This window comes from Manacus candei, unplaced genomic scaffold (genome assembly GCF_025592945.1).
Source record: "Manacus candei isolate 608988 ecotype Guabito, Panama unplaced genomic scaffold, ASM2559294v1 h1tg000023l, whole genome shotgun sequence".
NCBI lineage: Eukaryota > Metazoa > Chordata > Aves > Passeriformes > Pipridae > Manacus > Manacus candei.
In genome coordinates this window covers 7,524,372-7,585,319 of record NW_026138071.1, presented here as the reverse complement: position 1 = coordinate 7,585,319, position 60,948 = coordinate 7,524,372, and the positions used below count along the sequence as shown (strand labels likewise).

At 57.6% G+C, this 60,948-nt stretch overlaps 4 protein-coding genes and 1 long non-coding RNA gene across 5 annotated transcripts in view; 2 read left to right on the top strand and 3 right to left on the bottom strand.

Moving 5' to 3' along the window:
- Positions 1-10,802: 10,802 nt before the first annotated feature.
- On the top strand, positions 10,803-13,913 carry CRYBA2 (crystallin beta A2). Its single transcript, XM_051787904.1, has 5 exons — positions 10,803-10,835; positions 11,431-11,604; positions 12,028-12,169; positions 13,214-13,356; positions 13,684-13,913. Exons 2-5 carry the CDS (start codon positions 11,444-11,446, stop codon positions 13,829-13,831), a joined length of 594 nt encoding a protein of 197 aa, XP_051643864.1. The 5' UTR covers positions 10,803-10,835; positions 11,431-11,443; the 3' UTR covers positions 13,832-13,913.
- Positions 13,914-17,806: 3,893 nt separating this feature from the next.
- Positions 17,807-23,380, top strand: FEV (FEV transcription factor, ETS family member). Its single transcript, XM_051787903.1, has 3 exons — positions 17,807-18,155; positions 19,127-19,201; positions 21,633-23,380. The coding sequence occupies exons 1-3, from the start codon at positions 18,104-18,106 to the stop codon at positions 22,142-22,144; spliced, it is 639 nt and encodes a 212-aa protein (XP_051643863.1). The 5' UTR covers positions 17,807-18,103; the 3' UTR covers positions 22,145-23,380.
- On the bottom strand, positions 21,121-24,929 carry LOC127471199 (uncharacterized). The gene is made up of 3 exons (XR_007904588.1): positions 24,724-24,929; positions 22,653-22,779; positions 21,121-21,218 (listed from the first exon to the last, which is right to left on the bottom strand). It is a non-coding gene; the product is annotated as an uncharacterized LOC127471199 (long non-coding RNA).
- Positions 24,930-29,796: 4,867 nt separating this feature from the next.
- On the bottom strand, positions 29,797-31,819 carry CDK5R2 (cyclin dependent kinase 5 regulatory subunit 2). The gene has a single exon (XM_051787901.1). The coding sequence runs from the start codon at positions 31,680-31,682 to the stop codon at positions 30,720-30,722; it is 963 nt and encodes a 320-aa protein (XP_051643861.1). The 5' UTR covers positions 31,683-31,819; the 3' UTR covers positions 29,797-30,719.
- A 29,028-nt stretch (positions 31,820-60,847) lies between these two features.
- The window catches only part of WNT10A (Wnt family member 10A), a 16,754-nt gene continuing 16,653 nt past the window's right edge, over positions 60,848-60,948 (bottom strand). The window contains exon 4 of the mRNA XM_051786625.1: positions 60,848-60,948. This exon is cut by the window's right edge and continues 455 nt beyond it. Coding sequence (XP_051642585.1) covers positions 60,936-60,948 — 13 coding nt within the window. The 3' untranslated portion in view covers positions 60,848-60,935.

Genomic DNA, 60,948 nt, shown 5'->3' with positions numbered 1-60,948 from the left:
CAGCTGGCTCCTGGCCCGCGTGGCCATGCTGGGAACACTCCCAAAGATAGCGAGCAGAGGTAGTTTTGTTGAGCTCTGCTTTGCTGCCTGGCTCAGAGGTCTGTGGGCTTCTCTAAATGAAGTGTGAGCATCACCATAGTGTGCCCAGGGGATTTGCAGCATGAGTAGGGGGATTGGGGTGGGGGCAACAGAGTCTTTGCTGTAACTGGCACTCAGTGTCAGACTGCTTGGGGTAGGTACTAGATTTGCTTTTCTGCCCTCAGAAAATCTCAGTGCTCCCTCACCTTTCAGCAGCCCAAAACACTGCAAGCAAGCCACCGCCATCCTAGAGCTGCCTAGGTAGGGTACCCTCACACCTGCTTCCCCAGGCCCCCTGCTCTCCTCTCACCCCCTGCTGCAAAGTGAGCCAGGCAGGTGGGTGGAAAAGTGACAGCTGGTGTTGTTCCAGCGCAGGTTAATGAATGTCTCCTCCTCTCCCCCCCACCTCCTCCTCCCCACCACCCCAGCACCCAGGCTCCTGACTCCTATCAGCCCATCAGGCTCCCATTAACAAAGGCAGCCCTGGAGAGTTTGCATAGAGACCTGCTCTGCCTCTAATCTTGGTGGGCTAATCGCCTCCCTTGCCCAGCCTGCCTTCCCTGGGTCAATATTTGCTCTGAGCAAACACAGAGCTGTGACAGGTGTGCTGGGGAGAAGGCTCGCTGCCGCCAGCCCAGCCCTCTCGCCTGTCTCTGCTCAGTCACATCTCTCCGGCCCCCCGATCATCGGCCAGCCAGCGCTATTTTTATCAGGACTATAAAAGCCCCATCCAGCCAGCGTCACCCTCATTTTCTGCTCGTGAGCCAGCAGGGGAAGGTGAAGCCGCTCACCTGACAGCTGCCAGCGTGTCACCGGAGCCAGGTGAGCTGCTATAGCCCAGCACACCTTGGCCAGGGTCCTGCCTGCCTGGCTGGGAGCAGGGCTCTGGGCATGGAGAACATCTTGGGGGCTTCCCTGGAACAAGCACTGGGAGCTTGGTCGCACCCCCGAACTTCTGTGGAGGAAAGGGATGGGCTCAGGGGACACTGTCCAGCCTGTCCCCTTCCCTTAACTCTTCCCTTCTCTCTCACCTGTATTTTCCAATCCTTTTCATTCCCCTCCCCTCCTCCATTTACTTTCTTCCTTTCTTCCTTCCTTTCTTCCCTCACTTCCCTGTTTTCCCACCCTACCGTGTCAGTTTAACCCGCCCCTGCTCTGTTTGGCTTTCCCAGGCAGCAGGTGTCAAGCATCTACCTTCCAGACTTTACCCCCGGAGGAGCTGGTTTGGAGCAGCGGGTGCAGCAAGGACACCGGCTCCCAGCCTGGAGAGACCCAGCTCGGGAGGAAGGGTGTGGAAGGGGCTGCCAACAGTGCATGGCAGTGCACCCCTCCAGCCCACACTATCCAAACTCGGAGCAACTCTGCACTTGCCTGGCGTCGAGCCCCACGTGCAAGACCTGACCTGAACGTTTTGTTCGTTCGGCTCGCGTTAGGCAGGTCCAGCCCATCTGCAAGTGCACGGCTGGCGCTCACGCACCGCACCACCGCACTCCGCTGCTGCGTGTCCGGCGTGTCCGTGCGCCCGCACGGAGGGAGCACATGCGTGCTTGCAACCCCCGCAGGATGTGCAAGCAGGTGTGCAGCACGCATGCCAGGATGAACGTACAGCCCAGGTGGGGAGCGGAGCGCACAAGGGACACGCACAACATGCAATCTCACTCAAACACATGCATGCAGCGTTTGACCTGTGTATGGCACATGCGTGAAGCGATGGACAGGCAGTGCACACAGATGATGCAATCCACACGCAGCATGCACGAACACCATGGGACCTACACATGTGCAGGACACGGGACTCATGTGGCATTGGTATACAAGGCATTTCTGGCACTCAGTTTTGCAGGCTGTGGCATGCAAGACCCATGTCCATGTGCCCATGGCATGACAGGCATATGTAACATGCTAGACACACGCATCCAGCCTGTGTGACTGACTGCTGCCTACAGCAGCCTTGTGGAGAAGGGCAGCCTGGCCCCAGCAGCACTGTGGAGCCATGGCAGGCACAGAGAGCCCTGGCACAGTTCTGTCCATGGGTGGAGCTTGCTAGGCTCTGCCAAGCACCCAGGTAGGTCTCAATGGTCTGCTGGCACCAAGGGAGCTTTAGCTGCTGGCACCAAGGGAGCTTTAGCTGCTGACACAGTGCAGCGGGGAGTAAAGGTAGGAGCCGGCAGTGGGGATCAGGGCAGAGGATGAGGGATGTTACATCCTTTCCTGCACACCTCTGCCCTGGTTCACTCCCAGGAGCTGCACTTACCAGCCCTTCCTAGGGAAGGTATTGCCTGCTGTTCACCCTCAGCCTGCAGACCAGGTGCCAGCTTCTGCTGATGGCAATCCTCTGCCTACGCTTGCTGTGGAAGGGTATGTGGGGGTGACTCTGGCAAGCTGGTGACTCTCTTCCAGGATAGCCCTGCCCACTGCTTGCCCTGCTCTCAAAGCGCTAGTGCTTGACCTGGACTCCTGTCCCATCCCGTTTCCCATCCCATCCCTGTTCCCTTGCAGCCAGTGAAGACATTCAGAGCCCAGGGCTGCTCCAAGCACCATGGAGACTGCAGGGAGTGATAGAGAGCTAGGAGATGGGACAGCAGTGGATCTGCTTTCCTCCCACTTCAGGATGTTGTTTGGGAGTGGAAAGATCCCCCACCTCCCTGCTGTCTGTGCGTTGCTCTGCCAGCGATTTCTCTGTCAGCCCTGAGCTGCTTCTGCTTCGCCCTCAGGTACAGGCGTTTCTGTAGCACAGGATCCCATTCGGGTCCCACTACACTCAGGGATGCTCTCAGTTTACAGGTGCATCCTGAGCCCTTCTGCAGCCTCTCTGCAAATGCTGTGAAAGCTTAGCCCATCCACCCAGTGTGGGTGGAGGAGAGGCTGAGGGTGAAGGAGCTCAGGAGTGTGCAGAGGGACAGGAACATTCCTGCTGCTTTCCCTCACCCCCATCCAATCTATGCACAGGACAAGGTTTAGCAGCCCCTGCCCTGGAGCAGGAGAGCCCTATAGCCTCCTTGGGGTGCCCCTGCAAGGGATGGAGGTGGGGCACCTCCTAGGCTCCCTGTCTGGGCAGATGCTTGGGAAGTTTCCAACAGGTGGTGTAGGAAAGGACCAAAATCAAAGAGCATCTCTGAGGTTGCTGTACTCCTTGCATCTCTCCAGAGCTAAGTGTGCATCCTAGCCCAGGAGCAGCCTCCAGGTGGTATGGTGTTTGACCATCATGGTGGTCATGGGCCCCTTGGGGCCATGTCTCCAGGCTCTGTGTCTTCTTCTACCAGTCCTGGCGAAGTTGAAAAGCTGCAAAAGCACAACACATATCCTGATATGCACAACCCCCTGCAGCTGCCCCATTCAGGCTGGGATCAAACAGAACACAATTAATAACTCTGAGCAAAGCCAGACCCTGCTGCCCATGTGCTCCAGTCACTGCACGTGTGTTCCTGTGGGGGCAGAGCCTGGCAGAGATGGTATCTGGCAGAGCAGGGCTGCGGAGATACTACCATGCCACCCCCGCTTTCCCTTGGTGGCTCAAGCACCACTGGGCTGTCTTATTCCCTAGCATGACCCAGTACACCATGGGACCCATGTTCCAACCTGTAGATAATAGCCCAGATACTCCAGAAAAGCAATTTGTTGGCTTTGCAGCCAGAAAGCCAGACCCTGTGCTGGCACCAGCAGCAGGAATGTGCCCAGGGCATCACGTGTGTCCCAGTTTGGGAAGGGAACAGCCTCAAGAAGCAGCACTAGAAATCCCCCCTCCCCGCCATCTTCCCAGTCTGCTCTCCCTGTCCCAGCTCTGCCATTGCAGTGGCACTGGGAAGTCATGACACCCTTCAAAGCTGGAAGTAGCCCCAGGAAGCCACATTGCCCTGTGGGCTGTATTGGCTGGGGTATGGCCCTTTGGCAGGGTTAGCACCCAAGGGTGAGCTGCTCCTCCAGGTTGGCAGAGCTAGGGGCTTTAAACACTCACATCCACCACATCAGAGCCAGCGCTGGTGCCAAGGGCTGTGACCAGCTGGCAAGGGATGAGGCACAGTGGGGTGCTGCTGCCTGTGCTGGGTGGTGCTGTCTACCCAATCCCAGGCTCTGCGTGGCCAGTAGCATGGATTTGGGGACCTTGGAACATGTGCTAGGGATTTCCATGGCACAGTTCTGAACCAGGAGGAGCACTGGGGAGACACAAGTGCCCAGGTTTGCACTTGCACATAGATGTAGTTGCACAGAGGCGTGTAAGTGCATGCACGCTTATGCATTTGAATATGTGTTTTAACATGTGTGTGTTGCTGTGCACACGTCTGTGTGCCCTCCCTGGCAGGCAGGGCAGAGCTGGTGTATCGCTGCCCTGTGTGTGCATGTGTGTGTGCTCCTGCTGAGCTAAACGTGTGGCGCTGGCTGCGCCCTGCTGTGCTCGCTACTCTGTGTCCTGGTGTGTGTGCATCGGGTGAAGGTGTGGGTGTGAGCAGAGGTGTGCGCTGTTGCTGGCTGCCCGCAGGGTGCCGTGTGTCCTGCCCAGCCCGGATGGGGTGTGCCATCCTGGGGCAGGCACTGCTTTGCCCCAGGATGTGGCAGAGGCAGCTGGTTGTCCTTTGCACCCCAGCACCCTGGAGCAGATCAGCCCAGAGCTGCCATTGCACACAGGGCTGCGTGGGCGCCCCAGAGGCCGAGAACTAGGGTGGTGTAGGCACCCCTAGACCTCGACTGTCCCCCACCCAGCCTGTTTGTCACAGCTCTGCTGTACCTGGAGAAGGTGCCCAGGCAGAGCAAGGGCTCCCTACCACTGAAAATCCATCTGTTCCAGCACCACCCTGGGTACCTAGCCAATTTGCACAAGGAGACAGACTGCTTGTGTCCCTGGGGAGGGGCTAATGTTGGAGGTCAGAGTGTTGCTGAGCACTCCATGATTGTCTCCAGCCAGTCAACCTGCTCCTGGCCAAGGGCAGACCTGGGGCAGAGAGCACAGGGAATGCCCTGGTTCTGTGCTGGGGTCCTGCGCTCCCTGTGCCAGGCTGTAGCTTCAGATATCGTCCCCAGGCAATGGGTCCACCCCACACATCTCCCACAAATAAACACCATGAGAAGAGGCAGTCTTCAGTCCAACTGGCTCTGGGACAAGCTTATTGCTATCTGTTAGGCAGGGTGGAGGGGAGAGCTTCATTCTGCTGTTGTGAAACTACAGGCAACTCTGCCCACCCCAGCCCATTCCTGGCTGTGGGAAGCATCAGGCACAGCATAGGTACAGTCTGGTATCCTCCCCCTGCACCCACAATCCACTGGGGTGAGAGGACATGTTTTATCATTGCCCCAAGAAATGCCTCTGAACCCCTATAAGCAAAAGGGATAAGGGGGTTCCTTCACCCCTGCTGAAGGACTCAGTGTGCTGTGGGGAAAAACCCAGAGCTTGTCCTAATCCTGCATCTTGGCATACATCAGCCTCATCCTCCCACGGGGCATCCAGGGAAGGGGTGAGCGATCAGGCTCCTCTCTCTGGGGCCAGCTGGTGACCCGGGGAAATGCATGGGCCACCTGCCCAGGAGATGGACACTGAGCAGGGTGCCAGGGCCGCTGCTTCTTGACCAGCTATTGCTGGCTTGGGGAGCCCCGAGGCAGGATGTTCTGTTCTTGCAGCAGCACGTGGCTCAGCCCCCGCCTGCGCTGATCCTCAGAGCTGGGGGAGGAGGGGACCTGCCACTGCCAGCCTTTCATCTGCCTCCTGGACGAGCGTCACCCAGGCTTGGGGCACCTGGCACTACAGATGTAGCCAACAAGGGAGTGGAGGAGCACCAGGGTGAACTGGGACCTTGGCCAGGCAATGGCTGAGCTGGCATCTCCTGCCTCTGAGGCTGCCAGGGGCTGCCAACCCTGACCTGCACCCCCATGGCAACACCCTAGGTGCTATAGGTAAAGCTGGGATCTGGGAAGCTGTGCTTACCCATGATACCCCTCCAAATATGATACAAGGTACTTAAGGAGAGGCATCAGCAACTGCATCCAGGACAGGCTGAGTGTGGGGTGGGCATGCTTCCCTGTCTTCATCACCACTCCCCTGACTGGTCTGCACTGGGCACTCCGCAGGGGCCAGCAGGTTTCTCCAGGACACTGAAGCAATGGGGTGCCATGGGGGTGCCAGGCTGCGGTTACCTATGGTAACAAGCAGGAGGTTGTAGTGGCTGGCACCAGCTGGCTGCATTTCAGGTCAGGATCTGGACCAGAGGACCAGATACTGCCCCAGTACTGCTGCTCTGCCCCAGTGCCTGGCACCCCCTTCTGGGTAGGGTATGATGGGGAGACACCTTAGGCTGCAAGGGAACTGCCATATTTGGGTCCCTTTTAGAGCTGCCTAGCTGGGTTTTATGCTGTTGTCAGTCCCATACCAGGGATGGGCCAGCCTGGGGAGACAGTTGCCACCTGCTCACACTCAGGCTTTAATCCACAGGCAGGAGGTGAGCAGCTGGCGGAGCCTCCCTGACCTTCAGGTAGGATTAGTCCCCATGGGAACAGTGGAGAGCAGGCAGGTGAGGCCACAGCTCCCTTAGCAGTTCCTGGGGACTGAGCAAGGCTGGCAGAGTTGGGGACTAAGCACACCCCCATACCGGGGGCAGCCAGGATCAGGTCATGGATGGGTGGCACGGGGTGAACATGTGTCCCTGTGAGTATCCTTATCTTGGTGGGTTGTTGCAGGTGCACCTCTGGAGCTGTGGGTGTCACAGGGCACCCGTGGTCCCACAGGGAGGGGGTAAGCAGCATACTTGGAGTGGCCAGGGTGCCAGTGGGGGTAGCAGGTGGGCAGGTCTGAAGAGCCAGTCCCAGTGGGGCAGTGGTGGCTGGCTGAGAGTCATGGGTGCCTGGGGAGAGCTGAAGCTGGGATTAGGTGTGCTGCATGGATAACAACCTCATCCAGTTGTTTGCAAGACCCAGCTGTGAGTGAGAATGTGTGGGTACCCCTTGCATTGTGTTCCACTTGCGCTCTCCACCACATCCCTGCTCTTCTCTGGTCATTGATGAGAGTATGCAGAAACCAGTCATCATCTTGGTCCCCAGGGGTTCCTCTCCTACTCATCCTGCCCTGGGTTCAGCGGGAGCTACAGCGGGTACCTGCCAAGCTCTGCCACAGGGGAGCCCAAGTACCTGGGAGTTCTCCAGGCATGGAACAGCTGGCAGCCCACAGTGTGCGTGTACGCCTGTGTGGGAGCTAATCCCAGCAACATCTGCCAGGCTCTTGCGATCCCGGGAGTTTCCGGCTGCAGGGATGGGATGGCTGGGTGCACAGGAGACACGTGTGTATGGGGTGGCTGGTGTGTGCCAGGGATCCCTGTGCAAGGAGGCTTCTGCGGCAGGTGAAAGCCTGCACATGTGTGTCCTGTGTGCCCAGCAAAGATTCAAGAAGAGACAAGTGGCACTGGAGATCCCAGCAAGCCTCTCTGCTCTGGGATCTGAGGACCCAGCAGGTGGAAGTAGGGATTTTGGCTGGGATTAACCAATCTTAGCGTGGCCATGTTCAGAGCAGCCCTGAAGCACAGATGATTGGGGAGGGAATGGGGATGTTTGCATCCTTGCCAAGGAGAATGATTTCTCAGGGAAATGAGACTGGGGGAGAAAGGAGAGGAAAAAGGGAGCAGTGAGGCTGCATGGGGGCAACAGCACAACACCCCTGATCTAATCAGCCAGACCCTGCAAATAAAAGCCACCTGTTTTGGCCCTGGCAGCAGGAAGCCATCCCCAGAACAAATAGAGCACCAGGCAACTGGGAGAAAGACAAACAGGGGCCAGCACCAGCTCCATCTGCTCCTGGTCGGCCTAGCCCACAGACATCCAGCCCCCTGGGGTGGCATTCCAGCCCCCAGCAGGGTTGAGGAGAAGAAGAGAGAGGTTAGCAGGCCTTGTAGAGGGTCACAGTGTCAGCCAGATGCGGGACTACACACTGCTGTTCTGCCTTGGTCAGCTAGCCCAGATACTCATAACAGCAGTGGGAATGGCTGCGTGCTGCCATCAGTCTCAGAATGTGGCATTAGCATCAGGATTCCCGAGCAGCACCTGCCTCACCTCCCTAATGGCTGCCTATCATCCTGCTCAGCTCCCCAGGCTGTTCACTATCCTGGGACCAGTGCCTGCACAAAGCACAGGGTCCAGCCCCACAGGCAGGGGCCATGGCTGCATGGTGTGGGCTTAATGTGCAGCACTTGGGTGACCCTGTGCTCGCACTGTGCCCCCAGGCTTGGCTGCTGCACTGTGCCCGGTGGCATGGAGAAATCTGATCTGTTTTGCTAGCATAGTGAACAGGCTGAGCTGGGAGCAATGAGGGGCCCTTATTAAATTAGCCTATGCAGGAGGCCCTGTGCGAGCGCTAACCAGCTCCACAGCCAGTATTAGCAGCTGCCCTTGAGCAGAGTTGCTGCCTGCCCCCTCACCAGCCTCCCCTTGCCCCTGTCCCCAGCTGGACAGGTGTGGCTGGGGGCTGGCAGGTGACCTAGCCATGGGGATGCTGACTGGTGATAGAGACTGCCCCGAGGAGCAAAAAATGCTCCAGGGAAGACAGGCTGCATCAGCACTTTGGGGAGCAGTGGGGGAGGGCTTCTCGTGGGAGACCCCACTGATCCACTGTCACCTGATGTGGTGCCCTGAATGTACCAAGCAGAGGGTGAGGCACATCCCAGTGAGTGGGATGTGCTGAGTAGCAAGGAAGGGGCATAATCTGCATCTGGGTTTCTGTCCTGCACACACACACCCTACTCACTCCAGTGCTTTTATCCAAAGGGTTGTATGGGGATTACTGAGCTATTTGCATGCTCCTTGTAGCACACCACCAGCACCCCATAGATCCTGTAGGACACCATGCAGTGCCCCTCACACCCCATACACACAACTCATAACAGCCCACATGTCCTCTGGTGTCCCACGTCCTGGGGCTCTGTAGTACACCCCTGCACTGCACAGCACCTCAGACTAACCAGTGCCCCACACCTCTGTTCACACAGCCCAGGCAAGTGGTGGCAGCAGGGGGGAACCCTGCAGTGCACTAGGTCTGGATCTTGCCCCACCTCAAGGTGATGGCTTCCCTAAACTCTGCCCAGACCTGTCCCCCAGCACTTTGAAAGATGTCCCCAGGCCACCGGGATGCACCGGGATGCTCTTCCTTCTCCAGAGACCATCCCCATCCTTCCCTCCATCTTCTGTTTCCCCAGAGAGCTCCCAGAGGGTCTCCCCCTCCCTGCTACGAGCATCCAGGGCGACGCAAGCTGAGGGTCGCCTCCCCAGCGCCTGTTGCCGGCCCAGGGCCACTAACGTTCTTGAGCTGAAGCCAGCTCCAACCGCTGCTAGGCTGCACCCTCTGCTGGGTCCCGCGGGCATCGGCGCGGCCCTTCACCGAACTTCGGAGCAGGGGAGGAAAAGCTGCCCGGGGTGCCGTCGAGCAGTGGGGGTGTCATGAAGAGAACCCACGAGTCCTGCCCCCAGCTCGTCCTGGGTGTCACCCCCCAGTCCCCGCTTCTTGCTGATGCCAGGCGTCCTAACACCACCCCCAGCTGCCCACACTGCGTTCTCCATCTCTGGCAATGTTGAGGTCTCTTGGGGTGCTGACCTCATCCTCGGGACCCCATGAACAGCTGAGGTTTTCACGGGAAGGTTTGGGGTGCTCTGGGCCAGCCCTTGCCCAGAGGCCAGCATGGCACCTGTCCAGCTGAAGGAGGGGAGTGCCTGGCCTCACTACAGACTGTGCAGGGATGCTTCAAGAAACACTGCTGCCAAGAGACCCAGGATTTCACAGCTCAGTAGGGCACTCCTTTTCCAGCCTGTGTTGGCCTTATCCAGCCCAGGTCCTGGTAGGAGGCACTGGGGATATCTGCATGTCAAGATGCAGTTCCAGTTAGGGAACTGGCCCTGCTGACCAGGTGAAGGACACAGCTCTGTCCCAAAGCTGGTCCCCTTCTGCTGTGCATGGTGTCCCCTGCCTCAGTGGGAGGTGAACAGGGAGCCCAGGAAGCCCTTTGTCAAGCCAGGGGACATGCCCAGGGCATTACAAGCGAGGATCATGTAATTGGGGTCCATCAGTGTCCAGTCTAGAGTCAACAGGAACCCCTGCAGGGCATTGCAGAGCATGGATGGACCTAGTTGTGCCTGTTCCAGCACCTCCTTCACTCCTCTCACTCACCTTAACCTTCTCCCAAACCACACGCAGCCCTACCCATGCAAACTGAATCCCTCCCTTGCCAGCTTGGCACATGCAAGGCAGAGCCTGGCCGGAGGAGGGACCCATGGTGGCAGAGCCCCAGGCAGAGGGCCAGAAGCATCCCCAATGTGAGCCCTGTGTCCCAGCGTAAGGACATCATTGCCCCTCAGCTCCCTACTGGCAAATCCCTGCTTCACCCTGGCACCTCCTTCCCACCAACCTCAACCCTGGCAAAGGCTGTGGGTGCCCTGGGAAAGGCTGGGTCCCTAATCCCTGGGCCAAGCGGGGACATTGTCCGGGGGCAGAAAGGAAAGCGGTGCGTCAGGCCCTTTGCCCATTGTGCCCTGAGCCCCTGCGCAAACACAGCCCAGCACTTTCATTGTCAGCCCCGCTGGGCGCGGGGGGGCCGCTCTCGCCACACTGCCTAAGTGGAATGGACAGCCGGAGTCTGGGGTGGGTGCGCACCCCGTCCCCCCCCATCCCCTGCCTGCTGACACAGCGCCCTGATCGCCTGCACCATCGGCACTTCGGCGCCCGCCTATAAAGGGCGAGGGGAATAGCCGGCGCCGGCACCGCCACCTTCGCCTCTGTGCCCTGCCCTGCCGACCAAGTAAGTACCAGCTGTGAGACCCCAAGCCCCCCACTGAACAGGCGCTGCCACGCTCCCTTCACCCCCCACATCAAGCCCCCCCACCCATCGCACACTGCGGGGAAGGGCAAGTGGCGGGGTGCTGTGTGGGCACAGCAGGGGTGCCCTGTGTGGGCACAGGAGGGACTCTGGCAGGAGGGATGAAAGAGCCGGGCTGCTCTGCCCCATGGCTACACCCGCACCCGTGCCTGAGTTGGGGGTCACTGCCGCCTCCTGGCACCGGGTACAGTGCCACTGCACCCAGTCAACTCCCGGAGCTATCACTGGGAGCTGGGGAGCAGAAAAACTGAGGCAGTCCTGGGTACATCACACAGAAAAAATGGGGCATGGCAAGTTCCCCCTGCGACGTGGGGTTCACCAGACAGAGATACCCTACCACTAAGGGAAGGGGAGTGGGAAGTCTCCCCCGTACCAGGCTAGGAGGGTGAGGGGCCAGTGGCATGGGACGTGTAAGGGCAGCACCACCGGCACCCCAGACTCAGTGGCAGGCAGCAGAGTGGCTGGGAGCGGGTGGTGGACACCTGCCCTGGGGTGATGCGTGGGGCTATGCCAGCAGCCGAGCGACACGTATGACCAGCAGTGAAGCCATGGACACGCTGGGGCAGTACAAGATCACAGTGTGGGAGGAGGAGAACTTCCAGGGCAAGCGCTGCGAATTCCTCATGGAGTGCCCCAGCATCATGGAGCGTGGCTTCCGCAAGATCCGCTCCATCAAGGTGGAGTCTGGCCCGTAAGTGCCCTGTCAGCCCCGCGGCCCCTTGGCACACCCCACTCCAGCAAACTCACTGCTCCCAGGGGACTATTGGGAGCTGCTGGGGAGCCAAAACACCCTAGTCCTTCCTTGGCTCTGACACAGACTCACTGTGAGACCTTCCTGCTTGCGCTCCTTGTGTGATGCCTCAGTTTCCCCATCTGTTAAGCAGGGAAACCCTGCCGAGCCAAGACACAGCTTGGAGGCAATGGAGTGGCTCTGGGGAGAGGGGTCCTGCTCTCAAAAGGGACATTTGCTGCCAGAAAGGACCCCAACCTCTGTGACAGACCCACAACCTGCCAGGACTTCTCTGTCCCCTACACGGGAAGGAGAAGGCAACCCCTGGTTGGTCCTGGGGGCTGTGTCACGCATCCCTGAGGGATTTCCTCCTTTCCCCTCCAGCTGGGTAGGCTTCGAGTATCCTGAGTACCAGGGGCAGCAGTTTATCCTGGAGAAGGGTGACTATCCCCGGTGGGAGGCCTGGAGTGGGAACAGTGGCTACCGGACCGAGCACCTCCTCTCCTTCCGGCCCATCAAATGCGCAGTGAGTTACGGGGAAACCGTGGCGGGGGGCTCGGGGCAGGCAGAGCCTCCTTCTGGCAGCCCAGCATGGAGGGACAGACTGGAGGATGAGTTACAGGGACATGGGATGGAGGGGTGAAATGCACACAGAGGTGCTTATAAGGTGGAGAAGTAGCTGCACCCACCTGCTCCCACCTCCCTGCAGTGATCCTGAGATGCTTTTTAGGGCTAAAATTTAGGCTGAAACACTGTCCCAGCTCCTTCTGCTTTGTGCTTTAGAGCATCACCTTCCAGACTAAGGTCCCCAGGTCTTGTCCCCCAGCCCTGATACCCAGGGATGGGGTGAACAGAGAGGAGCCGGCAGGACCGCAGTGATGCTCAGGGTCCAGGGTCCATCCCCCTCCTGCCCAGGGTACCTGAGCCGTGCCCAGGCAGACGCAGCTCTATCGCTCCATCTGCAGAGACACTGGTGCTCGCAGCAGCGGCACGTCTGCGCCTCTGAGCGGGGGGGTCCCCCCAACTTTTAATAATCACCAGGCAGATATGTTCGGGCTTTAATAAAGGGGATGCGATAAGATCACTCCTTACTGGCAGGACTGCTCCTCGGTGCAGATAGATGCGTATGGGGGCTGGGCACGGGGGACAGTGCCGCATCGCTCAGTGTCCCAGCCATTAACCCCTCGGTGTCCGGGACCCAGCAAGGCCCCACAGAGCCAAAGGGACCTGTCTCAGCAGCCTGCCTTGCCCTGAATCCTCCTGCAGCCTCGGGGAGCATGAGGATGCTGAAGGCAGGAGCCCATGTGGGTTCAGGGGTTGTAGCCACTGTCACCCTCACTGGCAGCTGTGCATTGGGACCACAGGAACATGAGACTAGCATCTTCTGGGCAGCAATGGGGTGTTCCAGTGAGGGGGTGACAGGCTGAAGGGCATCCCTGTGCCTTGCACCAAAGCTGGGCATGGTCCTAGGCCTTTTGCAGTGCCTTGGGGCATGTCACCCTGAAGCCAATCCCCTATCCCTGTGAAAGCCAACCCATCCCCGCTGACCCTCAGCTATCACCCTCTGCAGAACCACAATGACAGCAAAGCCATACTCTACGAGGCTGAGAACTTCCAGGGGCACAAGTTTGAGCTGAGCGACGACTACCCCTCGCTGCAAGCCATGGGCTGGGGCAACAAGGAGGTGGCATCCATCAAAGTGAACTCCGGAGCGTGAGTCCTGCCAGCAGGGCGGGGAGTTGGGGGGGCTGAGAGCAGGGGTTCAGCAAGCACCTCCCTCCTTCATAACCCCAAGATGGGGAAGGGGGACCCCAAAAGGAAGGGATGCCTTCCTGCTACCTTTTCCTTGAAAGTCCAAGCTATGAGGTGTTTTCTGTCTCTCTCCTCCCAGGGCAAGCAGAGGGATGGAATGGGGTGGGTATGGGATGGGACTGGGATTGGGATTGGGATGGGAGGGTAGAGGAAGGAAAGAGAAAAAAAGGGGAGGGGAGGCAAGGGGAGGATCTGGCCTGGGGCTCTGAGCCAGGGGTCTGCCTTCAGGTGGGTGGCATACCAGTACCCGGGATACAGGGGCTACCAGTACGTGCTGGAGCGGGACAGACAGAACGGCGAGTTCAAGAAGTACAATGAATACAGCAGCCAGGCCCACACCAACCAGATCCAATCCATCCGCCGCGTCCAGCACTGAACAGGGGCAGGGCTGAATGCCCTGCAGCCTCCAGGCTGCTGTGCAATAGACCTCTATCCGGTAGCAAATAAAGGCATTTGTCAAAAAAAAGGGTGTTTCTGCCTCTGCTCTGCTTCTCAGGGGGCTGCCACACTGGGAAGACCCTCTGAGGGGTGGAAGGTGGGTTTTCCCCTTCTCCAGGAGGTTTTGGGCCTGTGGCCACCTCCACCCTGGGCTTAGCTCCCTGCACCCCACCTCTGGTCCACACACAAAGAGTAGAGGGGATGCAGGACAGTTCCAATGCTGTGATGCTCCGGCTGGGAAAACATGAACTTGCTTGGCAAAGAAAGGGCTGCAGCTGGGAGAGGGTATCCAGGAGGGTTGTGGCCTGGTAAGAGGCATCCAGGGATGCCATGCCCTCAGTTGTCCTCCCAGGATCAGTGCTAGGGAAGGTGATTGCTACAAAGTCTGTGAGCTCATGGTCCCCTCTCTCTGCATCACCACCTCCTGCTTCTCTCTGGAAGAGAGAAGGAGATTCCTGCCTGCAGTGGGCCTGGGAAGGAGGAAGAGCATAGGAGTCATCTGGGGCAGGGGTGGGGGGGATGGGAGAGAACATTTACACAAATGGGGTAACCACAGTTTTGTCAGGGTTGGGGACACTGGCAGAGAGGGCTGGGGGAGGGAGGTGGGTGGTGCAGGGGTCAGGGGAAGGAGGTTCTCAGGGCAGTGTTCTGCAGCTGGTAGGGGACTTAGCTCGATGCTCCCAGATGCTCCCAGAATGCTTAGGACCCAGGTGTGTGTGTCCTCCCCCAGCATTGCCACGCCAGCACATCCGTGCCAATATCCGGCTCGGCTCCGGGACACCGGGAGCCCCACCCAGCCTCCTCCTCCTCCTTCAGCACCCTTTCCCAACCTCCTCCTCCTCTTCCTCCAACTCCATCACCCCAAACCCTCCTAGGGTGCAGGCCCCCTGTTCCCAGGTTCTCCCTGCATGCAGGACATTCCTTCCTCCTCCTTCTCCTCTTCCATCATGCTCCAGCACCCTGAAGCCCTCCTGAGGCACAGGCCTCTGGTCCCGAGGTGCTCTCCACACCAAGGACATGGGAGGATGGTGGAACATTGGTGGGTGGCTCAAATGCCTAGATTCTCCAGTGCCCACCCTGCTAAAAGCATGCCTGACCTGGGGCAAGGAGTGTTCCAGAAGGGTGCTGGAAGACTGGGCTGAACTGGGCTGGGGGTGTATGTGTGCACACCCCACAACCAGGCCTGTGCAGAGACCCCAATCCTGGCATGTGTGTCAGCATATGTACATGTGTGTGTGAACTGCACACATGAGTGTGCACACAAGCGTGTCCCTGCACGTCCTCTTTCCTGTTGCACCCCAGTGTGGCCATGCAGAAGCCCCAGCACCTGTGTGTCCCCATTCTGCGTGGTGTCCCAGCTGCAGGGCACCCCCCAGCCCTACCCTGTCCCCTCCATGTCCCTGCTAGCCCCACCCCGCCACTGCCCCATGGCCTCTCCCCCTGCACAAACACATTCCGGCACACCTGGCCAGGTGCAGCCAGCACAGAGCCACGTCAGCTTGGCTCCACTTCACAACGCCGGCTCACAGGTGAAGCTCTCCCGGGCACCTGCAGTGGGTGGGGGTAGGGGCAGGCTGTGGGGGTCATTGCAAAGTCTGGGGTCCTTATTGCTCCATCTGGGGTGGGGGGAGTGCTGGGGGGGAGGAGGGGGCAGGCTGCCTGCTTGCAGCCAGAGGGGCCTGCAGCTGCTGCCAGCTAGGCACTCCACATGTCCAGGCTCTGTCCCCAGGAGCCCCACAGACCTGAACCCTCATCTTCCAGATCCCCCACAGACCCGATGCCCAATTCCTTGTTCATCCATGGACATGGGTCCCTGTTCTCTGGATTTCTCATATACCCTCCCTCCCCCATCTTCTGGGTCTGCCCCAGCTCCCCCATGAACCTGAGGTCACATCACTCAGGACCCCAAAAGCTCCACATGGACACAGAGATCCCCGGCCCCTGGGATCTCACACTCCCTGCCCCTTTGCACCCCTCTGCCCCTAGGTCACCAAAAGCCCCCAGTCCCCTCACCACCCACTTTAAGCTTCCCCACTCACTGGCTTTCCCAGGGACCTAGGAATCCACACCCCCAGTGCCCTCTAAAGCACCCCCAACTCCAGCTCCCACTACCCTAACCCTGCTTCTCAGCCTGATCTCTGCCTCTTCCACCCTCCCCCCACTCTGGCTTGATGCGGTGTCCTTCAGCCCAGACCCCCCCATCCATGCCCTCCACCATCCAGGTTTGCTGGAGGAGGATCCCAGTCACCCGGGCTGCCGGGGGCTCGGCGGGTCTGGCACCCTCCCCACCTCACCCTGCTGTCTCCGGGGCTTGTTTTCCGTTGCCTGCGGTTCGTTCCAGTGACTCAGGCAGCGAAAGCAAGTCTGGGAGGCTGCAGAGCCGCTGCTGGGAGAGTTGCACTTGGAGGGATGGGGAGGAGAGGGATGGGGGGAGCAGGCAGAGTTGCTGGGCTTTACAGAGCTGGGACACCCCACTGTGAGGTTCGGGGGGAGCTCAGAGGACAAGCTGGAAGAAGAGAAACTTTTAAAGGGCTGTTACATCTAAACAGGATTTGTGGGGAATTGCGGGGGGAGTACCATCGTGTCTGCTCATGTCTCCCCCTGCCAGTATCTGCTCTTTGTCCCTAATGGGCAGAAGAGGTGGAGCACCTGGAGCCCTGCTCAGCACCCATGGGATCCCCTGTTTCCTAAACGTATTGGATGTCCCCCCCCGGAGGACGTTTGGTGCTGCCCCCCTCTCCCCCCCCCCCCCCCCCCATCGGCCTTGTTGGGCTGTGGTAGCCCAGCTGAGCATCGCTCACCTTTTTATGCAGGACACATTTTGGCTACAGTATTAATAATAACCGTGGGTCTGGCATGGCCGTATTCTGGTTTCCATTAGGTTCATATCTTGCAATGATCACTTTCAAGAAATTCATCTAAGTCCTGCATAAGAGCTTGTCCTGTTACTAGACATCAATGAAACACCACAGGAGAGGTTGCAGTCTTGGCTGTACAGCACTGGACTCGTGGAGCAGAGCTGGTGTAAGCTGCTGACACGCTGCCTGGCTGCGTCAAGCTGTGGGGTCCTGGTGGAGGGTCTACTCTTGACCAGGGGGACAGAGCCTCTGAGAGCACCCCAAAACTGCATATAGCAGCTGGAGCCATGTATGATGGGGGAAAACATGGACAGATGTGTCTTTTGGGAGCTGGGATCATCTTTCTCCATTGCACATTTCTCCACAAATTGCCTTCCTGTCTTCAGAAAATACCCAGGGCTGCCCAGGACAAGCAAATGAAGATAGGACCATCCTGGTCTGGGGGGGTGTTGAGTGTCACCCAACTTCTACAGATCCTAATAAAGGTGAGCAACAGATTGGGACAGGGTTGGTCACAGGCTTAACTGTCCCTGAGTCAGGGACTGTCCAGAAGGGCACAGAGGAGCCAGGAAGGTGGCAAACCTGTGGTACAACCTGGTGCCATGAACTGCTGGCAATGCACTTACCCACCCTGAAACTTTGGGCACCACAAAGGAATCCCATCACCAGTGTCCCACAGCTGGACAGACCTGGTGGGGACCCAGATGGCCCCACCCCAGGGCTCTGGGAACTGCAAGGAGACCCCAAGACTCTGATGATGATGCTGAAGCTGGGAAAGGGGCAGGCACGGATCCTCATGGCTGGCAGCACAGGTGGGTCAGAGAGCCAGATGCTGGTGGGACGACACCAACGCCGATGCCGATGCCGTGCTGTGAGATGCAGAGGGCCAAGAGGATGCTGTCCGGTCGGCAGGTCAGGAAGCGAGCGGGACGCTGGTGGGAGGCCGGGCCCGGGCAGTCTCCAGGCAGTGTCCGAGCCCGCTCCTAGCTGGGATGGCAGCGCCGTGTTTGCGAAGAGTTAAGGAGGCGGAAGAGGCAGGAAGCGGCCCGAGCCTCTCTCCATAGAAACCCGCGGCCGTGATTAAAGTCTGATGCGGGCCCGATAGCGGGGGGAGGGGGGGCAGCGCCCGCTTTAATTACAGTGGAGGAAATTGCTGGAGCCGGGGCCCCGAGCCCCTGCGAGTTGCCTGGAAACTCCCCCTCCTCCGCCTCCCCCGGCCCCTGCCCGTCCCCTGCCCGTCCCGCTGCCATTTATTCGCCATCAGCTGCTCCCTGATAAAGTGGAATAATAATAATAATAATAGGGGCAGGAATATTAAAACATGCAGCCCTCGGGCCGCCCCCACAGCTGCCATGAGACACGGCACCGGAGCGGTGCCACTGCTGCTCAACATGTATCTGCCAGGTACGGGCGGATCCCTCGGCCGCTGCCCCACCGCTGCGCCGTGCACCGCACAGCACCCAGCCCCTGCCCGCCCTGTCCCGCTGAGGCCCCGGGACGCTTCTCTGCCCTGTCTCCTTCCAGAGCCCACCCTGTTCTCTCCTCTCTCTTTCTGTCCATTCTCTCTTCCTGCCTTCGAGCACCACAACCATCCCTTCTATCTACCCTCACAGCCTTCCATGCCTGCACACTTATCCTCCCATCCTTCATCCACCCACCGTCCCCCTGTCCTTCCATCCCTCCATCCACCCTTCTCTCCTTCCAACTCATCTTTCCACCCACCCATCCTTGCCCTGTGCTTCCATCCATCCTTCCACCCCACCCACTTATCCCTCTACCCCCTTTTCCATCCCCGCTACCAGCCAATCCCTCTGTCTACCCTCTGTCCCTTCCATCAGCCTGTTTTGCCCTCATCTTACCAATTACCTACCCTTCCTTCCATCCATTCACCTCTCGCCCTTTCTTCCCTCCATCTACCCACTCATCCAACCTCCCTTCTGTCCTTCCATCCATCCACCCATTTCCTTCCTTCCTTCCATCCATCTCTCCATCTATCTCTCCTTTTCACAGCGGTCCGCTCCCCAAACGCCAGCAGTCATCCTTCCTTCCACCCGCCGATCCTGCTGCCCATCCTGCCGCTCACCTGTCTCCTCTCCCTGTCCCCCTGTCCCGCAGTTCTCTCCCTCGCTCCTTCTCTCCTCCCTACCCCAGCCCACGGGATTTTCTATTCCTATTTAAAAGCTTCCCCGGCTGGGTCGGAAATCGGATTTCCTTTTTCCTGGACGCGTTTCCTGGCTTCGCCGCAGCGGCGGGGCAAGCGAGGGGGAGCGGACGGGGGCTGCAAGGACATTGCCCGCGGGTGGGCGCCGGGGGGTCGCGGTCCCGCCTGGCTCCAGCCCCCCGCCACCCCCACCCGCGCCACTTTTTTCCCCCAGATCCAGTAGGGGAAACTTTGTTCAAAGACGGGAAGAGCCAGGCATGGGGGTCTCTCAGCCCCGGCGTGCAGAAAGGTAAGAGCACCGCTGCCCCTTCCCCTGCACCTGCTCCGCTCCCCTCAGCTGGCCCGGAGTGGGGACCCCCGGGGCACATGCATTCTTCCCCGACCCGCAGCCACCGGGGACCCCTTCCCGTTCGTGTGCCCGGCACTGCCCATGCGGGACACGGCCGCCGCGGAGCCCCCGTTCCCTGCTGCTGCGGGCTGGGAGCATTCCGCTGCCAAATCCTACGGGGAAACCACAGAGCCCCGACGGCCGGGAGACCCCGTCCCGTGGCAGCAGAGGGGAGCGGGGAACCCGGCCCCCCGAGCCCCGCAGCGGGGGGAGTTCGGGGTCCCAGCTCCGGTCCCCCAGTTGCTCGGGACATCAGACGGGGAGAGAACTGCCAGCCAGCCCGGGACTGGGGCGAGCTAATCCGGGCTCGGGAGACCCGTTCCTGAGAGTGGGGAGGTGAGTTGAGACACCATCCGTGAGGGAGCTGCCGGTGAAGGACTGGGGCTCGGGCAGGTCTGGGAATTTATGGGTCCCCGTCTGGAGAAATCCACGCAGGGGTCACAGGCATGGGCAAGTGTTGGTGAGGGAGCAGCTTGGAGCCTGCTGGGGAGTGCAGCAGCACTGGGCATCGTGGGGCCAGCACTGTGGTGTTTGGGCCATGTAGCTTGCCTGTCTGCAAGGAGACAGTTGACAAGGGGCTGCTCTGAGCAGGAAAAGGGGAGCCCTGATTTAGTGGTGGTAGGGGTAGGAAAGTTGGGACTGGGAGACTCTTTTGCCTCTGCACTGGGGACTCTGTCTAGCCATACTCGGTGCACAGTGATGCAGTGAGAAGGACCTTTTTGGATCCCTGGATATTTCCTCGGGGAGCTGCCAGGTGTATTATCACGGCACCCTGCGGCAGTCAGGGTTGAGCCTCAGCACTCCACCCGGCTGCACCCTCCAACACCTCCCTGCCCTCCTTGCATGGGGTGGAACAGCCACAACTGGGAGATAGCTGAAGCCCAGGGTGGAGGCTGTGGCAATGAGAGGCAAAGGCTGCAGGGATCTCTCCCAGGGAGGAGAGACTCCCACCTTCTTCCCAGGATGGGGGATTAGGAAACACAACACCTTGGAAAGACTGGGGTGTATCTGCCTGGATCAGGATGTCTAACCTGGTTTTGGTGAGATGGGGATGGATGGGAAACAGCTGTTCCCTGCTCCTTCCAGGGCAAGAAATGGGGAGCACCAGATAAAATAGGTGGGTGTTAGATAAGTAGGATAAGGTGGTTCTTTGTGGGAAATGTAGCTGAGCTATGGGACTGCTTGCTGCAGGGGTCATAGGTGCTAAACCTCTGAATGGGATCCAAGCACCTATAGACACAATAATGGTAGAAAAGCACAGGGAGAAGTATTAAATGCAAAGACGTGCCCCCTTCTGTGGGAAGAGACTGTGCTGCAAGGGTTGGGACGAGGAGCAGGGATGTGCAATGGCTGCTGCTCAGATCGGGTAGGGCAAGGTATTTAGATAAGTGCAGGGCTGCTCTGCAGAGGGGCTGGATCTCAGTGGCAGGACTGCTCCTCGTCCAAAGGTCCAGGGACCCTCTCCTCTTGTGACTTCTGGCCAGACACAATGAAGCCTGTCCTTGTGCCTCACCATGGGCACGTCCAGGTGTGCCAGGCTCCAGTGTGTGCAGTCTGGCACAGGGGCACCTTGGGCACCCACCAAGGATACTCCTCAGGGTAAGCTGCAGATGCAATGGCCATGGCTCAGAGAGGACACTTTTCCTCTGGAAATAAGGAACATTGATGCCCGATTCAAAGCCACAGCAGGTCCTGCCCTGTCCTCCTCTCTCCCTCTCCTATACTTATCTGTGCCTCTCTGGGGCGTAGTTCAGATCAGTGTTGCACCCTGACTTCAGCTCACCATGGAGACATCAGCACAGGGTACAATGCCTCTAGAGCAGAGGCTGTGCTGTGACACCAGCCCAGTTTCAAGCAGATGTGGCAGTGGGGAATATTTGTGCTGGGTTAAGTCTGAGTACTTCCAAGATATCTCCTTCTTGGGGCTCCAGATGAAAGAAAAAGGCCATGTCCTCTCACCAAAACAAACAAACAGGTATTTGTCTTCAGTGGTGTGTGAATGTGGGTGGGAGGGATGTGGAGACCCTGGATCCAGACCCACTGCAACCTGTTTTGACCTCTGAGCACTCCTACCCCATCACAAGGTGAATGGGCATCTTTCCTCCTCTTACCTGAGGGGCAGGATGGAGTAGGGATGCTGCAAAGGAGACATAACCTTGTTACCACCTTCTGCATCTCTAGAGCAGGGAAGATGCAATGAAGTGCAGCCTAAATCTGGGGCCACACGGGAGGGGGCAATACAGCAGTGGGTCAAGGAGAATTGGGGCACATCCTGTCCCTAACCTTGTGCCCTGGGAGGGAGCTTTAACCTCTCCGGGGCTCGGCCTTGCAGGCAGCGGACAGATCCAGCTGTGGCAGTTCCTGCTGGAGCTGCTTTCGGACCGGGCCAACCTGAACTGCATCGCCTGGGAAGGCACGAATGGGGAGTTCAAGCTGATCGACCCCGACGAGGTGGCACGGCGCTGGGGCGAGCGGAAGAGCAAACCCAACATGAATTACGACAAGCTGAGCCGGGCACTGCGCTACTACTACGACAAGAACATCATGACCAAGGTCCATGGCAAGCGCTACGCCTACAAGTTCGACTTCCATGGGCTGGCACAGGTGTGCCAGCCGGCCACCCCCGATCACACCCTCTACAAATTTCAGGGCAACCTGGCACCGCTGCCCTTCTCGGGCATCTCCAAACTCAACCTCATGACCTCTGGGGTGACACCAGCCAGCTTTTCCTACTGGCCTGGTTCCAGCCCATCCCTCTACCCCGGGCACGGGCTCCAGCCCTCAGCTCCATTCAGTGCCATGGCAGCCTCCCACCTCAACAATATGAACAACCATTACCATTAGAGGCTCAGCTGTGCCAGGTGGACACTCCTTGTCCCTGGCAGCATGGGGCTGTGGAGTTGGGAACTCAGTGGGGAGGGATGGGGGGTGGGATCGTGCCCTGCTCTCACTTGCCCCCTTTTAAATTTGGAATGGTGGGGAGGGTGGGAGGTTCTTGCAGGGTAGCTGGGTTAGTTCCCTGATAGGGGTGGCTGGAGGAGAGAAGCCATCTAAATTTAAGATGAGGAGGTATCCATGATCCTGGGAACAGATGTGGATACCTAAAGCAGGGTGTGAATGGAAGGAATAACTATCAGCTCCACTCCTGGCAGGGACTGTGCACCCCCTTTCCTTTGCAACATGCTGCCTACTCCCTGAATATCCTTAGCTCTACCCCCAGCCTGTGCCTGCCCCACCCCTTTACCTGCAGACAGGAGTCAGGAGCTGGGGCCTTGGGGCAGCTGCATCCATGGATGAGGTTCCCACTGAGCAGGGGCAAGGAAAGGGGACCTTCCTTGACCACTTGGTCCACTCACCTATGTCTCCAAAGTCTTCCTTTCTTCCATCCCTCCTACACCTCCTGCTGATGGTAGCTTCCTTCACACCTCAGGAGAAGCCTTGGTCTGAAGAGCAGATTTTCTTCATGGGTTGATTCCTACCTGGGGCAGGGCTCTGGTGTTGGAGGTGCCAGGGGCAGGTGTGACAGGCATGCACTGCCAGTCTTCAGGGCAAGACCAGAGCCTGGAGGCAACACAGCCTGGTCCCTGCAACTCTGCCCTCTCCCCAGCGCTTGAGGATCACACCACAGATGGTCCTGACATCCTGCACATGAGCCTGTGTCCTGCTCGTCACTTCCAAGATTATTGTTCCAGTTTTACTCTGGCTTTAGCCCCTCACATGCAGGGTTGGTTGGGACACCTTCCATAGATGGGAACATCCCCAGGGACAAGGCAGGGTGGGAGGCAGGGCAGGAGAAGGGATAACAGCAGGACTGAGAGCCCCAGGAACCAAGGAGCAGCCCTGGGTCTCCCCCTGGGTTCAAGGAGCTGCCCCCATCCTCCGGAGCAGGACATTGGCTCAGCAGACTCAGAAGAGCTGGGCACACTGAGCTCTACGCTGGCTGGGGGGTGGGTTTGGTCTTCAATAAAACAGAGAGGTGCTGTGACCTGTGTCCTCTCCTGTCTGAAGGGAGCTGGCAAGTGGGGGAACCACTCAGCAAATCCTTTCCCATCTGAGCCAGAGCACTTTCAGGACTGGGGTGTGGAGGATGCCACCACTCTGCTGTGTCACCTTTTCTCCAGGCATCACGTCTGATTCTTATAAACCCCAAGAGACAGGGCAGAGCTGGAAACCTCTGGGTTACTTGAGTCACCCCTCCAGGGAGCCCACATAAGCTGATCTTAGGCTGGCAAGGGGATGTGGCAACTGGACGCAAAGAGGAGATGCAGTTGGCCTGGCAGGATGTTTGCCATCCTGCCGTTATCCAGGCAAATTAGGGATGCCAGGAGCTGGATCTCTTGTGACTCACAGTCCCGTGCAACCAGTCTGGGGCAATGCACTGGGCTCAGCACAGCCACATCCTGTGCCAGGTCAGGCTCATGTGTGACATTGACGCAGGGGTGAGCGGGAGAGCACTGCTTGCCTGGCTCCAAGAACATGCCCACAGATCCACTGGTGCCCACAGTGGCTGCTGTGGGCCCAGGGACTGCCCTCTGCTTGTCCCCTTCCTTGAGGCTTTGCTCCCGATCTCACTGCCATCGAGGACCCAGGGTGCCAGGGACGGGTGCCGGGCTCACAGCAGGGATCAAACTGGCTGTATAGGGGGGAGCCATACCCAGCCCATGGAGGGAGTGGCCAGCACCCAGCCCCTCTCTCTGCATGCCTGAGATCACAATAGCCCACAGATCTGGGGGCTTCATGCTGCCCCCTCTGCATCCCTCCAGGGTCTGGTCACTCTCACAGCCTTGGTGGCATCTGCTTCGATGCATCCTCATTGCCCTAATCAGCTTAACGGAGTGGGATCTGATGTCAGTGTGTCCTCTGGGGAGGGCTCAGGCTGTGAAGTGGGGGGGCCCGATGCTGCCAGCTGGGAGCCCATGTACGGGAAAGGAGTTGCAGGGACTGGAGAGAGAGAGAGGCCGCCCCTACCTCCAGGGTCCCTGAGTGTTGCACAGCCTGGTTCCCAAGGACGGCAGGAGGTGAAGTGAGGGGGAAAAGAGTAGTTACCCCCACGCAACTTGTGTGAAGACAGGCTGAAGACACCCCTTGCCCCCAAGCTTGGCTTTGCAAGGGCAAAATGAGCCCTTGGCTCCCCTGGTCTCAACTGGCTCCTTCAGAGACGGGGCAGAGGGCTGCGCCCCCGCCGGTGGAGCCGCTTCAGGGCTTAGGTAACTGCATGACGCAGGGTAGGACACGGATTAAGGGATGTGGGTCACTAGTAGCTCCTCCCTTCTCCCCCTCCCTGTCCCCACCCCTCGTGTCCCTCTGCCAGTGCCCGCACCAGGGAAGCCCAGGTGACTCCAGTCCCCTCCTCATTCCCGACCCTGCAATCCGGGTCCCTGCTGGATTGGAGGCAAGACATGCTGAGGAAAAGGGGGAGTTACCTTTTTGGGAGAGGGGAAACCACTGCACACACCCAGTGCAACAGCCTGCAGCTGAAGGCTTGCTTTGCTCTGATCTGAGCTCACTTGGCACAGTCCCACTGCTCTGTCCCCAAGGTGCCACACCAAAAGCCGGGAACCAGCCCTGCACTCCCCAGGGACGGCAGCCAGGAAGGAAGGGGGAGGACACCCATGCGGGACTGCATCAGCGATGCTCTCGCCTGCCTGTGGACGCAGCCGGTGTCACCATGGCAACTCGGGATGCTCCCATCCTCAGGCACCATTGGGAGCCGCCCCCCCCCCCCCCCCCCATGACATATTGTGCTTATCGGAAGGGGGAACAGAGCATCACTTTCACCCAACTCAGCTTCCCCCTCCCCAGAGCCCCACCTGACCCAGCCTGCCAGAGGTGCTGCTTTCTGCAGTTTTCTTCAGTCACCAAAACTGCCGGCTCGGAGCAGACTGCAGCAAAATCCTGCCAATGGGCAAGCGGGGCCGAGCCCCGCACAGCGTCTGGTGGAGCATCGTCTCTGGCCCCGACTGGGGGTGCCCAGCCCACGGGGCTGATGTGGGAGCACCATCCCTGGCAGAGGAGTGTACGTACCAGCTGGGTGGGCAGCCTGTCTCAGGTGGCTGGCAGGAGGTGCATGGGCCCAGTGCATCCATGGGCTTCTGACCTACCTGCAGGGGGTCCTTGGGTGCCCTGTTCAGGGTGAGATGGGAAACACGGTCCCAAAGGGCTTCAGCCTGCACTAGGAAGAGTGAGGGAGCAGAGGCTACGGCACAGCAGCTTCTTCTGCTGCCCTGTGATTAAAGACAAAAGGATTTTTTTCCCTACTTAAAAAAAAAAAATAAATAAAGTCTCTGTATTGGCTTTGCTTACCTGTCAAGAGGGCAGGTTTTAGCCTCTTGCCAGCATAACAGGGGGACCCCTCCAACTTCCCCAAAGTCTCCCAGCCACACAGTAATGGATCAGAGGGAGGATTGAATACTCCATCTCCTATTTTAGCAGAGTTATGTCACGACTTGTTTCATTTCTCATGCTGCCTTTGCAGCACAGCCATGCCACATCTTCCCTAGGGGACATCAGCTGCCTCTCTGCCTACCTCTGCTCTCCCTGCAGCTCTCCCAGTTCCCACTTATTTCATCCTCTCCACATCCTGGCTGTGCTGGCTCCTCAGCCCCCTACCCCCAAGCTGCTGACTCACATCCTCTCTCCAGACGCCACCTTCCCTTGGCGTGGCTCACTGCAAAATGCTTCACGACTTAGTGTGGCTCAGCCAGAGCCTGCAGGTACAGGCATTCAGGCTTCAAAACCCTTTGTAAAGTCCCTCCAAGGAACAAAATGTGATGCTTCCCAAAGATGCTGCTTTCTTCCTTGCCAGCATGCAAGGGCTGGGGCTGTACTGCCACCATAAACCCAAACCTCATCCCTGCTGCCACCAGCTCTCTGGGCTGCCAGGGAGACAGTGTCCTGGTCTGCTGCTGCCCAGCTGTACACTGAGACCTTGGGCTGGACTTTGCCGAGGGCAGTAGCTGAGTAGCGGGAGGACTGGATTAATGTGCTAATGCCAGATTATGCTCTAATGCAGGACTTCTGATGAGGGAGAAGCCCCTACTCCATCCTAGGGGCACTCACTTCCTGAAGCACACTCCCCATGACTGCCTTGGGCCACAGCTTGGTGCTGCCTTGCTATCCCCCAAGGAGTTCAGTCCTTGGGGGTGACAAAGGACTGTGAGACAGGCGGGGAACACAGCACAGGGTGACCTCCACGCTCAGCTCTCATTGAGCTGGAGGTAATGCCCCAGACTATGTAGCCCTGGCCCTCTGCTCTTCCAGGCTCTGTGGCAGAATGATTAACCATCACAGCAGGGCTCCAAGGTATCTGGTTCCCCTTCTTCGCCTGCCCCAGCTTCCCAGCACAGAGCTGTCCCCAGTCTATGCTCCTCAGTCCCAAACCCATCAGCCAGGCAATGCCACAAGACATGCTTTGGCTACAGTGGAGACCAAACTGTCTGTCATCCCACCTCCTTCAGTCTCATGACTACCACTGGGCCACCCTGGGCACAGGCAGAGCTTTTGCAGATTTCCACCCAGCCTGGATTTATCTCCCATCAGCTGAGACCTTCTGGTCGTTCTTCTGCCCCTTCCTGAATACAAATATCTCATCAGCCAATTTCGCCTGGGACTCTTCATTCTCCCTCTGTCATTTGCTGCCATGTCCCGGGGTCACTTTATCCATGTATTCCTCCACAGACACCCCACTAGCAGCTGTGATGAAGTGTCATGGAGCAGGGAGGGGACCAGAAACCTATACCCACAAGTCATCCCCAATTCAGCCCAGAGAGCAACAGCCCAAAGCTGCAATGGATCCAGTGTCCAAGTACCTCCCACAGAGGCAGAAGAGAGACCTCCCACTTCCATCTGCCACGAGAAACATGTTCTCCATCATCCCCACAGGCAAATGAAGAAAGGCCTGAGTAGAAAGCTGGGCCAAGGCAGGTCCTTCACCAGCCATGCAGGTGCCAGGTCTGCACCATACAGAACAGTTTCCTCCCCAAGGAGCACCTCCAAGTCACTCCAGGGGATGATGCCAACTCTTAATAGCAAAAACACAGCTTCACTGCTGTTCTTTTGACAGGAAGAAGCGTGGCTTGCCACATTGGCTGCTCCAGCTGTTCATCACTCCTCCATGCCCCAGTGCCATGGCCAGCTCATCCAACCCATAGAGTTTGCTCCCCAGACAGAGCAGTAGGGCAAGGGGAGTCCCACAGAGCAGTTGTTCCACAGCTCCAGGTAGAAAATCCCCTTTTCATGGGTGACTATGCAACCTTGGGACCACTGGCAACCAAGGTGCCCCTAGCAGCCCCATACACTCTTGGGAAGCAACATGAGGATGCTATGGCCTGAGAAGAGACCTTCTTGGGGCAGAAGGTTCTGAACCCACTGCAGGCTGCACCATGCAGCTTGTGCCCACCTACCCTGCTGCAACGTATGTTGGAGCAGATGGGGCGTCCACTGTGAGGCACAGAGAGGAGATGTGTTGCTGCTGGAGGGATTTCAAACTAGGAAAGTACTGGGATCCCTCACTTGGATTTCTGTGGTGATTGATCACTGACTTGGCCCTGCTGCTCTACCTCTGAGTCCCAAACCCAATGTGAATCTCCCATCCCTGCAATCCCAGACACTGATGGGCTCTGCTGGCTGAAGGGATCACAAGGCTGGGGACAAGCTCTATCCATGCCCCTTACTGCTGCCCAATAGCTGGCTCCTGAGTCCAGATCATCCATCATGCAGGAGCACAGGGGTCTGGCAGGTTAAACACACAATTTTTAAGAGGGGAAAATGCTAAGCTCCCAAGCCTGTCTGAGGATTCCCACCCTCACTACTCATCCTTGCTTGTGTTCCCTCCCCACCTCCTCTTTGCCCTGGTGGGAACAGAAGGCTCCCAGGCAAGGTAAGGTGAGTGCTCCACCTGCCTTGGTCCCCCCAGCAGCTGTACAAGATCCAGACACATCTCCCTCTCCTCAGTAAGGCTCTGGCTGAGCCAACGATGCATATTTAAATGCAGGGGAGCATCTAAGTTCGTCTCTCATTCCTTGACATTTCCAGAGACTCCAAGCTGTCTTCAATTACCAGTCTGCAATTAGCTCTTCCTAAATCCCCCAATGAGGCCTAGCACTCTTAATCAATGAAACACAAGGGAGGAGGGGAAGGACACGGCCTCGCTGCAGCTGGAAACATTTTAAACGGCTGGGGCTTGAAGTTGAAATATCTTGTAAGTGTCGCTAAGGAGATCTGCAGGGTGGGAAACCCCCACCAGTGCTAGCAGGTTGTTCAGCTCTAGAGACAAGACTCTATAAAGCCCCTCACCTAGGGGTAGGGGAGTCACTGAACAAACACCCACAGCTCAGGTACCCTGTGACGCAGCAGACCTTCCTGCATTCACCTCACTGTGCCTCAGTTTTCCTCTCTGCAAAATGCTGATAGGGGAGAGTCAGGGCTCTCCCAGCAGCCCCATAGGAGCTTTGAGGGTCCCATTCCACCTCTTTAAGCCAGAGCTACCTTCCTCAGGAGAAGATGCAGATACAGTCAAATTTGGGGTGGGTTGAGTGCATTGTGGCCCAGACAGCTCACCACAAGGTCACATGAATGTCAATCTACAGGCAGGAGCAACAGCACCCATTAGGAGAGGCAGAAGGGGGGAAGCACTGGTCTTGGTGGGTTTACACAGCCATGGAAAAGCCTTGCACAGCACCCTGCCAGGTCAGCCCCCATGCTGACATCTGTGCTGTCTTCCTGGCAGCACAGCTTTGCCTGAATGAGCCAGATTGGGCCTAATTAGCAGCTCTGCTGATGCACACAAAGGTAGAGAGAATCCAGCTTACCCTCCATGACCTGCAGAGCCAGCACAGCTCTTCCCAGCTAAGGGGAGCCTGAATGCCTGGCTCAGAGGGGCTGGGAAGCACTGGATGCAGACCTCAGAGAATATGTGGTGCAGATCCTGCTAAAAGAAGCCCCAGCAAATACAGTAGCCTGAAGCATAGCAACCAGCTATGAGAAAAGCAAAGCCTTCCCTTTCTCCACCCCTCTCCCTGGGGGTCTGCAAAAGCACAGAGCTGGTAACAGGGCTAGCAGCACAGCTCCCACAGCCTGCTGCTGCCAGGGAAGGGAGCCCAGCCCTGCAGAGACAGGAAGGAAGGGGGAGGTGGGGGTAGCTTTAGGAAAAATAAAACTAAAAAAAACAAAATACAGAGGTGACATGAAATGTGGCATCCTATTTAAATTCAGAGCAGCAGACAGGCATCAGGCATTTCCATCTGGAATGGAGAAGGCCAGGAGAGCTCACAAGGAACCAAGAGACACTCAGGTGGACCAGAACTGGCCTTGGGCACAACAAACAGGGGTGAAATTCTGCCCCTCAACTCACACTGGGTAATAAAACCCGCTTTGAGAATCAGATCCCTCCCATCCCTCTTGGAGAGGAGAGGGGACATGACTAGGAGCTTGGGGTGCCCCCCCAATCCCACTTGCACCCCACAGCCCAGCAAGTCCAGGAGCCATCACCAGGCCCATCCAGGCCACCTCTTTATTCTCCAGTGAAGCAAAGCAAGAGGAGAGGGGACTCCCCCCTCCCATAGCAGACCCCCTCCGTCTGGGCTCCCTAGGCCTCCTCTGGCACAGATCCCTCTACTCGCAGCAAGCCAAGGTTGGGGGAGGCATAACCCCTTGTTTGGGGAGGCATAACCCCTTGTTTGGGGAGGCGCACCAGGGGGCGGGGGGAGGAATTACCCGCGGAGAGGGGCGTGGGCACCACCCCCAGCGGCTCGAACAAAGAGGCATGCGGGCGGTTCCCGCGGGGTGAGGGGCACCGTCGCCCATGCTCAGGGGGGCCCATATCCCCCCACGTGGGCGGGGGGGGGGGGAAGGCATCGCTCACGACACAGAACCCACCCCCCAGCCTTGCCCGTAACCCTGCCCTCCCGCCTTTGTCTGCTCAGGCGCGGCAGCTCCAGCACCACGGACAGCACCGGGAGCACGACAGGGCGGCTCTGCCCGCGCCGGGGAGCTCGTTCACATGCACCCTCTGCTAGAAGCACCCGCCGCACCCCCAAGGCCCCTCAACCACTCCTGCCCCAGACCCTCACATCCATTTTTTCACCCCTTTTTTTTCTAGAGAAAACGCATCCAAGGAGCCTCCGCTCCTCCGCAGCCTTCCCCCCTCCATCGCGCAGGCGGGAGAGACACCACTCCCCCTCCTCGGTCTTCGCCGCCGCCTCGGTGTTCCAGAGCGCAGCCCCATCTGGGGTCGGAAGCGCGGGAGGGGGGCGGCAGGATCCGGAGCAGGGAGGGTCCAAGTCGCGTCTCTGTGGAGCTGGCGGCCGGGGAGGGGGGAAGGCGAGGAGGATGCGGGGGGAGGATGGGGAATCCGACAGTCCTTCGCCTCCCCCGCCCCTCGGTGCGCGGCCCCTTCCGGCCCCGGGGGCCTGGTACCTCCCTAACGGTCCAGGCTGATCGTCCAGTGCTTGGACCCGTCTCCGCCCTCGCCCTCGCTCTTGAGGTCCTGGAAGAGTTGCGTGAAGTAGTGCGGGTCCGCGTTGATTCGCAGCATCTTGGCGCTGAGGCGCTGGATGATGCCCAGGCAGCGCTCCCAGAAGCGCCCCTTGTCGCCCTCCACCAGGAAGGGCTTGAGCGGGTAGGAGATCTCGTTGCCCATGTAGGAGTAGGCAAGATAGAGGCAGGTGAGGAAGGCGGCCTGCAGCTCGGCCTGGCTCCCGATGTCTTCGCCCCGCAGCGCTTCCCGGCACAGCAGGTAGACGAACACCAGGTTGGCCGGGGTGATGAAGCCCTGGTCCTGCCAGCCCTGCAGCAGCAGCGAGCGGTCCACGCTGCGGAACCAGGAGATGAGCTCGCCGGGGCTCAGCTCCTTCAGGCGGTAGCAGCGGCGGCACACGAAGTCCCCCAAGCAGCGCAGCAGCTCGCCGGTGGATGCCTGCACCACCACGCGGCGCGGGGACCCCGGGGGGCGGCCGCCGACCGGCGGCGGTGGTGGCGGCGGCTTTCCCCCGCCGGAGCCCGGGTGCAGCTCCTGCGGCGCCGAGGGCACGGTGGGTACCGGCACGGCTAGCGGGCCCTGCTTGGCGCCGTCGGCCGGCCCCACCACCGACTTGCGCAAGTTCTCGCGGTTTCGCTGCACCACCAGCGGGTCAGGCTGGCCCGGGGGCCCCCCCGGGGCCCCGCCGCCGGGCTTCGGTGTCACCTTCTTGGTGCTCTTCTTCTTCTTGGCCGAGGCGGCCACCAGCCTCTTCCAGGTGAGCGCCGAGATGAGCACGCCGGGGCGCTTCAGCCGGCTCTCGCCCTTGCCCGGCACCCTTCCCGGCGCCTTGTCGGCCAGCAGCCCCCCGCCGCCGCCGCCCTTGCCTGAGGAGGCGGCGGGGGAGAGGGAGAGCACCGTGCCCATGCTAACGCCGAGCGAGACGGGCGTGCAGGGGCCGGGGCACCGGCACCGCCCATAGGAGGCCGGGGCCTGCGGGGGAGGCGGCCCACACCGGGCCCGCGGTACCCGAAGATGCTCCGCCGCGCCCGCTCTGGGCTCCGCGCCCGCCGCTGCAGCCAGACGCGGCCCCGCCGCTCCCCGCCTCCCCGCCGACAGCCAATCGCCGCCGCACGAGGCCCCGGTGTGCCCGCCCCCTCCCCGGTGGGCGGTGGCGGGGGTAGAGCACGGCGCGGCTTTGCCCGGCGGCCGCCGCCCCGGCGTGACCTTCACCGATCGGGGGCTCCCCCAGTGCTCCCGCCAGGGCAGGGGGGTGGGTTGGGATCTGCGATGCTGTCGCAGCCCCCCAGCCCTTTGCGTGGGGGACGTGCGGAGGCTCCTGGGGAAGCCCAGAGGACAGTGGGCACAGGAGGGGTCTAGAGAGGGCTTGTGAACTCGGCTGTTCTTGCGAAGTCCTGTTCTATATTCTTACAAGGGAAAAGATGAACCTTCCCAGACCAGCAGAGCTCTGTGCTCCAATGGTGCTTGGGGAACACAGTGGGGAAGGAGAGCCCCTGGAAATGCCAGAAAAGAGCAGAGGTGAAAAGAAGGGGTGAAGATCAAGAAGACTGTGAACATATGCTCAAAGGGCAGCTAGAGGCTTGGGATGGGTGGAAGGTTGTCTATGATTCAGCAGCCAACATGAAAGGTGTAGGCTTGGTGGGCAAGCCTCATCTCTCCTGAGAACCAGCTTGACCCTGGGAACAGCTCTGCAGGGAGTCAGAAGGCACCCAGCCTTGGGGAAGCACCCCCAGCACCTGCTGTGCAAGCATGGAGTCCCCCACCCACCCTGCCTCTTCCCACTCAGCCGTGGAAGGGAGATTTACCACCAGGCTGACAGTCACCAGCATCAGGCCAAAGTGAGGGACCTTGGAGAAAGGGGAAGGGACCTCCTCCATGTTCCCAAGGCAAGTCCATCCAGCCCTGCTGGTCAGGGCTCCCAGACCCTCAGGGGAGGAGGGAAGGGATGCTGCACTTCTGCTTCATTGCAAGGGGTGTGTGATAAACCAGCCACATGCACGTGCATAGACGCTGTTTCTCCCTTTATGAATATGAGCATTCCATAGATGAAACCTGCACCCTCTGCTTGCTGCCTCTCTGTTCCTCGCAGGAAGATCCCCCTTGTATTTCTCATGAGCTGGATCACGGATCCTGCAGCCCTGATTTCTACAACGGGTGCCAGGCATCCATTAGGAACAAAATGCCCCAATTGCAGGGACTGCTCCTGCATATAAAGCATTGGGAGAGACAGCTGGGAAAGGTTTCAGGGAGAATGTCTAAATGACGCATTTTGATACAGCATTTTATGTGTGAAATGAACACGTCGTTGCCAGGATGTAGTTCTGCCGGATGGATCCAGGCTAACAGGCGGTAATGAATTATCAACAGGGAGGAGCTAAGCCAGCCCCCTGCTTCCTCCTGCACTGCTGATGCTGGAAGTGTTTGCAATGAAAGCACAGACTCAGAGCCATATTTCAGGCTTCTACACTGGCCTCCTGATGCTTGGGGCTGACTTGCCACATCTAGAGGCAGAACAGAGGCTATGCCCTCTGTGCCTTGGCAGGGAAGAGTGGCAAAGTCGCATTCCCACATATTCTGCACTGTGGTCAGCCACCATCCCTGCAGTAGGTTCTGCAAAGGACAGGCACATGTGCACACAGACATTCAGACGGAGAGGTTTGCTTTGGAAGTGGCCAGAACCGAGTGGATTTGGGCCAGCACCATCTGCTCAAGGCCAGCTTAGACTGGGCTAAGTAACCAGGAGGATTTGGTAAAGGGGTATAAATACAGACAAAGAAAATCAGGACAAGGTTCCTGACAATGATTAAGTCAGCACTGTCAGATATACATAGCTGGTTTCAACCTAGCTGAGAAGATGGAGGAGCCCTAGGGAGGGGATGGGATCTTCTGGTGTGCAAACATGGTCTCATGAGAAACCCACAGCTGAATTTTGCAGGTGAGGAAGCAGAGGCCTTTCTGCATACTGCTTTCTCCTGCTGAAGTGAAATTGGTCTCAGATTGCTTCATCTGAAACACATGAAGCCACCCCCACCTTGTGTGAGATCTCCCAAATTGGCTTCCATGAACTCATGCAGAAAGACTACTCATATTTGATAGTGATGGGCTTCACAGCAGAGGCCAGAGAGTTTCCCTGCCTCCCCCAGCTGGGCTTGTGGTTATTGAACTGCACAGCTTGGTGTGTGTATGCACCTCCTACCACTTCCAGGAGGGGAGATTTGTCTGTTTAAAAATCCAGCCCAGAGCTGCTCAGTGATGCAGCTTGAGGCCTCAGCTATGAGCAGGAGGAGTGCTTCAGTGCATTATTCCCTTCTTGCCTGCAGCTTGTGTCCTGCTGTGGCAGCAGCTCAGGGGTAGAGAAGGTCAGTGAGCCCATAGTTGTTCTCCAAGACAGCATTGCTGACAGCGGCAAGGGCTTCCTGCAAGCACTACGGAATTACCCAAGCCCTACAAGGACAGCAGGATCTTTCTTATGTGGGTAAAGAAGCAGCTTTGCAGCTTACATGGGAGGCAGCTTCACTTCCATGTGAAAGAGGAGGATCTTTTCCCCGCTCTTTAGTTTTACTCTTCAGGCTCAAGCCCCAGGGCTGGCAGGCAATGATATAGCACAAAGTACATCCTTGGGGCCATCTCTGCTTGGCCTCTTTCTTGGTTGTAAATGGTCAGCTGGCAGGGAAAGGCACAAAGCAGGAGGAGAGGGCAGCATTTCCCTTCCCCAGGGAATTGCGTTTCCCACCTCAGGCAGCAAGAATGACATGCCTTTGGATGCAAGGAAGGAAAGAAGTAGGGCTCCAGCCATACTTGGTCTCAAATCTCTCAGACTTCTGGCCTTAGCCAAATCTTCAGCTGCTGGGGACACTGCTGGTGTACACAGGTACTCTGTCACTAAGGGTCACTAGCCAGAGCAACACATACTTCAGCTACAGGCTAGCACCAACAAAAGGATGGTTTCTTGTCCAGGCCCCTGACTTGGGCTGTATAAAGGGGTATCCCCATCTTGAATCAGGGGTATTCTAGATGAGAGATTGGAGCACTCTGGCTCCCAGCTGGCTGGGCTCTAGGGATGGAGACAGATAGGGAGACAGCAGCACCAGGGAAGAGAAGTAGGTGTAAAACCAGGCAGATACTGTGAAAAGGCTCTGAAAGAGCTACCACTGATCTGCAGGATCCACACGGTTCCCTGCAAGTGCCTGACAGTCTCCCACTCTGCTCTACCTGACATGAGCGTCCCACTGCAGAGAACTGTGCAGCTCTGCCTGCCTGATTCAGGTGGGAATGTGGGGGCAGGTCAGGCCTTAGCTAAGCCCACGCCAACCATCACATCCTCTCCAAGCTGTCTCTGGCATGATGTTGCCATGCTGAGGCTCTGTCTCAGAAATGCACAAGTTCCCAGCCTGGGGCAGAGCAGCTCTCCCAGCACCCTTGTGACAAGAAAAGGCATTTTGGAGGGTCCAGGGCCCCCTAGTCTGACCCCAGCTCCCTTCCAGGATGCTGGACTATTGGATACAGGCTTTGTGATGGGTCCTGGCTGAAAGCAGTTGGCACGTCCCCCTGCCTGCTCCAGAATGATGAATGAGCATGTGTTTGCTGGCTGGCTAGAGCTGTTCTTTAATAGCTCACTTGCTGTGCCGTGGTCTGTCTGCACTGGCAAAGACAGGCAGGGAAAAGGACTGTCTCCTTGGCAGCAGCTGGCCAGCCAGCTCCTGCACTGCTTTACCCATGGAGACAGAGCTCACAGTCTTGGTATATCTCTCAGTGAGTGGTTCTGACAGCTCTGGTGCTCCCCCTCCCCATCCTGTGCAACAGCTTCTGGCAGAGCTCCTGCTGCACTGGGAGCCCTGGGGCTGGGAAGCCACAGAGGACCTGGCTGGCAGGTTGTCTGCAGTGCTCAGGGAGGAGAAACCTGCTTGTGCTTCTGTGCTTTCCCCCTACACCTGTCCCCTTCCCAGCTCTCAAGGGTGGGGGGCTACAGCTGTGACTACATAGACACCGAAGCTTACCCTGTGATACCTACTTAGTGTGGCTCAGGGTGGGAAGCAATGCCTACCTGAGGTGGCTGGAGGAGCTTGTGCAGCCCCTGCTTCGAAGCCAGCCCTGGGTTTGCACAGCAGAGTGGAGCAGAGCACAGTCAAATCAAGCAGCCCTGTTGCAGCCCCTGGAGAGAAGCTATTTTTGTCTTGCCATTTGCTGAACGGCAGTGATGGGAATGGCTCAGAGAGCTGAAGAAACAGCTTCTCTGGGTGGAAAACATGCAAGGCAGAGCCTGGCCTTGAATCCACATGGAAACACATCTCTGCTTCCCAGTACATGACCAGAGAGATGGGGCCTGCACTGGTTAGCTCCTGGCTTCTGGTGGGAGAGGCAAAGGGGTATTCACTGGCACTGGGGTGAAGATGTGGATTGATTGCTATTAGGGCTCTGCTTTCAGCAGACATCCCTTCCAGGACTGCTGGCATTAAAGCCTTTGGGGAAGAAGGTCTCAGCGCTGAGTAGAACAGGAAGGAATAACTGGGATGTCTCAAGTATAGCCACGGGTTGCTTAAATGCTTGCCAGCACATCCCTGGGGTCTTGTGGCAGGAGAAAACCCACACAGCCGCAGGGTGGTAGAGATTGACGAAGGTGCCAGTTATACCCCCTGCAGCCAATTCGGGCTCCACCAGCCAGCCGAGCACGGGAAGGTGGCGGGTGGTCTCTGCGCTGGACCCCCCGAAGGGGTGAGGCGGGGCTGAGCGAGCCCTGCGCTGCCCGCCGGGGTGGCGGCTCGGGGGTGCCGGGGGCCGGGGCTGTGCTGCCCTCTCGCGGCAGCCGCCCCCGGAGCTCCTCGGGCGGGTCTGGCGCCGCGCAGAGTCCCCTCCCCATCTCCACGTTGTTTCTCCAGCGTCTGTGTGCCCGGCCCATTACCACAGTTCTTTACCTACCTCCGCTTTGGGGAGGCTGGCTGTCGGGGCACTGGCATAGCTGTGGGAAGCTGCCACTGGTCTGAGGAAAAGCGTCTGGTTTCCCTTCTGGTGACAGTGATTCCTCCCCGCTACCCATCACCCACCTGTGCGGCAGCTCCTAGCCTGCGCAGAAGCAGGGGGCATCTCTGGAGCCTCCTGGCAGTGAAAGGACTGTGAGTGCGACTCACAGAGACTGGCAGTCTCTGTGCTGGGATGGAAGGGATGCAACAGGACGCAGTGTGCGAAGAGCATCCCAGAGCAGGGGAGAAAGGACAGAGGGAAAAGCACGGGGCAAGGAAAGCATCTGTGCAAGTACTCCTCCGTGGCGATCAGGAAGAATTTATCCAGGATCATGTAGGATACTGGGTGCTTAGCACAGGACCCCTAGTTTCCAGGTCAGAATTCTTCCTATACGTCCCTGGCTGGCAGGAGCTGAGCAATCCAGTCCCTCAGGATTGCTTCCATCTGGCAGGCAGGCAGCTGCCTTCATTTAACCTCTCCTACAGGCACATGGGATTCTCAGCACGCAAAGGGCAGGTTGTGGGGGCACAGCTGGCTCTGCACTCTCCTGGTGCTCTCTGCCAAGGCTCTGTGCATGTGCAGATGCATCTGGGCACGTGCAGTAGCGTGTATATCTACATGCTGACGCTGCCTCAGCATCCCGACGTGCTGGAGCATCCCAAGCTCTGGGGCGAAGCTGCATCCCCTGGTTCCTAATGGTGACAGGGAAGGCAGAGCCATAAACTCCAGCTTGGGGCACCCAGTCTCCGTGTGGTGGCCAAAGGGACTTGGTGGCACTTGGGGGAGCCTCGCTGTCCACCAGGTGGAGCTGCACCCCACGTTTTGATGCTGCTGGAGTGGCCCTGGGCCAGCCCTGGTCTCCTGCTTCTTTTTCCTGTCCTGACAAGGAGGGATCTTGGCTTTCCCCAGCCCTCCAAATAGTGCACGCATAAAGGACAAGCATGCATGCTGTGTACACATTCTCTGGCGACAAGTGTTGACCCCCTCTAGCCCTGCTTGGCCACCAGCACAGTGAAGTTGCCTGCTTACAGGTAGACAGTGGATGTTGATCCAGTATTTTGGAAGTATTCTTCCCAACGGCCACACAAGGGAACTCAGGAGATTGTCAGAACACAGTGGTGTTCTGGCCTCGTGGTTTTACAGTGCTTGGGGCTGACTGCATTCACTGCACACATGAGGCTGGAGTCAGTCCCAGTTCCTGCCAAGGTCTCCATGTAAAGCAGATCTTGCCTGTTCTAGTTGTGTGTGGGTGCCCAAGGGTCCCTGGCCCTCTGGAGCTGCTGCAGGCCATGCCATCAGCTCTGCTGTCACCATTAATGGAGGATTCCAGGCTGTGTGCCCTGTGGTCCTGAGCTTGAGGTGCACCTGCTCAAGCACTGAAGCCCTGTGAGATGGAAAGGACTATGAGGGTAAATCCATCTCACTCTCTCTGGGAGAAGATCCTGCCTTTGTCAGTCCTCAGCAGCCCTGAGCCAAGGACTGGCAGCCTGAGATCCAGCTGCCTTCTACCTTGGCTATGAGGGATCCAGGGGTAGGTGTTTCTATGCTAATACCGTGATAACTCCCAAGAGCCAATCTGAGACCCACTAGGCTCCTCTCACAGTCCTAGATCTACCCCATGAAGCTGGGACCTGGAAGATCACCTAGTCAAGCAATTGGCCACCTTCCCTATCACCCTTTCTTCCCTGATGCTTGTCAACCCCATGGAGGGTTCCTGTCAGTCTGTCCCTCCTCTTCCCATGGCACCCCTAGTGTAGGACTGGAAACACAGGGTGCTGGAGAGGGTCTCTCTGCCTTCAGCCATGGCCAGGCTGGGGGCCTGAAGGAGAGGCTGCTCCTTGCCTGGTGAGATGCTGTCAAGCTTGGTCTACGGTGGAAGCGAGGGAGGCAGCTGTACAGGAAATAATCATGGCTTGTTCCAAGATTGAATCACAGGCAGGAGCATGAGAGAGGATAAAAGGAGCCGTCTGTCGTTAGAGGGAATATTAACCCAGCAATGGGTTGGGAGGGAGGAGAATTTTATTCCCTGCACTTGCTGGCTGCCAGGCTCCCTATGCACACAGGACTCAGCACTGACAGCACCTCTCAGCAGGACATGTGCCCTCCCTCCCCAGCTCAGCCCACGTCATGGGCCCTTCTCCCTCCCCTGCTTGAGGGACAGATGCTGCTGTGAGCAGGGGCAGAGGAAAGATTTTCAGAGAAGTGTGGAAACTGAGGCAGGATTGTGCTGCATGTCTGGCACCACATGGAGGCACTGAACTACTTGGTCCCTCCATGCATCGCTCTTTACTCTGCCCAGGCCGGGTCTTCACCTGGTTCCTGTGAATGAGCTCAGCACAGCACAAAAGGTTCTTGTTTGGTCTGGCCCTTATCAGGGACCTGCCTCGAGGTCCTTCAGCACGGAAGCTGGGCTGGAGCTGGAGCAGGTGAGGCCAAGGAGCGAGGGAGAGGGCAGAGGGAAAACAAGAGACCAGCTGCAAAGGGGTGAGCCGGCAGGGAGATAAGATAGAGGGAGAAATGCAAAATATGACGGGTGGCAGGCGGGAGGGAACGTGGGAAACTGCAGGGTACCTTGGGTCAGATCAGCTGGGAGAGACACTTGAGAGGTCAGACCCTTTGGGGGTGCCAGCCAGCCGTGGTGACAAGCTCCCAGCACTGCTCGTGTCCCCTTGCCCTTGGGCTGGGACCTGCTTTCAGGTTTGTGAGTAGCTGAGATGGGACCCCAAGATCCCTGTGCCCTGTACCCTCAGCTGCTCCGGGGATGATGTGTGGGGTCTGATCATGACCCTGGAGAGATGTCACAGGCCTGCTGCTGGGGCTGCAGCAGGGAGGAAAGTTATGTTCCGCAGGCTGGCTCAGGGCTGCGGATTATGGGCTCTCCCATGCCAGGATGAACAGTCTCATGGGGGCTGGGGTTTGCAGCAAGTGGTTCATGAAAGCCTGTGGCCCTGGGCTTAGGGCTTCCTTCCCTTTGATGGAAGAGTCCCAGCAGGTTCTCAAGCAAAAAGATCCCAGCTCCTTTCCCATTGCCTTCTTTCCTTCCCTCCCAGCCCATTCCCTCTTCAGCTGAGGCCTAGGTTGAGATAGGAAGCTATCCTTGGCTGCCTAGTCCAACCTGCCAAGTCCTTGCCTCTGCACAGGATGAAGCCCTCAGTGCTCAGCCTTCCCACATGTGGAAGCCTGACTGTGAGCAAACTGCCTGAGCCTGGCCTGATTTTGCCTGACGAACTTTCTTTATCGGCCCGCTCCTCCTCTGGCGAAGTCATTTGAGAAAGGCCAGTGCTGTTGGGAGCAGCCAAGGCAGTGATTCCTCCCACCAACACAGCTGATGGAGCTGAGCTTGCAGGGAGACCTGGCCAGAAACATTTGTTTCCTCCTCAGCATGCACAGCCAGTACTTGCAGTGCCAATACTGGTGGTCGCTGCCCTTCTCTTGGGCTCTGAATTTTGTCATACCTGCTGTTCATTTCAGTAAGAAAGGCTCCCACGGCACCAGCTCTGTGGTACCAGGTGTGGGCTGAGATCTGCTGGTGGTTTGCACACACCTCCCCCAGCACCCCCTTGTACCCTGGACAGAGAACCTGGAACTGATGGAAACCCACCAGGCTCATGCAAAGATCACTGCAGGCTTACACCCGGGGCAGGTTTGGCCCTGCTGCACGTAAACCCCAGCAAGCAGCTGTTGCCAGGACGCTGCAATTTCCAAGCTGACATCAAAAAGCAGCTGGGGATTGGCTTGCGCACGCTCCCACACAGCACATCCTCTCTGTTTTATGAGCAAATGTTTTACAACATAAGTGCTGCTATATTAAGCCATGCATCTAACTGGAAAAACAGGAGACAGAGAGGCAAGCGCAGCTACCTCAGCGCTGGCTGCTGCTTTAACGTTGTGTAAGCGAGTCCTCTTCCTGCTCAGGCTCTCACCTACCTCTATCCCCCTGCCTCTGTGCAGACAAGAGGCGGGCATGGGCACCCGGCCCTGTACAGCTTGTCCTTGGGCTTGGGATGAGGTATTTTACCACCTGCTGAACTCCCCATCCCCCAGCCCTGCTCCCGGGGCGGGCAGGAACTGCAAAATGGGGCCAGTCCCCATCTTTTAGGGCAAAATCCTTGCCAGTTGCAGGATATCAGGAGCTTTGTAGGGAGTGTTTGGCTTCAGCTGGGGTCTTTCAGTTCCTAAGCAAAGGCTGTGTGTTTGGGGAAGGCCAGCCCTTCTCACTGCCAGCCAGGTGGAGGGAGAAGGGGATCTCCTTCTTGGTGGCCCAAGGAGGGGCCCGAGGAGGGGCTGCTCTCTGTCCACGTGCTGCATGGGCACTTCTGTGGCATCCCTGCACCTGCCTGGCCAGGGCACTGCCCAGTTTCCCTGCAGCCCTGAGGAGCAGGGGGAAGCAGAGGGCTCAAGCCCACGCCACCTGGAGACACCCTACTTTTATTCCTTACAACCTCACAGCATGGCTATGCTGTGCCCTACCTGGGGACAGTGGAGGGGGCAGTTCTTGGCAAGCTAGGACCTTTGCAAGAGAGCAGGGGAGTTGATTTATATTCCTGACATTTCTCTCCTGGTCAGGCAGAGCTTTTAATAAAGAATGAGTGATTTATGGCTCCTTTAAAGTGAGGAGGAATGTTACCTAAGGCAGTCTGCCCCCAACACCCCTACCTCACTGTCTCGCTGAACCTCCAGCATCTAGGCTTGCAGGAGGGGAGCAGCAGCTGCATCTACCCCTGTCCTTCCTCAAAGCCCTCCCCACAGCCATGGTGGCCTCAGCATCCTGCCCCAATTCCTGTCAGCAGCAGCCCTGGCCCTGCCTGGGGATGCCCTGGCACGAGGAGTGGTGATGTATGCCCTCCAAACTGCCACAGGCCTTGGCAGTGGGGCAATGTTCAGTCTACAGGCCACCCCATAGGTAGCAGTGATTCAAGGAAAGCTGCTGTCCTGAGACCCCTCTGAGAGGAACCCTGTGGTGGCTGGCCTGGGGACAGGATGATAGCTCCACAGCAGTTGTCATGGTTACTGGGTATTAATGGATGTGGGCATGACTGCTTCCCCCCCCCGCGCCCCACGGAGATGAGCAGCTCCAGAAGGAAAGGGCTGCCCTCAACCCACCAGCTGCAGCCCTTCCCGTGGGGGCTTAGTCATGGAGCCCCCTCCATCCTGCTCCCCAGACCTGCAGACCCTGAGCCAATGCTGGCCTAAGCCACCTCCAAACCCAGAGGTGGCAGCAGCTAGCGACTAACTGAAGGAGCTTCTTGGGACCTGAAATGATTCTGGGGTCTCCCAGGGCAGACCAGAAAAGGAATCTCTCCTTTTCCCTCCCAGCCCTGCTGCCTAGGGGTGGCTGGACATGGTGGTCAGCAGGAACAGGAACACAGCAAAGCTGCAGGACCCTGCCAGCCAGCCCCTTTCCCCTCTGGAAAGGGCTAATGAGTGAGGACAGGGGATAAGAGCAGGGGCGGAGGGAGCATCGCCCAGACAAAAGCCGCCCCAAGAGGCTCCCAGCTGCTAATGAAGATAAAGTGCCCGGTTCCTTTTCTTCTCCCAGTGAAATCTGGTGGCTAAGGGGGAAAAAATGCTTTCAAGTGTATTCATCTATAACATGGCCTGGGAGGCAGGGATTCCAGCAGCCAGAGTGGCAGCCAGCTGAGACACTGATCTCACACTTCGCACATGTGCACACACACACACGCATGTGCAAACACCATCCATGCAGGCTGCACACAGCGTGTGTGAAATACCCGCAGAGCACACGCACACAGACATCAAAAGCCTGCTCTTTCTCTGCATCAAAACCGCAGCCGTAGGTGAAGGCAGGTGTTGAGCAAAACAGCCCCTGCCCACGCCAAGCACCCGCACCAAGCTGCCAGTTCCCACACGTGCCCTAAAAGGCACATGGCAAGCGCAGTGCAAACACAGGCACGCGGCACGCCAAGGGCGTCTGCCCATCACTGGTGCATGTGCACACACACACACACACACACACACACACATGAGTCCTGCCCCCGCCCTCAGGCCCACCAGATGTGCAAACACTGCCAGCATTGTGTGGCCTTGGTGGGAGAGGGCAAGTGATGCCCAGCAGGACCCTGGGATGGAAATCCTTTGGGGTCACTGTAGTGTTTATGAATGTGAGTATGTGAATATACCTCAATACTATTGATGTATGTGGCAGATGGGTTTGGGGTGAGATGGGCTGAAGCTCTCCCATGTCATGGATGGATGTATTCACACCCTATCCCACTCACAGGTTCTGTCCCAAGCCCTTCCCCTGCCTGCAGTCCCTTGAAACTCTCCCTGACTTTCATCCCAACTCTGACTCACAAGACCTGCAGAAAAGAGTCCCACTGCTCTCCCCTGCCTGGGAGCTCTTCTACGCAGAGACTCTTCCACATGCCTGGAGCAGACACACCAGGTTCAGTAGGGCTGTATTTCCAAAATACCCATTTCCATGTCCTCTGGGAAGGATACTCTACAGCCCTAAGCTAAATTAAACAAACCCAGGCGTCCTCTTTGGCCCTGAGGACGTCTGTCAAGGACCAGCCCACCTCCAGGCTGTGAAACATATCCTGAAAATGGACAGCCTGTGTGCTAGATCCTGCTGGGATTGTCCCTGACCAAGGCTAACTCCTAAACTGTGAGCAAAAATTGCCTGGATCCGTACAAGCTGGCCCAAGCCAAAAATCACACAAGGGCAATGCTAAAAATTCCCATAGGGACAATCCCCCTGCTGTGCCTGGGTGTGCCCTGGGACTGTTTGTTTTACCAGTGCAGACATAACTAGGGATTCCACTCCTTTCCTCTGGAGGATTTGAATTAAGTGGCACATTTACAGAGAAGCAGCAAGGGAATAGAAAGCATGTGGGGAGGGGGAGCAGCTCTTCCCCATGATCTCTTACAGCTAAACATACCCTAGGCCCACCAGAGACCCTCCAGACAGCAAGGCATGTGCTTGTAGCTCCCCAGGTAATTTGAGGTCCTACAGAGAGAGGCTGAATCTGGCCCTGTTGACACCCTCCTGCCTCCTCAGCAACATGCAGGGGCCATGCCTGACCAGATCCCACTGGCTTGCTGTGATCAGTTGGCATATGAGTTGAGCATGAGAGTTGGGAAGAAGTGCCGCACAACTCTGGGGCAGGGCAGAATGGAGCACGGATGGCATAGGCAGCTCTGACACCTGGCTTGTGCAGGTACACCACTATCCCACAGAACCTGGCTGCTGCCAGCAGCTCCTTGGTACCTCCTGGCTCCTGGTTATTAATTCATATGGTTCTGCTTGGTTGGGGCTGGGGGAAGTAAAAACTAGATGGATAATTGCACATACATGCCCCAAGCAAACAATGGGAAGGGGGAAGAGAGGGACCAAGCTCAGCGGGAAACTAGGAAAGCTATGGGAGGGAAGGCTGGGAGTGGTAGGGGGATGAGCTCAGATTCAGGGGTCAGGGGACTGGGGCCAGAAAATAGCACCCAGTGAGACTTGAGAGGTCATGTTACTCCCACGGAGTGGGATGGAGGGAGCAAAATCAGCCTCTGAGGAAGCTGCCGGTGCCCGTGGCCTGTCCAGCCCCCCCAGCCCTGCACGCTCAGCCCCACTGAGCTGCCCGCACTCCTCAGCAGAGGGCAGTGGATGCACACGCACCTGCCTGCACACCTGTGGAGGACACACTGCCTGCACACCTGTGGAGGACACACTGTCTGCAGCCCAGGTGGGTCAGCCCCACACCGCTCTGCTCACCACTGCAGCTACCTGTGTGCTGGAGATCCCTGCCTGCCCTCTGAGGCTCTCATGCTCACCGGGGTGCTGAAAGCTGTCTCCCCTGGCTTATTTTCACCAGCATTTATCATGGCAGAAATTCAGAGCCCTGCACAGCAAGGACAGGGCCAAAAAGGCAGCCCCAAGGCTGCCCGCATGAAACTATGGGCTGTTAAACTGGGACCACATCTCTATTGCTGGGCAAGGGGAGGTGAATAAGTCTCTGCATGAACGTGAGCAGCTTCCTGGCTCAGTGGTCCCTGTCAGAGTATAAAGAGGTCCCCTATAGCTGTATAAGTAGTGGTCCCTATAGTTATATCAGGAGGAGCACTATAACCATATAAGCAGGACCATTATAGTGGTCTAAGGCACATGACAGACAGCCACAGGGTTCCTCCTCCACCTGCAGAAGGATTCCCAGTGCCAGCCCCTCCTTGTGAGAGATGAAGCACCATCCCCTCCCAGTGCATCCCAGACTGTCCCAGTATTTCTGGCCTCACCATCTCAGTGACACCTGGCCCTGATGTGCTAGAAAGAGGGAGGGGGCAGCCCCAGCAGCTGTGGAGCATTCGGGACAGATGTGGAAGGTACACTTTGCAACAGCAAGCCATGAGGAGGCTGCTGAGCTGGAGGCCTGTACTTAGCTGGCCGCGACATGGCAAGGGAAGAAAGGACATTCTTCCCCTAGGAACAGCTAGCGCACATAGCATCATCCCCTCATTATTAGGAGGGAAGCCACAGAGAGGGTGTTCCCAGACCCCAACCCCAACACCCCTCCTCTGCAGGCTAGGCTGGCTCCATAAAGGGCAGTGGGCACTGGGCAGGGAGTGGGGGTCTTGTGGGATGCTGTCTTTGCCATCTGATCCCCAAGTCTGGGTCGCTCTCAGCCTCTCAGCTTGCTGCAACAGCAGGAGCCACCCTGGCCTGGATTCAGCCGAATCAGCACTTTGGTTTGATCCCAGCTGTCACTGGGCCCAGGCTATGGCTGAGCATGCCAGAGCTTCACCAGATGCTGGGATATGTATGCCTTCACTGGCTATCTGCTCATGGCTTTCCTGGGCAATGGGGAAGCTTGCAGCAGTGCTGGCTGGAAGAGATTCCCAGCCCATCCCAACAGAAGCTGTTGTCTGCCTTGCTGGGAGAGGCATGGTTTGAGAAGATAGGCTCTGCATCCCTTCCTTGGAAAACCCTCCTGAGAGAGGTGCCCACCCTGGCCCAAGGCCCCAAAACCCTAACTGGGTGGAAGAGTCTTCAGCTGGCAAGGCAGGAGCACCTGGGTCAAGATGCTCTGTGCTGGGGATGTGACATGCCCTCTGCCCCTGCTTACTGTCCAGCAGAGCTCCTGCTAATCCAGTGGGAGCTGGGCATGTCCCAGTCCCCAAGGCCTGGCCCACCAGCCCAGCTTCATAATGGGCACAGCCAACACTGAGCTTCCAAGAATGATTTCCTTGCTAAGGAACCATGATGGAGGGGAACCAAGCCACCACACCAGCCCTGCTCAAGATTCTCCTCCCTGAGCCCTGCTCCAAGCTCCAGAGCCCTGCCATTAGATGGGGTATGGGATGCCAGAGATTGAACAGAATAGTTTGGTTTCACAGCTGGGAATTATAAACTCAGAGGGATTTTCAGAGACCAGCGAAACATGGAAAGTAGAGCAGAGGGCTTGTTCCTGGCTCTACCAAGGAAGGTCATCAGCTATCGAAGCAGCAGCAGGAGGCAGACCTAGTGATTCATCATATTAACTGCTTGGGTATAGGATAAGACTTGCCTAAAGCCAAAGGATGCTCCATAGTGGTGGGTCAGAGGGAAGGGCAGAGCATCGCTGCTCCCTTTGGAGATGGTTTTGTCCTGAAGGGAGTAAAGCTGCCTTGGTAATCTTTCCAAAACCCTGCATGTCTGGTGTCTCATGACCTGTGTCCTGGGAAGGGTGAATCCTGAGCCAATGCTCACCCATTGAATTTAAGGTCTCAGAGAAAAACCAACCCAACCCCCCCCGCCCCCCTCCCCCGCCAGTGTTTCCAGAAACCACAAGCCAGCAGCAATGCCCGGGTGTCGGGAAACATCAGAGCACGTGTCTCCTGTCCGCACGGGTGAGAGCAGCGTGTGGGCGTTGGGACACACCTGGCCAGAAGAATCCCAGCAAATTACTTCTCCTTGATGTCTGCCGCTTCGTCACGGCAGAAACACGGCGTGCAAAGGGCTTGGTTTTGAAGGAGTGCCGAGGGGTGCCGGAGCCGAGTTGCTGCCAACTCACCTGTCACTCCTAGCACGCTGCCCCGGGGCTTGCAGGGTGGGGGGAGGCAGGTGCTGGAGAGCCAGCTCAGCTGCTGAGCTGTGGCCGAAGCAGCGAGCAGGTAGGGAGCCTCTCCAAGGCTCCTTCTCTGCCAGGTGGAATTTGGCTGTGGAAAGTGCAAGGCAGCCTTGGATGTATTTTCTGCCCCTTCCCCATGACTTTCATGAAGGGCTTTGCAGTGGTGTCTCTGGGGAGGTTGTCTCATATAGGGAGCGCTTGGTATGGGAGAGCATGGGACTGTGGGGCTGAGGGAGATCTGCTCACCCCTGCAGCCAGCCAGAAAACCAGAGACTGAGTGTGTTGAGAAGGACCAATAGGCAAGAGACCTGCAGAACAGACTGTCCTGCTCAGGAACCAGCTCTGGGTGCCAGGCAGAGATAAGCAGCAGGCAGTGAAGGAGCCAAGGGGCCATGCCTGCAGGATTGGGGATGGTCAGGGTGTCACAGCAGCTGCATGGAGAGGTGTCTGGATGCCATGAGATGCTGTGCAGTCTCTGCATGTAACCCATGAGACTATCACACAATATGAGCCAGGCCCTCATGCTTCTCCTCCATTCCATGTGAGCCAGCAAAGCCTTGGGGCAGGCAAACTTGGAGTGGTTGACATATTCCCCTGCAGCCAAGCAAGGAGCCTGCCTCAGGCAGGCTTTAAGCACAGGACCCTGCTCAGCAGAGCACCACAAGGACCTCCCCTGTGTGGGCACAGCTGAGGAGCAGGTGGGTCTGGTGGGCACAGACCCAGAGTGAGAGAGGAGATGTGCTGCTGTGAACCTGAGCCCCAGACCAGCTTGGTGAGGGTAAGTGTGTGGACCAGCCACGTCCTTGCCTTTTTTTGCAAGGTTTTGGTGCAGACACATGCACTGTGTCTGATTGATGGCAGAGGATGTGCTGGGGATGGGCCAGGATGATGCTTGGGATGTGCAGCTCAGGGGGGTATGTCAGCAAGGCAGGGCAGTGTTGGCAGGGACATGCTGGAGAGTCCTGAAACCAGTTTGATTGAGGCACTGGCAAGCAGGGAGCTGATATCACCAGCAACCAGGTCTGCTGGTGATGCACGGGCTGGAGGGTGCTGACAGTGAGCAACACAAAGCCTGGCTACTTGGCTGAGCACAGCGTGTGCAAGGCACAGCTGGGACAAGGGCAAGGGCAGGTTATACCTGCAAGACAGGAGGCTCCACTTCCATGACGTGCGACAGTGGAAAGGACTATGGGAGGCTGGGAGCCAGGTCTGCATCATGGGCACCATGGGGCTGTGTCCTAGCACCATTAGCCATCTGGACATCAACTCTAGTGGACACAAAAATGCATTTGGATGCTTGAAGGCAAAAGGAGCTTGTCTCAACAGCCAGGGCCTGCCTCCTGCCAGACTAGGGGCATCTCTCACCTACCTTCAGGGGTCTGTGGAGACTGCAGAGGTCAGTGGGGACTGGCCCAGTGGATGCTGTTAGCTCTTGGCAGCCCTGTGCCTTGGTCTTTAGCCAATCTGGAACAAAATATCTGCCCCAGGTGATGCTTGTTCTGGTAGTCAGGACCATGATCAAGATGGGGGCGTTTACAGCTTCCACACCACTGCTGATGCCCTCAACCTGGCTTCCACATAAAGCCTGCCGAGGACACGACCAGGCTGTGACCATCATTCCCTGGATAAGGACACCCACCTGCATCCAGTGCTGCTCTCCCAAGGGTTTTTGAGGCCATGGTTTCACCGAGGCTTGGCATTGGCATTTGGGATAGACCTGAGGAAGCCCTGCCATGCCCCATCCCTTCAGTGCTTTGTCCTACTGAGGCATGGCTCATGGAGAAGGTTTTGCAAGGCCCCACCTCCCTGACACCAGAGCAGCACGAGATGGTACCATGCAGCCATGAAACCCCAGAGAGATACTGAACAAAACTCAACTTGTGTAAACGAAGCCAGCCTTGGTGAAGTGTCTGCCACCTCCCTGGCCTTGTGCCCTCCCTGCTCAGCCTATCCCACATTTAACAATTACCTCTTCTGTACACAGCTCCCCAAGTGTTCTGAGAGATGGGGACCAATTCCCTGTTGGCAACTCCTGTGTGCCTCCCAGGAGTTCTGTCAGTGGGGAGTTGGACCATGCATATCTTCTGTGCAGCACCTCACAATGTGGCAGCCAGCACCTCCCCTGGGTCTGCCAGGGGTGATATTGGGCATTGGCCGAGCATCCCCAGGAGGCAATAGCATCCCTTTTACCACTCAGCAAGGGAAAGATGGTGCCCTGCCCTCAAATTGTGGGAAAGGGGATTCTGGCAGGTGCAGTTACCTGAACTGGAAGTGGTTCAGGGTGGTAGATTTAACACTCTGGCTCTGGACGTTGGAGAGCACCAAGCCATCAGGGCATAAGGCAGCGTGTTGTGTCCAATACTTCCAGTAACAATTCCAACACAAGTCAGCACTCTTGTCAGAGTGTGCTGAGATAGTCTGATCCATCCATAGTATGCCTGCCCTCAGCTAACTGTGCAGAGGCTGTGTGCAGGGAGTCAGCCTGAGGTGCCTGGAAGCCACCACTCCACATGTGTCTGTCCTCTTGCTGCCAGCATGCACAGCTCAGCACGTGACATCTGGGTGTTAAGACCAGCAGGAATCACTCCCACAAAACCAAGTGTCTCTCAAATCATTGCCATTGCGTGTGCTGGGAAAGCTGTGCCCAGCTGGCATTCCATGGTACTGGACTTGCCAGTGCTCAGCCTGGCATTTCTGTGGGGTGTGGCAGTGTGGGCTGTCACGTCCCTCCCTCTCCCTGTACAGACGCTGTGCTGGCACCATGGGAGAGAGTGGCACTCCTCTCCATGCTGGCAGGGCACATGCCATCTCCTTCCCCAGAGGGACCCAGCTGTGCCAGACTCGGCATGGGAGGCTTCTGGTGACACCAGGCTGGGTGAGCAGCGAGGAGCACGGTGATGGTGAGCCAGCACTTGGGCAAAGGGGCCCAAAGCTCAGGAGCATCAGTGCTCAGGGCTGTCTATGGGGGAGCACTGGAGGGGCTGGGACACAAAGCAAGGAGCAAGGGTCTTCTGCACCCACCCCTCCCAACTGGGACAATCCTCCTTCATTCCATCATCTCTCCCAACCCTCTTCCATCTATGCAGCCTCCCCAGCCTCCCTGCTCTCTGCTTCCCACACCCCTCCTCTCCTCTTGTTGTACCCAAGGGACCTCTGTGTAGAGCTGAGAGCCAGAGACAGGACTGGGGGACACTGCAGTGATGTAGCATCCTTGTGTATAGAGTGGGATATCCCTCATGTGATAGTCTGGGCTCACTTGGCAAGAGTTGACATCTCCAGGGATCTTCTGGTTATCTCTTACTGTGAGCAGCCACCCCTCTTTCACTGGTCTCAAAGGGTGCCCATCACTAAGGTATCCGAGTGCTCACGCTTGGTCCATTGGCTCTGGAGCAGCCACAAACCTGGAAATGGTGGTGCAAGGGAGTGAGATGGGTGGTGATGTGGCCCGGGGTAGTGATGTGGCCCAGCTATCCCTTCTTGCCTCTTGCTGCCAGCCCTTCTGGGTACGAGATGGCTCTTTTATCTCCTGGTTGGCTGGTGCCAGCCCTGGCCCAGCTCTTTGAGATTCCCTGTGCCCTCACCTGGCAAGAGAGAGGGAACCAGCAGCTGGCCCAGGGACTGGAAAAGGCAGGGAGACTCAGATACCCACCGGGAGGTGGAAAATGGCCCAGAGCAGGAAGCACAGCAAGGTGGGGTGTTGCCGTCTGCCATCTATTATTCCTTCTCTGCTTCAAAAGGCTGAGATGAAAGTCTCTGGCCACAGCTCTCACCGCAAAAACGTGGACCCTCTCCTGAAATTACTGTTCCCCTTGAAGGAGGTTGCTTTTGCCTGTGCGGTGGAGGAGAAAGCCATGTTTACACGCCAGGTTTCAAGTGCTGCTCACCAGCTGCCTCACTATAATTACGTCTTTAGGAGGGGATGAGTTGCTGGGGCTTGATGCTGGGATGTATGTTTGTTTATTTGCAGCCCCGGTGTGGGACAGCTGGTAAGGGAGGGCCACTCTGCCAGCAGCTGGAGTGCCAGGCTCCTTCTGAGCCTGGCTGCCTAGCTGAGAGATACTGGGTGTGAGTATGGGGCCAGACCAGTCCCCAGCTTTGCAGTGGCACAGGGAAGAAAGGTGCTTGGTGGAAAAAGACATCTCCCCAGAAGAGCACGGATAGAGTTGAATCCCCAAAGCCTAAAGTGCTGTGTGACTGCAGCAACAGGAGGCCTGCAATAGGGATAGGGAGTCAGGGGGTTCTGGGAACCATATGGACCAACTCCAACTGCAGCTCTGCTCACAGCCTGAGCACCCCCTGAAGTGTGCATGGGCTGAGGAAAGACAAACCTCCTCCCTCATCCCCTCTCCATCTCCTGGTCCCCAAGTCAAGCAACAAAATTGCCTCACACCCCTGCTCAATTCAGCCTTGATCTAGAACTATACTTTGCTGCAGAGGTCACCTGCCATGGGTAATTCATATCCTGAAATGCCTCTGGGGATGTCTTTTCAAGGCATCTCCTTCAGCAGCAGCACCAGGCTACAGAGACAACATAAGGACCAGGCTCCCTCTCACTCTGGGTGACATGTGACATGAAAGTGGGACCAGGAACGGGACTTCTGGGTCCTATTGCCAGCCTGGCTCTTTCTTGCTGCATTATCCACAGGAGCTGTTGTGTGCTGACATCGTAGCTGACAGCATCTATCTTGCAGGCTTCAGGGCTAACCTACTGCCTGCAAAGTGTTTCCAGGGAAAGGCTGCTTATCATCCAATACCTCCCATGTTCCCAATTTTTGTCAGGCTCCTCTTTCAGCCCAGCCAACATCAGCTGAAGGGGAGCCCTTGCATGTCTGGAATATCTGCCCCACAGCCAGGACTGCTGCCCAGGGACCTTGCAGGAGTGGTTTCAGCAGGCAGCCACATCAAAGACAATCCAGGTCTCTCCATCCCACCACAAGCTTCAGCATCCATGATCAGTGAGCATGACACATCATGACAGCACAGATTGCTTCTCCTTGTAAGGCAGGGCAGGCAGTGTGTGCAGGGAGAGGGATGTGAGGGGACAACAGCAGTGCTGCTGCCTTCCACTTCACAGCCACTTCAGGCTTGCTCTGGGTCTTACATCTGGGGGAATGTGGCAGAAGTCTTCTGATTTTGCATCTCTCTTGTCACAGCCTCTACCTCCTGAGGACAAGTGTCTTCAAAGGTTATCAGTTGATTCAAAAGCCTCCAGCTCTGCAGACTCCCCAGTCTTGGACAAAAGTGCCTGAACGTTCTGGCTGCTGGATATGTGACTCCTTGCTAGCCCAAATGTGCAGAGAGTGAACTCCCAACCCTTGGCTCCCAGGAGGTTTGGAGCATACCTTTAGCCAGCATAGGGCTATCAATACTAACCCAGCTTTGCTCTGAGATGTTGCTCAGCAAAAGCCCCTTCCTCCAACAAGTATTTACCCCAGCTGATCATGGCAGAGGATTTGCACTGGCAGTGTCATGGTGCAGTGCATCCTTATTATTAGGCAATGGTTGCAAACAGCTGGAGACTTTGGCATTTTTTGTCATTTTTTACTTGGAGCCAGACCTTTAGGATGCCCCAAGGATATGTGTGTCCATACCTGGGTTGAGAGCACAATCAAGCAGAGAATCTTGTGATGACACGTTCTCCTGGTCTGGTGCAGGGAGTGTGATCAGTGGCAGAGTGGCAGAGGAGTGCAGCCTGTCCCAAGCAATAGGATCCTGCAGCAATAGGATCACACATCTCTGTCTGAGCAGTACAGGCACGCAGTCCATGTCCATGAAAGCAGCAAACAAGAGCAAGTCACCAGGCACCACTATTTGTGCTTCTCTTTATTCTTTCACTGCACTGCACATCTCATTTCTGATCCACTCTCAGCCACTCCCTTGGCAATTCGTTCAAGCAGCTATGCTAAGGCTGGAGGGACCCAGCAAGACCACCCAGCCCACTCCCAGCCTCAGGCCAGACCCCTTGCACCCCCTTTACCAGTGAGAAAAGTGGCATTCCCCCCCCATAAGACCCGTGTGCTACGTGCAGAGTGTGATGGGGAAGAGGGTTGCTGCCGAGCGGGAGCTTGCCGTTTACCAGCGGGAGTGGGAGGGCGAACTGGAAAGAGCCTCTTCTCCTCCCAGTGGAGCACCACCGCCCAGGCTTGACGAAGTGTGTGCTCCTGCGCCACCCGTACACGCCTTGGGTGCCTCTAGCTGCCTGGGACAGGTATTCGTGGTCCGGCGGAGCATGCCCTATCATGCCTTCGTGCCACGGCGCTTGGCAAGCACCTCCCGTCCCTGCAGCTGCGCCTGTGCCGGAGCATTCCTCTGGGGAGGGCTGGCTCGTACCAGGAGGGAAGGGGGCCTGCGGACAGCCACCTCCTGCTCTCCAAATGTGCTGGGCTCTTCCACACCACAGCACCCTTATCACCTGCTCCGCTTGGCCCGTGAAGAGAGCGCCCACTGCAGCCACGGAGTCAGCACTCCCAGCCAGCACAGAGAGATGTTCCCAGGATCAATTTCGGGACCGCTGTGCAGATGCGGGGAGCACCCTGGGATGGCTGTGCCCCTTCTTTCATGTGTGTGTGGCTGAGGGTGGTGTGACCCTCCCCATCTGGAGCAGAGCAAGAGCCAGATGTAGCACGGGCAGGGACAATGCATTAGGACTGGGACCATCTTGTGCCATGGAGAGTCCCCTTCCAGCTCTTTGCTGAGAATGAATGGGGTAGTCTGAAGGAAGTCAGAGTGCTTCCAGATGTAGCCAAAAAGATGGAGTTAGATGGGATCTTCCCGGAGGGGCAATACCTGTGGAGCAGACAGAACCCTGCTCCATGATAGCATTTGGAAGGGGAAGGTCCTACAGAGTGACACTTGCTAGGGGCTCAGAGGAACTCCCTGTCCATGTTGCCTCTTTCATCTTGAAAGCGGGGATGGGGAGAGGAAAAGCCTTGACACAGGAGGGCAAAGGCAGCTTCTGGTGCTGCCCAAGCTCAGAGTGATTTCTAACTGAGCTCACCAGATTCACATGGGCAAAAAAGAGAAGGTTGTCATGGGCAAAATGAGATGAGGAGGAAGGGAGACATAGGGGGCACCCTCCATGGGTGTCAGCTTTGCTGCCCCACCTGCCCCAAAGCTGAGGAGACAGCCTGCATCTCTGCTGAGGCCAGCATCTGTGCCAAGCCCAGCATCATTGCAGTCAGCAGTGGTAAACAGGAGACTGCCCAGCAGCCAGGTCATCTGCTGTGAGAAAGAACCTCCCTCCAGTGGCCTGAGCTGGACATGGAGAATGGATATATCCTAAGTCACAAGTGCCTTGGAAGTGCTGCTTAAGTATCTGCAATGGCCTGGGTTTTTCGTTTGCTTTTGAGCAGTAGAAAAAACAACCTGATGACCCACCAGGATGGGTGCCAACTTCAGCTGCCAAGTCCTGCTGCATCCTTGGTACCCAGAGCCAAGCCCAGCAGGCAATATGGCACTTGACAGAGGAAACAAGACAGAGGGACTGAGCCCATATGGCCCCTGCCCCCCGCCTCGTGCCCTCAGGGGATGACCCTAAGGGATTGCCCCATGCTGCCACAGAAGCTGTTTGATCCAAGCTCAACCCAGCTCAACCCAGCTCTTGTGTGCACATGTAACAATCTCATAGCTCTGCCCATTGACTAGTCAGGCTCATACCCCACTCACCCTGCTCTGGACCATCTCTCCCTGGAGCAGAGGGGACCGTGTCTGCCATCTGGCCCTGGCCCCAGTGAGTTGCAACATCCTGGGGTGTGCCCCATAACAGGGTTCCCCCGGACCCCGCGTGCGCAGGGGCCTGGCACGCACTGGTTAAGTCATGTGTTTTGTGTTGGGTTTCTCCCCCTCCTGGAAAGTCCCAGTGCGGAGCGGTGGGGCTGAGCCGACCGCACACAGCTGCGGGCCACCACATGAGAGGAGCCAGCTCCTCGGGGATTACAGAGCCCCCGGGAGCCTGGGGAGGAGGCAGGAGCACCCGCGCCGTGGCCCTTTCATCTCTCCCCTGCCTCACTCCCCCTTTCATCTCTGCCTCTCTGGCCATGCTCTCTTTTCCTCGGCTGCCTTTGCTCTCTTTGCACTTGGCCTCTTTTCTCTACCTTCCCCCCAGCCCTTCCCACTGCACCTGGCTATGCTGGCTGCCTCTGCACTGCTCCTGTCGCTCCCCTCCTCCTGGACCCTGTGCTTTCATCCCCCAGCCTTCAGCTGCCTGCTCCCACCTCCCTTGCACTGGTTTCCCGCCCCCATGCTGGTTCTGCCCCTTCATCATCTCCCTCTCCAACCCAGAACCTCCCTTTGCTATGGGGGAAGGAGAGGGGTAGCACAATAGCACAAATTCCCCAGGTGTTCCTCCATCCATGTCCAAGAAGTTTTCCCCCTTTCTCCCAAAAAGTTTCCTCCCTTTCTCCCACCTGTTCTGGTGTCCCCACCAGGCTATTTCCAGGCTCACATCCCTCCCTAGTGTGTCCTGTGCTGTTACAGCCAGGTCTTCTCTTGCCTCATAGAAGCAATGAGCTGAAGATGCTGGTGGACCCCGTTCATGCAGTGATCAGGGTTGGGCACTCCCTGTGACAGGTCTCTGGTCACGGGATAAAGAAAAGTGCTGGGTGCCCTATTCTCATGTATCACAGACTCGTGCCAGGAACAAGTGTTCTTCACACACTTTCCAAGAGGTCTGCGGTGTGCCTGGTGTGTTCTGGGGCAGAGGACCGCATTCAGGACTGAGAGAGAAAGAACATTTGAGTCAACCCTAACTACAGCCATTGCAGCAGGGACAAGTTACAGGCAAGGTGGTCTAATAGTGAGAGCATTCCCTCTGAGTCCACAGGCTCTCTGGGGAGACTTGGTGCCCATCTGCTTGGTGAGGATCTCAGCCATTGGGGTTTGGGCTGTAGAGGACCTCCACATCACCCCCTTCCCAAACATACCATCAGCCTTCTTTCTCATGTGTCCCCCACCTGTTCTCACTCTGGTGCACCCACTGCCTCTGCTCAGATCTTCTGTTTAAGGGGTTCAGTGCACCCTAAACTCTGTTCCCAGCTTGCTCAGCCCTTATCTTTTCCATTCCTTGTTCCACTTCCCCCTACAGTTCTTCCTATCCCAGCCCTTGGAGCTGCCCTGGCTCCATCACAGCCTTCAGCCCAAGCCCTCCCTCTGCTCTCCATCTCCATATCTCATGTGTATCCAGACTCTGCTGGCCCTTCTGCAGACATGTGGCAGCCAGGGACAACAACTTGTTGTCCAGGGACAATAAATCATGAAGGACCAGGAGCTGATGCAGTTATGGCTGAGCAAGGAGGCTGCAGTCCATCCAGGCAGTGGCAGCGCTACTGCCAAGTCTGGCTGCTGCTGGCATATCTGGTAACTCAATGAGCTCAACGCGGTGGTGGCTACACCCTTCTCACTGGGTAGGTGACCCACCCCTCACCATGGAGGGCAGTGCCACCAGGATGTTTGCCAGGGAGTGGTGGGCAGGAGCTGGGCCTAGCAGAGGGACTGCAGGACTCCTGGGCTCCTATCCCAAGCCAGCTGCTGCCTCGCTGTAGGTACTTCGCCTTGCCAAGCAGGTCAGTTAGGGCCAAACTTTTTTCTTTTTTGGGGGGTTGCACAGGTGCTGGTGCCAAGCATGACATGTTGGGGCTGAACTTCAGGAAAGCCTTGGAGCACTCTCTGCATCTCAGCTTGCAGCACTGTGCCAGCCAGGCTCTCAGGATGGGTCTCAAGCCATGGCTACCTGCTTCTCAACTTGAGGAAGAATGGAGGCCAGTTGCTCAGACCAAGGCAGGAAAGGGTCTGCCCTCTGCTCCCTTTGGACCAGCAGATGCAATGAGGCTTTGCTCTCTCGTGACTTCCAGTAGCCCAGGTGATCTGGCTGCTTTTGGGGGTCAGCAACCTACCAGGCTCTGCCAGCCAGCATTGCCAGCCCTGCCCATCGCCATGCTCCTGCCATCCCAGCGAGTGGGATGGGACAGGGGGTACCAGGGATCCATCCACTCATGGCTCTGCTTCATGTTGTGGTCTCTGCTGGGAGCAGGAATGGAATTTGGATGGGGCTGGGTGTTCCCGTGTAGCGATTCCCCCAGGCAGGATCTGGCTCTGATGACTGTTCTGCACGGGGAAGAAATACCAGAGGAGTTACTCACGGCTCATTGGGGCATGATGTAGCAACTCCTCATCGGTTCCCCCCACCCTCCAGCCAAAGTTCCTCTTGTGATCTCCTGGGGAAAGTCCCAGCCCCCCCCCCACTCCCCCCCTGCCACCCCCAGAGACCTTCCCCACCCTTGCTGGAGCTTTCCAGAAGCAGGAGATAAGCTGGGGCTTTGGGTAAAAGGAGAAAGGACCCAGCAACCTGCTGTGTTGGAGGGGATTCACTGCCCCTTCGGCTCTTCCACGCTGTGTCTGGTGATGGGCACAAGACCAGGGCCTAAGAGAGCACCAGTCTAGGGTATCCACATCTGGACAGCTACAGATCTGGCTTCAGACCTGGCAGAAGTACAAACCAATCGGGCCAGCTCAGGTCTGTATTGCCTTTTCAGTGGTCACACTCAGGTCAGGTTTTCCCTTTGCTCTCCACAGCCGTAGGGGCACCAAGTGAGATTTATTTTTGGCCTGCTGGAAAATCTGAGATTTCCTGCCCCTGGGACTGGGAAGTTCAAACTTAGAGAAAACCACTGGACTTCATACGTGGCTCTAGCAGAGCCACTGGGCTGGTGGCGTCTTCTGCAACAGGGACCTTCAGGGACGGAGGAACTTCTAAAGCTTGGGCCAAAATACTTAATGAAACTGGAGCAAGCTCCACCTGCTTTTGCTAGCATGGACTTGCTGCCTTCTTTAGAAGCCTTCAGTGCCCTTTTCATGACATGCATGTGAAAAGAATGGCCATTTCTTTTTTCAGTTTTGGAACTCTCTTAGTGATTTGCCTCTGCAGGAACATGATGAGAAAGCTTTGGGAAAATCTTGTCCCCTCTACTGGAAATGTGCCTGGGCTGTTCTACACTGATGGTCGTTTCTCTCTCTTGGGTGAATCACTTTGAACCCTACCCATGTCAGCCCAGAACCACGTGCAGTGCTCTTCAGGTTGGAGATGTCCCTCACAGGGAATGAGGGGGCCATGCAGCAGAATGTGCAAGGCTGGAGCAGCTCAGCAGGCTCAGATAGTTCCTCCATGAGAAGAAACATCACCCTTTCATGGGACTGGGACAAATCTCATTGGTGGACCAGGGAGGCTAGTTTGTGGAAGAGAAGTTTGTGTTGACCATGGGGAGCCAAGCCCTCACTGGCAACTGGTTCTGGAGGTTCAGCAGTGGCTGTGGGGAAAGGAGGTGTCCTGCACACTCTCTGCCCAGCAGTGTGTTTGTTAGGATGGCTGCCTGGTAGCTGGTTCCCAGTTAGAGGAGCATGGGGACACTTTTTTGTAACCACAGGCACACTGGCCTCTTGCCTGTGGCTCCCAGACACTCAGCGTGGGAAGCCACAGAGCAGATCTTGAAGGTTGGTATTGCACTGGAAGCCAGCTGGCTCCGGGAGGAAATACGATCCTGCAACCAGAAAGCCTGTGCCCTGGAGCTGCCTACACCCAGAGCGTGCTGCCTGCAGCCCAAAGCACCCCTACAGCACAGTGCTTGCACCCCAGCCATGCCGCCCGCAGACCAACCAAGACCAAGGGATCTTCTTATGTTTGCCTCTGAATGTCCCTGGGTCCCAAGCTCAGACAGGGTCTCTGCAGAACCAAACAGCAGTAGGCACTGTGCTGGGATTCTCACCCTAGCTGTGCTAGCTTTACTGATATGCTCTTTGACAGTGCTATGTTCCCAAAACAGGGTGGCGAGGGGAGAGCAAGCTGCAGTCTTTGCAGATCCAGGATGCTCAGAGCCTGGTCCCTCACTGGGGGATGTGGTATGTGTTTGGGGCAACAGCCCTGCCCTGCATCACCTCTCTGCATCATCAAACACACCTTGTTGCCATTCCAGTCCCCTTACAGGGGTGTCATGTCCTGGGATCCAGCTGCTGCAGTGCAGGTGGCCTGGGATTAGCAAGCAGGGGAGTGAAAGGGCCAGTGCAGTGCAGGGAGAGCTCAGTGGTGAGTCAGTCATCACCTTAGGCAGCCCTCAGATCACAGGCACTTGCAAAGCAGCCCCTGGGAGGTGGGAAGCCAACGTCAAAGTGCTGGAGCATGATAAATGTGCAGAGCCCCACTGCCCTGAGCAGCACAGCCCTGGGGACAGAGGGGTTTGACCAGCCTGAGAGGGAGGGGGACATCATGGGGTTCAGTGCTTGGGGCAAAGACCAAAAGGCAAAGGTCTTGAGGATTTGGAAAAAGGGCCCTGATACTGGAGATGGATAATGGAGATGGAAAAGCAGGACCTCAGAAGGGAAAATGAACTGCTGGACTATGCCCTGTCAGACCAAATTCCCCCCATGGGAACAACATTGCTTTCATGCTCCACAAGGCAAGCCTGGATACCCCAAACCCCAAGCTGAGATGCTGGCTCTGCAACGTCACCAGCCCAAAGTCTTTGCTGCAGGGAGCCACTGGGGTGATCAGTTGTCCTGCTGTCCCTGCTGAGCAGGCAGACAGAGCCACAAAGGTGCCACAAGGTCACTGGAGCTGGACTTCCCTCCAGCACCTCCGGTATCCTCCTCTTTTCCTCAGCCCCTAAAACACAGTTGGCTCCAGAAGCAAGGAACCCATCCACTTGGTCCCTCCTGGAAGGGCAAAACCAGCCCTCCTGCCCAGGGGTGGCAACATGCAGTGCATCTGTCCCAGCTGATCCAGCCCTGGCTGCCTGTTGGAAGCGTTATGAAATGAGGACACAGGCCACTCCCTGCTGGGCCTGGGGCGCTCTCTTCCTTTCAGCCTGGTATTTTCCTTCTTGATTTAGTTTTTTTTTTAATTCACTTCTATTTTTTTTTGTGTAGCCCCAAGGGGTGCGCAGCCGTGGGAGGAGTGGGGAAGTTATCAGCCAGGAGATAGCAGCAGCATGATTCACTGCCTGGCCCCTGCAGGCTGCTGCAGCCGGATGGGTGCCCTCCCCACCACCGCAGCAAACTGCCATTTGTGGACCCCCATTGTCTGGCCCACCCTTGCTGGCTTCCCCTCTCCCTGCTCTCCTGCCCCACCATCCCTCCCCGGGAGGGCACAGCCCCCAGCCCCAGTATGGGCATGGGGGCAACAGCCAGGATTCCCATGGGATTGATGGGGTCCAGCATGCATCCAGCTGGGCAGGAGCCTCCCAGCAGCCACCCTGTAAGGGTTTGGTGTCCCTCCAGGGGGTCCCCACCTCCTGCCAGTCTACAAACAGCTAAGAGGGTGGTTATTATGGATGGCAGTAGAGCACCAGGAAGAAAACTCAGACAAGTAGGTCAGCAGCACTGAGGGTCCCCCTCAATCCTTCTGTCACCCTACAGGAGTAGAGAGCCCTGGGCAGCAGGAAGAGCAGGGTCTGCACCCCAAAATAACCTGTGCTGTCTCCAATCCACTTTTATTCACAATCAGAAAATAACTTACCATATAATAACACAGACACACACAGCACAGCCCCAGGCACCCTCCACTCCAGCCACAATGCTACGGCCCAAGCAAGCCCAGGCTCTGTCCTGGTAGAGGTGAGCCCCAGCCCGGGAAGTTGTGCCCCGTCTCCATCCCATGGGATGCTCCACCCCCATCCTGCTCAGAGCATAGCCTCGCTCGTGGTTAGAGGAACTTGTGCACAGTGCTAGTGTGTGTGTCGTCCCCCCAGCCTGTTTCCCTCCCACCCTGGGCTCCCCATGCCCTGCTATCCCCCACCCCACCCTGCTGCATGCCGCTGGGTGCCAGCGGGCACTCCCCCACCCCCATGCCCCCCCTCCGCCCCCCCCCAGTGGTGCTGGTGTCGGCGGTCTGTACAGCATGGCCGTGCGCTCCCCGGGGCCGGGAGCTTTGGTGCTCTTGTGTGGGGCTGAGGGGGCAGCGGGCAGCCCTGCCCTCCCCAGGTGACAACAAAGTGCTGATTTAGGAGGGTGCTGAGCATCTCCTCTCCTGCTCCCTTGAAGCCGAGGGAAGCAGGTATTGCAGCTCCACCTCCCCCCCAGCGCCAGTCCCCATCTCCCTCCCCTGGCGCAGGCAGGCGTGCTTGTCCCTGGCACCCTGGGGTGGGCACCCATTACTGCCTGGCTACTTGCAGACA

Bases quoted from the DNA above. Each gene is read 5' to 3' on its own strand.
- CDK5R2 (XM_051787901.1), bottom strand. From the start codon at position 31,682: ATGGGCACGGTGCTCTCCCTCTCCCCCGCCGCCTCCTCAGGCAAGGGC.
- FEV (XM_051787903.1), top strand. From the start codon at position 18,104: ATGAGACACGGCACCGGAGCGGTGCCACTGCTGCTCAACATGTATCTG. The intron at 18,156-19,126 runs GTACGGGCGGAT...TTTTTCCCCCAG, and splicing joins GCTCAACATGTATCTGCCAG to ATCCAGTAGGGGAAACTTTG. The intron at 19,202-21,632 runs GTAAGAGCACCG...TCGGCCTTGCAG, and splicing joins CAGCCCCGGCGTGCAGAAAG to GCAGCGGACAGATCCAGCTG.
- CRYBA2 (XM_051787904.1), top strand. From the start codon at position 11,444: ATGACCAGCAGTGAAGCCATGGACACGCTGGGGCAGTACAAGATCACA. The intron at 12,170-13,213 runs GTGAGTTACGGG...CACCCTCTGCAG, and splicing joins TCCGGCCCATCAAATGCGCA to AACCACAATGACAGCAAAGC. The intron at 13,357-13,683 runs GTGAGTCCTGCC...GTCTGCCTTCAG, and splicing joins ATCAAAGTGAACTCCGGAGC to GTGGGTGGCATACCAGTACC.